Source organism: Phacochoerus africanus, chromosome 1 (genome assembly GCF_016906955.1).
Source record: "Phacochoerus africanus isolate WHEZ1 chromosome 1, ROS_Pafr_v1, whole genome shotgun sequence".
Lineage (NCBI taxonomy): Eukaryota > Metazoa > Chordata > Mammalia > Artiodactyla > Suidae > Phacochoerus > Phacochoerus africanus.
Window position 1 is genome coordinate 176,188,710 of NC_062544.1, and position 72,089 is coordinate 176,260,798.

Genomic DNA, 72,089 nt, shown 5'->3' on the forward strand with positions numbered 1-72,089 from the left:
TTCTACATGATGTATATAACTGATGTCTAGAAAGCTTCCTATAAACAACCCTTCTCGGGGGAAGTAAAGCACTTGAGTTTTAAATTATACTCAAACACACACTAATACTCATACTCACATGAACATGAGAGTGACTTAGTTAGGGTTCCATTAGGCCTTTTATCTGAGAGTTGTGCAAATGTTTGATCCATCTGGTGACAGCTCATTTAACATGTTATTTCTAGTGTTTGCAAATAATTGTCTAAATAGAAATATGCTTGAAGAGATTCTATTTAATGTGTATACACTGAAAAGTAATTTCCTTTGCCATTTTATGTATTAAAAGAATTGAGAACCTTCCTTTTGTTAACATATCCTCATGTTGTTTGAGGTGCAGGTCATGGCCATAGAGTTTGAATGTGTCCTTTTATAGTGCTAGTTACATGAGGGTCTGCTCTCTATTGGGGGCCTCTGTTTGAAGCGGTTATATTTATAATCCTCAGTGGGCTTGTGCCAGCAGGTTCCCTGGAAAAAGCAAGGGCCTTGAGGCCAATGAGACTTCTATTCCTTATCCCTTGGAATGAGATATTCAAGATTTGCTGGGATGGTGGTGGTCACATTTGTATAGGGGGTATGGAACCTTCTGGAATCAAGGATTTATGCTTTTTCCTTGTCATGTTAACTGCTGTTAAAACATCTCTGATGATTAGAATTGTCCCAAGTGGTAAGCAGTGTAAGAAAGACCATTCAGGATCCCTAGGGGGCACTTACTAGGAGAACTCCAGCCCCAGGCCAGGGCCTCGGTTATCTTTGGGGAAGAGATGGTTCTGGACATAGTTTGTGTCTGAAGTTGGAACTTGAATACTTATTCTTTGGTGGAGAGCTTAGTAACACTTTATTATTTATTTATTTAATTTTTTGCTTTTTAGGGCTGCACCTGTGGTATGTGGAGGTTCCCTGGCTAGGGGTCCAATAGGAGATGCAGCTGCTGGCCTGCACCATGGCCACAGCAACAGCAGATCCAAGCTGTGTCTGCAACCTACACCACAGCTCATGGCAACACCAAATTCTTAACCCACTGAACAAGGCCAGGGATCGAACCTGCAACCTCATGGTTCCTAGTCAGATTCCTTTCCACTGCACCACGACAAGAACTCCTTAGCAACACTTTCAAGGAACTCTTATAACTTACTGCACCTCTGCTGACTTTACATCTCATAAAGGTGTTGGTGTCACACACGGAAAGCCTAGCAGTGCTGGATCTGCGCCGCATCTGCAATTTATACCGCAGCTTGCGGCAATGCCAGATCCTTAACCCACTGAGTGAGGCCAGGGGTTAAACCCTCATCCTCATGGGGTGGGGATTCTTAATCTGCTGAGCCGCAATGGAAACTCCAGCTGAGCCTTCAGTGATAGATTCTAGAGATGGTTATGCTATTCTGAAGCCTTGAAGTAGCACTTGTGAGCTTCAGTTTCATTAGTGAAGTTGGGGGTGGGGTGGAGTGGGTGTTGTGGAGGTTGGAGGGTGGAGGGTTGGGGATAAGGTAACTCCAGGTGTAGTGACAGTCAGAGAAGGGGACTGATGCTGTGCTTAAAGGAGCCAGGAGTTGGGAACTCCCAATCTCTCCTTCCCTTGGAGAAGCGATTAACTAAATAATAGTAGAGTTGGGACCTGAATTCAGGAGGTCTTGTTTTGCCTCCAGTCCTTATCATTTCTTGATCTGACCATCCCTGAGGGAAACAGGAGTAGCTTATTTGGCTAGCCTTTCCCTTAACACAGGAGTGCCCAGGGCTCAGGTGTCAGTGACCATTGTTCCTGAACCCATTCACACTTAAGTTAGAGTCCTCTGTAGGAGCTTCTACATCCCTCAGTATATTTTTTGAGGGGGTAAATTTAAACTCCTGGCTCTTTCCTTGGCTACTCTTCCTTTGTTAAAATATCAGGAGTGGAGATTTCAGAGCTCTACAAGGCATTGGTCACAACTCCCTGAGTGAACTTGCACAAGTCACTTGGGAACAAAAACAATTATTTTGCTTGCTTTCCATGTTTGATGCTAGATTAAAGGGAGAGAATGCAGATGAAGTGCATTGCCACAGGACTTTAGTAGAAATAGAAGAATACAAAGCATGCAGCAAGAAGCATTTTTAAGGGTTCCTGAAGATGAGAATGAAATTTAAAATTCCCTTAAAGTAAATGGGTTTTTCCCTTATTTGCCTTAAAGTAATTAAGTTTTTCCCACCAATAGAAGATCATCAGGAACACACTTCTTGTAGTAAAAAGAAATTAAATTTATTTTTATTGCATTCCAAAGGAAGCATGAGGAGTTGGGAGAAGCTTCTCACAGGATATGGGTTTGTGCTAGATGATTCAAGTGAGTTTAAGAAGGTGGAGGCCAATTCTGAATGGAATATTTCAGGTAGCAGGAGCAGTTCTATGACTGTGAATCTTAATATTTACTGATCAGAAAGGAGTGCCATAGTGGGATGGGACTCTCCTTGGTGAGTCACTCCTGTTAGGCAGAAGAGAGGGATGCTTCACCATTTTAGTGGTTGCAGAGTGGACTTATTCTGTCTCGTTCTAACTATTGTCATGAAGTAGGCTTGTTTAGAAATTGTTTCTGTCCTGTGAACTTGGTTTGTGTTCAACTGGGAACATCATGGCCTAGCTGCCAGCAGAACTGCTTTCTCATGTGGTTTTAAGTATATTTATTTGTCCCCTATTCTGGAAGGCAAAGAAGGAAGTCATAGTCAAAGAGGTGCCAAGGATGAACACTAGGATAGAAGGTCTCTAATTGGTTGGGTAAAGAACAATAATGAGGTTACAGAACCAAACGAGGAGCAACAGTCACCACCGAAAACCAAGAGGGCATATCAAGAAGGAGAGTGAATGGGTGGGGGGTGGGCCTGAAACAATTCCAGAGCCAGAGTGCAGCTTTTCCTTTAATTGTGTGTCCCCACTTGGCTACATGTGAGGTTGGGCAGGTTCCCCTTTCCTGACTTTAAATGCAGTAACCAGACTCCCTCCCCAACAGTAAGGCAAAGTTAGCCCTTTTACTTCCCTATTATCTTCCTGTGATTCCCTTTCTGTATAGTCTAGATGTTTCTGCCTAAGACCTGTGCTTAAAATTATGTGTCTTAAAAGAAAAAAGGAAATTTGTCATAATTTTATATTGATAATTATATTTTGGGTAATAAATGACTAATTCAAAATGACTGTAAAAAATAATTCACTGATTTCAAAAACAACATGTTAAGGATATCATCAGTGAATAGTTTTAAATTTGCTTTTATTTTCCATTTTATCTTCTAGGTTGGAGCAGAAAACAAGTATCTATTATGATAAACAAAATAATTTTTTTTAACTCAACCTTTTGTTTTTTAGTGATGATTCTTTAATTTCATTGAGAATTTTTTTTAGAGAAAAGTTGATATACCACTTACTAAAATGAATTACCATTCCTATCTTACCTGATCCCTTTTAACCAGAAGAAGAATTTCTTTATCCACATCTGTTTGCTTGGGTTTTAAAAGTTTGTATACATGCGCGCGCGCACACACACACACACATACGTGCACACACATGCCCCATTCCCCTAATGGAAGAAAGCTTTAAAAATCTGATTTAATTGCAACCAGGAGGAGTAAGCTGTGGAATAGAGGGTAGGACCATTGAGGAGTCAGTAGGAAGGGAGTCAAAACCATGCTTATGTCCAGCTGACCCCTTTGAACAAAATTAAGGGAGTTTATTTCTCTCATCTGCTTTTCCCATTTCTTCTTTGTTATTTCTTTGCTATTTTTCATATCACTTTGAGGTTGTACACATTTGGTGCTTTAGTGTTTGTGTCTATAATGAAAATTAATAGTTTTATTTGGAAAAGAAAAATTAAAATTTTGGGAAAGGATGAGGAAGAGAAGAAAGTTGGAAGAGCAACTTTATACTTTTTAAAGAGAAGAGCACTAGCTGCTGTTCTCCCAAACCAAACCCCCAAAATAAATTTTACTACCAAAGCACAATTAATTGGGAAAAGGAAATTCAGGATTCCTCCTGTTACAGAAATACAATATAAATTTAAAATAAAGTAAGAAGGGCATATTGGAGGCAATATCGGTTAGATTCTTCCCTGTATTTATTTGCTACACTGGGACAGTATCCACATGTCACAGTAGTGGGAGAGGTGCTATGACACAGGGAGGGAAAGTAAAATTTTTTTCAAGTCTCCTCTTTTGCTTTGAAAGAATTACCTCCAAAATTTCAAAAAAAATTTGTTTGCAATATTGTCCACATTTCCTCAAATGTAGACCCTACAAAACCAAAGTGGGCTGTGTTGATTATGAATACAGAAACCTTCCAGGGGAATAGCTCTGCCCCTGGTTCTAAATGCTATAGCGTCTTCTTCACTTCAGACTCCACACATTTTTAATTCCATAGGGACTAATCTGAGGTTTGTTCAGCAAGCCTCTTTTTCAGAGATGGTGAAAATTAATACTATAAATATTTCTGATATTGTCTGGGGTGGTAGTAATTTGTATTCATAAAAGCAACTATATTCCAGATATCCTAGAAATATCATTTGGATATTTAGTTAAATTAAACACATGTTTATTATTTAGACTGCTAGCTATAGAGGAAAATGAAAAAAAATTATGCTTTCTGGGGTGTGGTTTATTGAAACTGCAAATCTGGCTTATTTTGAAGATACTCCCAACCATAGTTTGAATGAATAAACCAATGAACAAAGGGTTATCATAGCCCTATTTGAGTTATTTTGCTTATGTGACTAAATTAGATCAAATTTCTGCTCCAAATCTCTTCATAATGATGGTTTCTAGAGAACTGTATTGGTTCAAGGCAGTTATGTGATATTTTGTTATTAAATAAACTTTGACTAGTGAGCCATGACAGTGAGCCAAGAAAATGTATTAGCTTGTTTTCCTGAACTATATTTGAACAACCAGGTAAATTATTTATTCAGGTTTCAAAGCACTTCTGGTCCATTCAAAAGTGGTTTTGACAGTAATCAGGTATTACTGAACGCTTGACAGTTGTACACTGAAAACTATGTATTGATAATGGCACTTACTAAAGTATTAAAAGGAGACACTTTTCAATGCTAATAAAACATGAAGTATTAATTTAATATTTAAAATGTGCAAATACCTTTTTAAGATATATCTTCTGGTGGTTTTAAATGTGCCTATGTGTGACAAACCCTGCATTCTCACCTAAGGTTTTGTAAGGTTGATTTCAACTATGCCCTTACTCAGAAAGCCAGACCCCACTTTCCAAGGTCTTAATGAATGCAACATTGCCACCTAGGGTTAGTGAAGCATCTTGGCAATGGAGTCATGCAAGAAGGTGTAAAACACTGGAGGTGGAACTTTATGGTGGAATTTGGAAAGGCAAATAATGGATATCCCTTGTTTAGTGTTCTTTTCTGCTGTTTAAAATATGAATAGTGCTTATGTAGAAATTTCTTATACAAAATTTAATAACCTGAGTGAATGACTACCTTACTACTTAAGGGACGAAGAAACTCTATTGATTTCTAATGTTAGCTACGTACTTCATTGTATGCCGGTGATTAAGTGCTACACCTGCTATTTCACAGCTATGCTTACTTCTCATGACAAGCTTAGTCTTATCTTCATTTTTTTACATATGAGGAAACCAAAATATAGAATAGTTAAATCACTTCCTCAAAGCTATGCAGTTGCCGAATGGTAGGCCCAGGCTTTCTAATCCTGGAGATAGAGTGTTATACTTAACCACTGCTATTGTAAAGAAATGGATATATATATATATACACACATATATATGTGTGTGTGTGTGTGTGTGTGTGTATATATATATATATATTACATTGTATATTTTTTGCTTAAACAGCAGACATGTATTTCCTCACAGATCTGGAAGCTAGAATTCCAAGATGAGGGGACTAGTGTGGTGAGGCCCCTCTTCTCACTGTGTACTCATGAGGAGAAGGAGGGAGAGCAAGTTCTCTGGTGTCTCTTCTTTAAAAGGCACTAATCCCATCATGAAGGCCCCACTCTTATGACCTCATCTATCCCTAATTATCTCATAAAGGTCCCATCTGCAAATATCATGACATTGGGGTTAAGGGCTTCAACATATGAGTTTGGGGGGGACACAGTTCAGTCCACAGTAGGCCGTTAAGTGAAGGTTTCTCCAAGGATGAGCTCTTGGAGCAGTTTCCTAGGTCAAATGAGGGAGAAAGGATAAGAAATGGGTATCTTTGAAATAATTTCTAATGTACTTGCCTCTTGATAATTAAAAAAAAAAAAAGTTTTTCCATGTCATCCTTCCACCATGAGGGCCAGATCATGAGGCTTTTTCACACCAAGAAGGAAACAAATATCCATCTGTAAAAGAAGAAGCTCATGGGATTGGTAAGAAAGAGGCTATCCTATAAAGGGAGTTGTTTCCAGAAGAGGAAGAAAGTAGAAAGTTCTTCTGGTACTCGGGGATGGAAGTGGCTGAAAAAGAGGAGGGTCAGTTAAGAGTTTCTTGGTTCTTCCTGTTCACTGAACATGTGGCAGGTGTGGTTAAACATCTAGACAGGTTTGGCGTTGTCTAAGGGTATTCAGTCCGGGGAGACTGTAAGCTGTGGAGGGAAGCCCTGGGTTTGTGATGGCACTTTGTTCAGTGTGGCATTGTTGCGTGGGTCCAACTCAGAAGTGAATGTCAGAGAGAGGTATGTCCATGGATGGACCTAAAATAGAGCCCTATTCCATGTGGCCTGTATACTGGTGAGTACAAGTACTTGCAGACTGTGAAGTGGAGAGGAATATGGAAACTGAGAGGACTGACAGACTAGAAGAAGCCTGGAGTCATGGAAAGGAGGTCACAGAGTGCAGGGCCTTGTGAATGGAGTCATGGCTAGAGGTCTACAGCCTTGCCAGTGGGTACCAATATGATTGCCACAGCAATGCCCAAATGGGGTGAGGCCTACAAAGACCCAGGAGATGGTGTATGGACCAGAGACTCTTCCCCACCTTGTCATGAACTAGAGGGAAGAAGAATTGGTCAGGAAAACTCCTTCAGAGGAAAGAAACCACCCAGAGTCTAAATCTGAAATACATCTTAAGAGAGCATTAAAAATGGAAAGGATGCTATTACCTTTATTTGCCAGAATCATGTGTTCCTCTCCAACATCATCCCAACTCTACCCCAATGACCATCAGCGGAAATGGAGCCAGAGCAAGCTGGAGCAAGCTGAGAACAGTTGTGGAAAATTTATATTTAGTGCACATTTGAATCATTATAAATTCTGATTCTGCTGTATCATATTTATGTATGTCATATGAAGTAAGCTCTGCCAAGTTGAGAAGTAACCCATTTAAAAACAAACTGATCGACATGATCCCTTAGGCACAAGAAATTTCTTGAGCCTTGATCAGGTATCAGCAATATCTGGTCATATTTTCATCCTCACTGGAAATCCTCAATGGACTGGGGGAGTTACTGGTAATGCCTCCCACTCTTTGTTCTAAAAGACAGATATGCAGCTGGGATATGTGTACCTCCCTGGGCAGGTCGCTGAGTAGAAAATTCATCAACACCACCAAGGACCTTTTTGACCTTGAGAATATTGCTTAATTTTTCTGAGCTCCAGGTCATGTACAAACTGGAAATAATAGTAAAACAGTATTTATTGCATATAGTTTTTGCAAGGGTTGGTGAACAATAAGACAAATATATGTAGAATATAAAACTATTATTATTAACCTTATTACCACTGCTTTTACTGTTGTTATTACTTAGTATATTTTGAACAAAGTGTTGGAGGATCTTGATGTGGATGAATAATCTAAGCACATGTAAAGCTTAGATATATGGTGTGTATGGTTTTATCATAGACTACCTTATTCTCCTAAAATCCAAATTGTATAACTTAGCATTTTATTACATGTTACTTCGTTTTAAAATTATTTTATTTATGGGAGTTCCTGTGGTGGTGCAGCAGAAATGAATCCGACTAGGAATCATGAAGTTGAGGGTTTGATCCCTGGCCTTGCTCCGTGGGTTAAGGATCTGGCGTTGCCCTGAGCTGTGGTGTAAAACGCAGACGTGGCTTGGATCTGGCATTGCGGTGGCTCTGGTGTAGGCCAGCAGCAACAGCTCCATTTGGACCCCTAGCCTGGGAACCTCCATATGCTGTGGGTGCGGACCTAAAAAGACAAAAGAAAAAAAAATAATTTTATTTAGTTTTGTTTATTCTCACCATCTAAATAATCACTTCTAGGTAGGCACTGTATCTTATGGCACATAAATATCTGTTTCTGTAGCAGAGGTTCTAATGTGCTATGTCTAGTACATACAAAAGCTATAAAAAGTATGAACTGGAGGTTAGAAGTACTCATTTTCAACCAATTTACAAATGGAAAAGTTCTCAAAAACAATGGTGAACAAATAATAAAGCAAAAGCTGGACTCATAAATTAAAAAAAATCCAGTCCAATCAAGGTCTTAAAATTCCAAATTCTTCCTTTTATTTTGTTTCTTTAATCCTTAAGTTTGTTTTTTTTTTTGCCTTTCTCTCTATTATTACAGAAATAATGTAGCCTTATGCTCATTGTAGATTAAAAAATTTGCATAATGAACACCTACTATCTGTTTGTGTCCACCGAGGGACACCAAAAACAAAACAAAACAACACACCAAAAAACCTCCAAAACAAAATAGCAACAACAAAACAGAACAAGTAATACCCGTTATCCTATATACTTTAATAACTTGATAGATAGCCTTCTAGAGATTTTTATTTTAATTATTTGCTTTTTAAAAGATTTTTATTTTTTCTATTATAGTTGATTTACAATGTTCTGTCAATTTCTGCTGTATAGCAAACTGCCCTAGTCACACACACACACACACACACACACACACTCTTTCTCACATTATCCTGCCATCACAAGTGACTAAATATAGTTCCCTGTGCTATACAGCAGGATCTCATTGCTTATCCACTCCAAATGCAATAGTTCACATCTACTAACCCCAAACTCCCAATCCACCCCTCTCCTTCCCCCTCCCCCTTGGCAACCACAAGTCTATTCTCTAAGTCCATGAGTTTGTTTCTTTTCTGTAGATAGGTTCATTTGGGCCATATATTAGAATCCAGATATAAGTGATATATGGTATTTGTCTTTCTTTTTCTGACTTACTTCACTTAGTATGAGAGTGTCTAATTCCATCCATGTTGCTGCAAATGGCATTATTTCGTTCTTTTTTATGGCTGAGTAGTATTCCATTGTGTGTATAAAAAATACAGAATGCTTCACAAATTTGCGTGTAATCCTTGTGCAGGGGCCATGCTGATCTTCTCTGTATTGTTCCAATATTTTAGTATATAAGCTGCCAAAGGGAGCACTTTTAATAGATTTTTTAAAGGATCAAATCATACCTAATCTTTTGAAAATTATCGGAAATTATATAACCAGTTCCATCCTGTGGACATTTAGGTTGTTTCCAACTAACCCCTCTTATTGATTCTGGTTGTTTACAACCAGTCCCTTTTGTTGGATATGTGGTTATTTTCAACTCATCACTATAGGTTGTCTTTTGCTATTGTAACAGATTGCCACACATTGTGCTTAAAACAACACAAATTTATTTTCCTATAGTTCTGGAGATCAGAAATCTGAAACCAGTCTCACTGGGCTAAGGTCAAGATGTCAGCAAGGCTGATTCCTTTTGGAGGCTGAACGGAGAATCTATTTCCTTGCTTTTACCACATTCTAGAGCCTGCCAACATTCCAATCTCTCCTTTTGACACATTGCCTTCTCTTCAGCATCTATCTACCCCTATTTTCTCCCTATGAGGACACGTTAGGCCTACCTGGATAATGCAGGATAATCTCCCCATCTTAATATCCTTAACTTAATCACATCTGCAAAGTCCCTTTTTTAATATAATGTAATTTATTTCCAGGTTCTAGGGATTAAGACATGCACATCTTGGAGGGGCAATCATTCAGCCAACAACAGGCTGTGTAAACCATATAAGGTGGTTGAATAGTCTGGGAAAAATACTAGGGAAAAAACTGAAAATTAGAAAAACACATAGCTTTCTTTGAGACATTAGCTATTGGCAACATGCAAATCAAAAACATAATGAGATATCACTTTATTTCCACTGGAATGGCTATAATAAAAAAAGGACTGATAATAACAAGTAGTGTCAAGGATGTGGAGATAATAGAACTATTATACATTACTAGTGGGGATGTAAAATGATCAATCCCTTTAGAAAAGTTTGGCACTTTGTCAAAATGTTAGTATATAGTTAACATATCAGCACTTCCACTTCTACATATCTACCCAAGAGAATGAAAAACATATGTCCATACAAAGACTTATACAAGAATGTTCATAGCAATACTGCTCATAGTAGCCAAAGAATGGAAATAACCCAAATTTCAGCTGATGTATGGAAAAATAGGTCTATCCATCCAGTGAAATTTTATTCAGCAATAAAAAGTAAACAATAAGGAAAGAGTACTCATATATGCAAAAACATGGATGAACCTTGAAAACATGCTAACTGAAAGAAGTCAGTAAAATGATCACATAGTATATGATTCTGTTTATATAAGTGTCCAGAATAGGGACATCTTTAGCATCAGAAAAGTAGATTAGTGGTTGTCCAGGGATGGGGTGATGGTGGGGGGGAGTGACTGCTCATGGGTAGGGGTTTCTTTTTTGGGGGGATGAAAATGTCCTAAAATTAGATTGTGGTGATGGTTGCACAACTCTGTAAGGATGCTAAAACCCACTGAATTGTAAATGAGTGAATTTTATGATGTGTAAGTTAAATCTTAATGAGATTTTTTAAAATGAAATCTAATACATACTACGACAGGAATAAACCTCCCAAAAGTATGCTTTGTGAAAGAAGCCAGATACAAAAGATCACATATTGTATGATTCCATATAAATGGAATGTTCAGAATAGGCAAATCTTACAGAGACAGAAAGTAGATTAAGTGGTTGCCTAGGGCTTAGGGTAAGGGAAGATTGGGAAATGAGGTTTCCTTTGGGATAATGGAAATGCTCTAAGATTGTGATGATGGCTACTCAGGTCTGTAACTATGGCTAAAAACTATTGAATTTTGCATTCTACATAGGTGAATTTTATGGTATATAAATTATATCTCAATAAAGCTATAATTTTTTTAATAGCCTGAGGATTGACATGATCAGTTTCCTTCAGTGTGGAGATGGATTAGAAAGAGGCCAATGAGGAGGGCAGGAAGGCATACTAAATTTTTCAAATGGGAGTTAGAGCTAGTCAAGTTTTTCAATTTCAAATTTTGTTAAAAATGGACGTTTATTCCCATCCAAATTTCATTAAAAATGGATGATGATAATGGTTTCCCTGCTCAATTTCCTAGTCAATTGCTTATCATCTTCACCGTTTTTGTCATAATCACAGCTCATTATAGCTATGTAGGGTGCTGCATCCAAGAAGGGATGCTTTCATTTCTATATGTTAAGTGTTTGCTGCTTAGAGGGTTTGAGTTAGAGGCAAAGAATAATCAATCAGACTGTCAAATTGTCTCCCTAAAAATAGATGCAGCAGAAAAGATAGTAACCAATGGCTTTCTTAAACCAGCAAGGCAGCTATTTAAAATTTTTTATGCCTGCAGAATCTGAGTATCTCTACCCTTGGTTTTAATTGAGGGCTTTCTCAGGACATGCAGGAGATTCTTCTGTAACAAGTGGTCAGTACTGATGTGTTAAAAAAAAAAGGTAAAAACCTGCTTCTTATGCACCCCAAGGCCTCTCACCAATAACTTGCATTCATGTAACAGTACACTTTTGAAAACTGGTTTATTCTTTGTCTTCTTTCAGGCAAGTCATAATGTCATAATATCACAAAACTCAATACAGGTAATAATTTTTAACTGTTAGAGACATACATTTAAAAAAACTATGTATATTGTAGAGTAAAAACAGCAATTGACATACTTATAAATACATATTGTGTTCATTTTTTGACTGTTTAGAAGGACAGCTCAGCATGAGAAATAAGAAAAGATAGTAGATTAGTGTATCTATTCATCTAATGCTATAGCATGAGTATTACTAAGGATTCTAAATGATTATAAAGGGAAAGAGAGGAATATAAAGCCAAGTAATAACTAACAAGCTGAGCCTGACCATGAGGCTGAAATCCACTGTGAGTCCAAGCAGTCAGATCATGCTGGGGTTAGTTGATACAGAGTTTGAACTTTTCCTGGAAACCGTGTAAACAGCCGTTAAATACTGTTTTAGTCTTTGCTCTTAAGATGGTTCTCATAAGTTTAGGGACTCAGGTGTTTTGCTTGAAGGCAGAAGACAAGTCTGGGCAGAATGTGTTATTGTTCTTGGAAGGGAGCTGGACCTTCGCCAGGGCCCTGGGAGAACAGCAAGGCTCAAACATGGCTGGGAGAGGGGTTGAAAACATATGGTGCACAGACTCAGATCTAAGAGTTTGGGTGCGACACACAGGACCAAATACCCGCAACCATCTGTGCCAGCATTCTGATGCGTTTTGTCTTGATCAGGGATTCTTGAAGTCAGAATACTATAGAAATGGTAATTAGGTTCAAAGTATTACTGAATAAACCATCTCAATAATTAACAAAACAACTTGCTATTGCTTCCTCTGATGGCATGTTACTAAGCTATTATTTGGAGTTCCCATCCTGGCTCAGCGGTAATGAACCTGACTAGTATCCATGAGGATGCAGGTTCAATCCCTGGCCCCGCTCAGCGGGTTGAGGATCCGGCATTGCTCTGAGCTGTGGCAGACTTGGCTCTGATCCCACATTGCTTTGGCTGTGGTATAGGCTGGCAGCTGCAGCTCCAATTCGACTTGGAAACTTCCATGTGCTGTGGGTGCAGCCTTAAAAAGACAAAAAAAAAAAAAAAAGGAAAAAAAAAGAAAAAAGAGCTATCATTGAATTGAGCCTTGAAAGGCTCACTCCAAATCAGAGCATTATTGATTCCTAAAGATCATAGACTCTGAAAAAAGCCGATTAGTCCAGAGTCCCTGTTGAGGGACCAACAATCCAAAAGAGATAGAAAGAGGGTTGGACATGTGAAGAAGCTGGATCTAGGACCCAGCCTCCTGGACGTGGTCTGTGTCCTTTCTCTCTACCACAAGCCCTCAGAAAGGACACGGGCTTTGGTATCTTCATGTTAGCACATATTAGCCATGTGAACTTGTTTTAAAGAGAACAAAAGAAAACCAGTCACATAGGGTGTTATGAGGGCAAAGTGTGGTGTTGAGCGGCTATCACCGTGCATTTAATAAAAATTTTTCTATATAAGAGCACAGATGTTGTTTTTCCTATTCTCTGCCTCATCTTCGATGGATTATACTACATTTGGAAGATGTAATCTTTGTGGCCCCAGCAAAATATGCTATCATCCTGGGAAATACAAAAACATTGGATACCAAATGCTGCCACACAAATCAGAAGCCTCATCAACACTGTCTTGAATTCCTGACCTAGAGGAAGAAAAATGCATGTAAAAACAATTGTACAATATAAAATGCTATAAAAATGCTAGTTTTTTATTATTAATATAACTTAATCCATTTTAATGATTTTAATGGTGCCTAGTGCAGCTTTTGCCCAGAGCATTAAGACAAACAGCTTTGGTAATAAACATATCCTTGTGCAAGGGTGGGTAGCCCTTGGCAACAAGAGGGGTAATTGCTTAGAAACAGCTGCCTTCTGGTATAAAGGGAGAGCGAAAATGAACAATGATTTGCTTCCAAATAGTTCTGAGAAAGACCTGGACACAACCTTGACAGCTTGTGAGAGGGGTTCTCAGGCTGTTGGTGAAGAGTGGTCTGTCACCCAGCATGCCATTTTGTTTAATGAAGCCAGATTTTGGAGCCTATCTGGAAAGAGATTTTCCAGGGAATCCATCTTTTCCTTTAAGTCATTTGGTATCATTTTGAAAGTCTTGGAGTAGAAACTGTGGACATGCACATTTTAGAAAACTAATACTAGTCAGATTCCACAGACAGATATCCGTCAGGGACCAGGGGTGTGCCGTCCACAGGCTCACTTGTGAAGGCCTAGTCAGTTGTGGGGAACTGTGGCGTGGGGTAATGGGAGACTCTTTTGGGGTTCCTCAAGGTCAGGTAGGGTTTACACTTAACCCACAAATGTGTACTGGAAATCCTTCAATGGGGATAAGGTAAAGGAAACATAACTTTTGTGTGGAAGGGTTGGTGGGACCTGGGTGACTGATGATGATGAAACTAGAGGGGTAAATTGTGTGTGTGTGTGTGTGTTTGTTGAGTGGATTGCAGTTTAATGGCCTGTGTATAGTTGTAAAACAAGGATTTTTTGTTACAGTAGCATTTTTTTTTTGGGGGGGTCTTTTTAGGGCTGTACCCTAGGCATATGGAAGTTCCCAGCCTAGGTGTTGAATCAGAGCTGTAGCAGTGCCAGATCTGAATTGCATCTGCTACCTACACTGCAGCTCATGGCAATGCCAGATTCTTAACCCATTGAGCGAGCCCAGGGTGAAACCTGCATCCTTATGGACTATAGTTGGGTTTGTTACCACTGAGCCACAACAGTAACTCCTACAGTAGCATTTTTTTGTTTGTTTATAAAAGGAATGTAGAATATGTGAGAAAATAGAAACGTATAAAGAAGAAAATAAAATCACTCACAATCTCCCACCAAAAAGGAATTAATTAAAAGTACTGCACGAATGTCAGTCTAGGCTGGAAATGAACATGGAAACATACAAATCATTGATTTGTTAAAGTAGTGGGAAAAGGGATTTTTATTTCTTTTTTCTTTTTTTGCTTTTTATGGCTTCATCTGCTGCATATGGATGTTCCCAGGCCAGGGGTCTAATCAGAGCTACAGCTGCTGGCCTCTACCACAGCCACAGCCACAGCAATGCCAGATCTGAGCCTGTCTGTAATCTATACCACAGCTCAAGAGATTCCAGACCCTTTACCCACTGACTGAGGCCAGGGATCAAACCCACATCCTCATGGATACTAGTCGGGCTCATTACCACTGAGCCACAGTGGAAACTTTCTCTTTTTTCATTTTAGCTCAGTTTGCATTTGTTTCTTCTAGTGCTTTTAATAGAAATATGTGTATGAAAGAGAGCTATAGTGGTAAATTTTAGAAATTTGGAGTACAATTGTATATGCTAGTTTTTTATCTTTAAGCATATTGAGATTTTCTATTGTGAATATTTTTCTAAAACATTTAAATAGCTCCTTTGTTTTCTGTCATGTGAGTAGATTGTAATTGATTTTAGAAATTCCCTATTGTTTACAGTTAGTTTGCTGAATTTTTACTACTTATTTATTTATTGTCTTTTTAGGGCCGCATGTGCAGCACATGGAAGTTCCTGGGCTAGGGGTTGAATCAGAGCTACAGCTGCCGCCCTACACCACAACCATAGCAATGCAAGATCTGAGCCGCATCTGTGACCCACACTGCATCTCATGGGAACACCAGATCCTTAACCCACTGAGCTAAGGCCGGGAACTGTGCCCAAGTCCTCATTGATCCTAGTCGGTTTCGTTATCACTGAGCCATGATGGGAACTCCTGAATTTTTTACTATTTTTAAATAAAACTGTACTCGATATCTTATACATCATGTTTATGTGGACTTCTATTACTTCCTTGAGATAAATACTTTGAAGTAAAACCACATGATCAAAGGACATACACATTTTCATGCTTTTGATACATATTATTGTACTGCATTCTGAAAATACAAATTTATACTCCAGGGGGATGTTTGAGAAAGGACAAAGAAGGAACTGGGCATCTGTTGAACTGACTTGGAGAAAGAGGTGTGAAGAAATCTCTGAGAGGGACCAAGCAAGAAGGCATTGGAGGGGATTCTCAGGAAAGAACCCTGAAATTCTCAGGGATTTGTGCCTGAACCAGTGACAAAGTCAGCAAAGTGAACTGAGGGCAACACTTCACCTTGAAGAGGAGATTAAAGAAAAGGACGTAAATGAAAATATTCTCTGAACTTCTATGGGCTCTCCAAAAATTTTCTAGGGTGGCATATTATCATCCTAGACACTAATGAGGAACTTGAGGCATAGAAATTAACTCTCCCACCATCCCACAAGTTCAAGTGGCAGAACACAGATTCAAAATGATGCCTTCTAGTCCAAATCCCCATGGTTTTCCATTCAACTTTTTCTTTTCCTTTTCCTTTTTTTTTTTTTTTTGGCTTTTTGGCTTTTGGGGCTGTACCTGCGGCACATGGTGGTTCCCAGGCTAGGGGTCCAATCAGAACTGTAGCTGCTGGTCTATGCCAGAGCCATAGCAATGCCAGATCCAAGCTGCATCTGCGACCTACACCACAGTGCAAGGCAACGCTGGATTCTTAACCCACTGAGCTAGGCCTGGGATCGAACCCACGTCCTCACGGATGCTAGTTGGGTTCGCTAACTATGGAAACTCCCCATTCAACGTTTTCTCTACCACAAGGAAAGAGCTTGTCCTGATGTCACCTGTTTTTACACTTCATGATGAAGTGGAATGGCCTCCCTCACGTTTGGGGCAAGAGCAGCTCCCATAAGACTGGCTGAAGTGAGAAGGAATGAGACTGATGAACAAGAAAGGGACAATTTCTACAAAGTGAAAGACTGTTTTAAAATCAAAACTCACTATTATGTCATTATATATTATTGCTAAGCATAAAAGAGATTTTTTTTATGAGGCTTTTTTCAAAAGGATTATTCCGCTCCTAGTGCAGATCCATAAACTATAGGTGAATGTTAGGCTTTGTGATTGATTGAGGCATGACAATTAGGTAGTAAGCAGTGGCAAATTGAGTCCCCTGGGGTGGGATGCGCACATACTCACTGGAACACTCTATTGAGCTATCTCGTTAAAATTTTAACACTGCTCATTGCCCCCAAACTCATCGTATTAAAATGGCTAGCAGAAAAAATGCTTGGTTCTAGGATTGCTTGCTTTTTTACGGGCCAAATTGGTCATTGAAGGCAGAGAAGAGGAAGAACAGACCTGTCAGCTGCTGGGCGAATTTGATTTGAATGGTTATGTAGATGCTAAAAACCATTCTCTTGTTATTAGAGGACTGTTTCCTGTTCACTCCAGGACCATCCCAGCTAATGAGTCTATTTTGGAGCCAGTATCAGCAAAATGTGAAGGGTAAGCTATTCTTTTTGTCTTCTTTTTACATCACTTGTAGGAGATAGGGGTGAAGGAGTGGTGGATGTGGGAGTCAAAGTCTGGAAATTTGAGCCATGATGCCAACCCTGACTCTGACACTATTTATTTGACTCAGGATAGGTACTTCCTGTTCCTATGCCTCCATCTGTCCAGGGTAGACATTCTAGGATTGCTTAGAAACAAGAAAAAAATACATGTTTTGTATGATACAGAACATTGCTTCTCTGAAGGTGGTCTGTAGACCAGCAGCATCAGCATCACCTAAAACCTTGTTATGCATAATCTCAGGCTGCATCCTACATCTGCTGAATCAGAATCTGCATTTTGACAAGACCTCCTGATGATTAATGAACACATTAAGATTTGAGAAGCACTGATGCAGAATAGTGCAGTGTTGCAGGTTTACCGTGAATTGTTATTAGACTAAAGGCTCCTCAGGTGAAAATACACAGTGTCGGAATGCTGATTTATTTATGAGCTAGTGTTCACAGCAGGATTCTTCCTTTAGCTGGAAGGCTTCCGCCCTACTCCCCTCATCAAAATTGTCATGTCAAGAAATGTGATCCATGACTGATAATCTGAATTTTCTAAGAATTCATTGTAAGAAAGGCAAGCATGGGTTACATTTCAGAGGGTGAAACACACTTTTGATATGAAAAGAATGCCAGAAATTAAGGGAAAATAACCATCCACAATGTTCTTATTACCATAACAAAGCAGCTCTTTCCTTTTCATTTCCCTGTATTCTTTCTCAGCCTATTATATAAAGGCAACCATAATTTTTGCATGGCTGTGACCACAGTGTGGACACAGTTTTATACTGGGCATTTTACATCATATCTTAATCACTTCCATGACGCTGCATGATAATTATAATTATAAATGCATCTTTACTGATGACACTTCCTTTCCTTTGGTCACATTTCATGCTACACAATTGAAATATCTCTAGAGGAATATATATACTGTAATATTGTTGGCAAAAGGAAAGGATTGTAATCAATCCCTACTTAACTTTTTCCTGGACCTTCTAATTCTTTTCCATTCTTACAGTGTAATAAAGAGAAGAAGAAAGATTCGCTTTTGTTCATGGCTATATTATTTAGAGTCAGTTCCTTATTTATCAATGATATTTTCACTTAATCTGACGAACACCAGAATTTGTCGTAATATTGTACACTTATATTTCATCAGTGGTATCACTTAATTGATTATTCACCCTTCATTGGAGCTTCTGAAGGTTATCTTCCCAGCAAGGTAAAATGGAAAAGCCAATATACATATTTTTAGTAAAAATTCACCCCCTCAATTAAAAAATAGTTTGGCATTTCCACTGTGATTGACACAGTGGTAAGACATATATCCCATTTAAAAATTAATTCACTGTATCAGGGATATTTCAATTTCCCTCTCTAGTTCACCTGTTCTTATTTAATTTTCAGAGTGGTCTGATAGTTGCTTTATATGTTCAGTCCAGGGAACTTGAGTGTAATCAGTGGAAGAGAGAGGGTGGGGTGTGCTTACTGCATCTTAACTTCAACCTGAAGTCTAAGGATCCTTGACAGGATTGTTTCAGCATCTTCAGATAATAATAATTTCTCCAGTGTTGCTGCGGAGAAGTCTGATGACATTCTGATTTTTCATATTTTGTGAATCTTGTTTCATGTAGTCCAGGGCATCTAAAAAGCCAGTTCCTTGTCCTGAATGTGATCAGTAATGTAAAGCATCATTGTGGGGATTTTGCTTGTCTCCCAGCCTGTTGGCTAGAACCCAAATTTCTTTTCCTTTTGTCATACAAGGCTAAAACTTTCACAGCACTTGAATCCATCCTAAACATACCTATGTGTTGGATACTAAGAACATTCCATAATTACATTTTGGATATATTTTCTTCAACATTAAAACTATATAATTCATTTTCACCAATAGCGATCAGCAGTTTCATTCTATCTGTACCCAATCCCGATGTTCTCCAAACCTCTCTCTCTTTTTTTTTTTTTTTGGTCTTTTTAGGGCTACACCCATGGCATATGGAGGTCCCCAGGCTAGGGGTCCAGTCGGAGCTATAGCCGCCAGCCTGCACCAGAGACATAGCAATGTAGGATCCGAGTTGCATCTTCGATCCACACCACAGCCCATGGCAACACCGGATCCTTAACTCACTGAGCAAGGCCAGGGATTGAACCGCTGAGCCACGACGGGAAGTCCTCTAAGCCTTTTAATACTCCTCCATGTGATGCAACTTTCCCTCCCAGTAGGAGAGGCATCACAGGAGGCCCGGATGGGTGGTTTTAGGAGCAGGCTGGGCCCAATCGAATAATAATTTCATTTTGGCATCATTAACATTTACCTATAACTGACTGAGATATATAAGTTGGAGTTTGGAGAAGTTTCATTCTGAAACCCACAGTTTTAACAGGATACTAGTTTTGGTTGGCCATCAGCTAAAGTGTACAGAAGAGGAAGACTTTTCTATTACTTTGAAAATATTTTTCAGATCAGAGCGAGATAGTAAAATGAAAGGAGAATCGGAATATTTTAATTACTGTTTTGATTGATCTAACAAATTTAGGATTGAGACATTTTCTGGGGAACTAAAGGTATACGTTGTTTACAACAGTACTGTGAGTATCATAATGGAAATCAACAAATGAAAGAAAAATCATCCCAAATCTCACTCTTTCAATAATTATCTGTACTCATTTAAATTTTTTTCCTGATCCAAATGTTCACATAATTTATGTGAAGTTTTAATTATAGTGCAGAAACAACTTTGCATACAGAGTGTTTTACCTAATCATATGCATGCTGCAGTGTAATTTCTCTAATTATAGTTTCTTAATGATGGAAAATGTTCCCATCAAGTGAATTTATTATGTATTTATTATTATTATTATTTATAATTTATCATTGCTGAGCAGGTAAATTCATTCCAATTTTTAAGTATTATAAATCTGGGAGTTCCCTGGTGGCTCAGCGGGTTAAGGACCTGGAGTTGTCACTGCTGTGGCATGGGTTTGATCTCTGGCCCAGGAATTTTTCATGCTGTGAGCATGGCCAAGAATTGGAATGAGTAGTTTGAGGAAGATTAATTCCTTCAGATAAATTCTCTGGTATAGAATTCTTGATTCAAAGCAGGTGAGTTCAAGCATTTTTCTAGCTCTTGAGATGTATTACTATCTCCCCTTAAAAAGGATGATATTGCTATATTTATTTCAAAAATGTGTGTTCCAATTTATATGGCCGTCCATGTAAATTTAGAAGCCAACTTAGAAGTCTTAGGACAATAAAGCCCTTCATATTCAGGCTTCTGATTCTACAATCTTTTCCCCATGACATTCCTATTCCTATCTTATTCTCTAAGTATCTTGATCTTGGAATGATAGATTCTATGGTAGTATGCCTTCAAACATACTGATTTCTCTGCTTGCATCACTTGTCCTCTGTTTTCATGTTATCCGTCAAGCCTCAGCTTGGCTGTTAGGTCCCCCAGGGCAAGCCCCCACCCCCTTTTAGCTTATGGTCCCTGCATCTACCCATATCACTGTGTTTATCATTTTGTGCATTGCTTGATTATTTTTCTGTGTCACTATCTATATATTGCAGTGCCTATTTCGTTCACTGTTGCATTTATGGTGTCTAGCACCAGTGGAACTCTGGAATTCAATAATTACATATTGAATGAAAAGCAGTGCTCAACTAAACTGAAAAAACAGTTAAAGAGACATGGAGGAAAAATCTAATCTGCCAACAGGGCTATTTATTAGATATTTAATTCAAAAATATTTATTGAGTAGAAGATATGGAGTTAGATATTGTAACTACAGAGGACATTAAGAGAAACATTCTTGAGTTCCTTGCTTTCAAATAGGTTAAAGTTTGGTTAAAACTGGGAAGAAAGAAGAGTTGGAAACAGTGTAGTTTCTTTTCTTTTCTCTTTTTTAGTGCCATACCTGCGGCTTATGGAATTTCCCAGACTAAGGGTCAAATCAGAGCTGTGGCTGCCAGCCTACCCCACAGTCACAGCAACACAGGATCTGAGCCACATCTGCCACCTACACTACAGCCCATGGCACTGTCTGATCCCTGACCTACTGAGCAAGGCCAGGGATTGAACCCGTACCCTCATATATGCTAGTTGGATTCATTTCTGCTATGCCACAATGGGAACCCCAAGTATAGTTTTTTTTTTAATGGAGAAGAAATTGAAAAAGTGTTTATGGACATTTTGGACTACAAGAGAAATAATTTTCCTTTTTATGGCTAGTGAATGGAAAGGTGGAGCCATCTCATTCATGGTTAAATGTGAGAATGGTTGGAAAGAGATGTTTCTCAATTAAAAAATATCTGAACATTGGCAATCAAATCATGGTGGGAAAAATTATCTAATTGGAGTCATAGCATATATAGTATATATAAATTTTATGTCCTGGTTTTATGTAGTCATATCATAAGTATTTTCATATATTTGTAAAATTTTTATTATTATAATTAATGTCCAGAACAAAACAGGAGAAACCTATAGGAAGGTAAAGAGGAGGGAAAGGAGACTCAAAGTACCAGGGGATGTCTAACGAAGGTATTGAGGGGTTATTTGGTGCTCTGTGCAATGGAGAGAACTGAGACTATAAGGATATTTTTATGAGAAGAGATTATCCACAGTTTGGGGAGACTATATCATGAAAGATATATGGAGCAAGAAAATATCCAGAAAGATGCTTCCTAACCCAAACAAATCAATACTGAATATGATTCATACTTGAACCCTTTAAATTTGTAATATCTTGGAGTTCCTATTGTGGTGCAGTGGAAATGAATCTGACTAGGAGCCATGATGTAGGTTCGATCCCTGGCCACGCTCCAGTGGGTTAAGGATCTGGTATTGCTGTGAGCTGTGGTGTAGGTCATAGATGCGTCTCAGATCCTCCATTGCTGTGGCCGTGGTGTAGGCTAGCAGCGTTAGCTCTGACTGGACCCTAGCCTGGGAACCTCCATATGCCATAGGTGTGGCCCTAAAAAGCCAAAAAAAAAAAAAAAGAAAGCAATATGTTTTATGAAATAGTAACATGCTCAGACAAGGGAGGTACCTGCTGATATTTTGGCAAAATGCTCTCAGCACCACCCCAGCTAAAAGCCTCTTCCCACCCCTTCAGAGAGATCCACTGACTGACTAAAGCCTTACAAACGCTGTTTCCTTTTCAGCTTCAACTTCCGGGGATTCCGCTGGTTGAAAACCATGATCCATACCATCAAGGAGATTAATGAAAGGAAGGATATTTTGCCCAACATCACTATGGGCTATCAAATCTTTGATATCTCTTTCACTATCTCCAAATCTGTGGAAGCGGCTTTGGTTATTCCTTACAGGGCAGGAAGAAAACAAGCCCAATTTTAGAAACAGTACCAGAGCAATGCTGGCCGGAATTGTTGGAGCAGGCGGGTCATCTTTGTTGGTTGCTGCTTCAAGAGTTCTAGGGTTGTACTATTTACCTTAGGTATTTCAGAATATTGTGCTGGGTACTAACTTATAAAGAAACACAATCTGCGTTTGTAGAAATTGCAGCAAAGAGTAAGGTGCTCAGGAGAGGCTGGGATAAGTTGCAGAGACAGCCAGGATGGTGGTGAGGCTGATTCCCCTTATCCCTCTGTTCAGTCTGGCTTGAGCAAGTGTGACTGGTGATTTCAGACTCTTCTACATCCCTTAGGATCCTGCCTTAATTTTTAGCTTGAGGTTGTGACCCAGAGATTTGTATGTTGACATCCCACCAGGCACTACACTCTGAAGCACTTGGTAAAGCACAGAGTAGTAGATCATCAAGAAATACTTGTTGGTTGATTGATAGATAGGTATAAGGAACTCACTTTGTTTCTTGCCTGTATTACTAGCTATTAATCCTGACTCTTTTGGTTTGTACACTAACTGAAATGAGCTTGGGAATTTCATAGGAGTATTGGAATGCTAACCTACAGATTACTTTAAAATCAAGGACAATCACACATAAAACCTAAGAATAGATGATATTAGGAATAATGGATTATTAGAAAAGTGTAAATAAAGCTGTATTCCAGGGATGGTTCACAAAAGTATAAATAGTCAGGACTTATTAATGTGACTGATGATTTAGCTTATTTGTGTTACTGAAGTAATGGGAGAAGTTGAAATAATTGTAAAAAGTAGTATTTCCACAGTATCTTATAAACTGCAAGTACAAATGTAGGGGGAACAGGGTAACACTAAGAACAGAACCAAGAGGAGGGATTAGGTGACACAGCTGACATCTTCAGCGTGAGCTTCATTCAGCTCAGATAAACTGCTGCTGCTGTGAGCTCTGCCTTCCACCAAATACTGACTGTGGTCCAGGTACCTGCTAGAAACCTCTAGAGAGATCTTCTTATTTAAATCCTGTAGTAAATCTGCAAAAACAGTAAAATAAACCTCATATACAGTAGTCACTTTCACAATTGTTGTCTCATTTAATATGCTGGGCAACCTTAAAATGTAGATATCATAACCCTGATTTCATTCATGGGGACACCGAGGTTCAAAAACTTAACTGACTTGTCCATGGTCTTACATTGCTTATGTAGCTGGATTTAGAAATTAGGTGTCTCTGCTTCCTAAATAGATTTTTCCTACCTATGGCTTCCATGGTGCTTGTGAGATTCCACGGAAGAATGTAAACTTTAGCCAATGGAGTAAGAATAGGAAAAACAATCTGTCACTTATGAAGAATTGACAATCATAGAGCTATGTAATTATAATACAGGAGGTCTCACTGGAGGTGATGCAGTAATAACATGGGCTGGGATAGAGAATCTTCTTAATTGCAGAATCACTGAGGTTGAGAGTAAAGTATAATGGAAATGTATGTAAGATTGTCAGAAATTCATGATACCAGTCACTCTACTTTCATTCTTGAGTTCTCACGAATGGAAAATATACACAGGGACCACTGGTAAAAGGAGAAAAATACCTCTTCATTTATCTAGGCAAGTGCCTATAAAATGAGGGCTTCTGGTAACTTTGTTGGAGAATAAGACTTAAACCTGAGGTTGAAATTGAGCTTCCTACCATCTTTCTCAGTCTAAGTCTTGGGACTCAAATACGCAGAAGTCCAAGCAGAAAGAAACAAGGAAAGAGAAGAGGAGAAAAAGAGGGAAAGTGGTGAGAGAGAGAGAACAAACAAACTGGGCTTGCAAAATAGATTGTGACTCTACTTTCTTCATCATCTGTATGGATGAGTTCTGAGAAAGAGCCTGAATGGCCTGAATCATATACCTAGTCTCAAGAAAAGATAGATGAGAGGACTGATGACCTCCCTTTCAGTGCTGTGACCTGGAGGATGAAAAGTGGTGCATTGAATGCCATCATCTTAAAATTAGCTTTTCCAATTCCCTTGGAGTGGGGTGGGAAAATGGTGGATGGGGGCCCCAAAGTACTCCCTCTACTAGTCCCCACCTACCAAGTAGGGAAAGGAGTAGAAGTCCTTTTGTCTATGGAAGGGTGTGAGAATGAAGGGAGAACTGTTAAGTTCCTTCCTTATCCAGTAAAAATGCTCAGAGGTTGTATAATTTAAGATTTGGCTATTGCTTTCCAGTAACTGCATGAATATTTTCAATTATAGGCGGGCTATGCCTCTACCTGCTCAATTCTTAGTGACAAGTACCAATTTCCATCTTATCTTCACACAGTAGCCAGTAATAAGATCCAGTCAGAGGCCGTGGTACAACTTATCCAACATTTTGGTTGGGTCTGGATAGGTGCCATAGCAGCTGATGATGATTATGGAAAATATGGAGTAAAAAATTTTAAGGAAAAAATTGAGTGTCAATCTTTGTGTTGCGTTCTCCAAAACTGTTCCCAAAGTCTATTCTAATGGAAAATGCAAAAAGCTATCTATGCTATAAAGAACTCTACTGCCAGAGTCATTGTGCTTTGTGCATCTGATATTGACCTAACTCCTTTTGTGCTGGAAATCGTTTACCATAACATAACTGACAGAACATGGATAGCGAGTGAAGCCTGGATCACCTCAGCCCTCATTGCAAAGCCTGAGTATTTCCCGTATTTTGGTGGAAGCATTGGATTTGCGATACCAAGAGCTGACATACCAGGAATAAAAGAATTTCTTTATGATGTACATCCTGGCAAGGATCCAAATGATGTCCTGACTGTTGAATTTTGGCAAACTGCTTTTAATTGTACTTGGCCCAATAGTAGTGTTCCATACAACATTGACCATAGAGTGAATATGACTGGTAAAGAGGACAGATTATATGCCATGTCTGACAAATTCTGTACTGGAGAGGAGAAGTTGGAAGATCTTAAAAATAATACCTATCTGGATGTGTCTCAGCTAGGAATTACAAACAATGTCAAACAAGCCATGTATTCTATGGCAATTGCCCTGGATCGTCTGAGTAGATGTGAAGAAGGAAATGGACCATATATACCTGGAAACACCTGTGCATATATACCTGATTTTGAGCCCTGGCAGGTAAGTGGTTGTTTGTTTCAATTCACAATATAGCTTGACATGAAAAGCATTCATAGTATTAAAACCACTGATCTGCTTTTGTACTTAATAGACATGATTTTGTGACATGCCCACTTGAAAGAATGGCTTGCTTGTGTTCCCAACTGGGCATTTTAGAATTTCCATTCATTAACAGAGTTAATTGGTTTGTTGTGAATGATAGAAAACCCAAAAAACAGTGCCTTAAACAAGATAGGTTTTTTTCCATTCACATAAAGGAAGTTTAGAGATTAGCATTCTGGGACTTAAGAGTGGATTAGGGATCGAGGTTCCTTCCACCTTGTCATCTCACTATTCTGAATCTGTGCCTTCACCTCATAATCCCATATGGCTACTTGGGCTTCAGTCAGCATGTCCACACTCTAACCAGCAGGAAGGAGAAAGGGCAAGGATCTGCATATTTGTCCATTTAAGGACCTTTCCTACAAATGACTTTTACTTCTTACACCCCATTAGCCAGAATCTAGTAGCTTCAAGGGAAACTGGAACATATAGTCTTTATGCAGTGTCAAAGGAGCCATGCTAGGTGTGAAGGCCAGGAGGTGAATTGGACCATCTTCAAGCTTGTCTCTCACATCTCCTGTCTCAGGTCTGACATCCCAGCTATTCATGTTGGAACACAGAAACCCTAATGGTCTCATCAAGATGCACAGCTAATCAGAGTGTGCTTCTCTGCTTACACCCCTCAGTACCTCCTCTCTTACTATACAGGATAAAGCATGAGCATCTCTGATATTATTGCTCTGTCCATGACCCTCACCACTTCATTCTCCAAACATCAAATTGCTTGTTACTTCCAATGGAAACTGCAGTGGCTAGAACCACTTCATCTTCATTCTTATTTTCTTTTTTTGTCTTCTTAGGGCCACACCCATGGCATATGGAGGTTCCCAGGCTAGGGCTTGAATCAGAGCTGTAGCCAATGGCCCACACCACAGCCACAGCAATGTCAGATCCAAACCACATCTGCAACCTGCACTACAGGGCTCATGGCAACACAGGATCCTTAACCCACTGAGCGAGGCCAGGGATTGAACCTATATCCTCATGGATGCTACTCAGATTAGTTTCTGCTGAGCCACGATGGGAACTCCCATTCTTATTTTCAGATTGATTTCACATTGCATTTAGTTTTGTGTTTCTTTAGCCTCCACTAATCTGTGGCAGTTCCTCATCCCTTCCTTGTTTTTCATGAACTTAATACTTCTTATAGGTACCGTCCAGCTATTTATGAAATGTTTTTCAATTTGTGTTTGTCCAATTTCCTTCATTATGGTTACATTGAGGTTATGTATTTTTGGCAAGAGTACCATAAAAGTCATGTGTATCCTATCCACCTCATATTACGAGGTGTATGACATCACTATGTCTCATTAATGGTGACATTAATTTTGATTACTTTGTGACAGCGATGTCACCATGTTTTTACATTATAAAGTTACTATGTTTCTCTTTGTAATTAATAATTATCTTGTGGGGCAATATTTTGAGGCTATGAAAATATTCTGTTTTTTATAATGCTTTGGTCCACAAATTTTGGCATCTATTGATGATTATTCTTGCCTGAAATAACTATTACTGAGTTATTTTTAAAAATGGTGATCTTTCTCCTACACTTATCAACTGGAATTATGTTTTCCCTCACAAATTTATTTATATCAATATGGACTCATTGTTTATATTCTATGAGTATAATAATTCATACTTATTTACTATGTATTTTGTTGCTCAAAAATACCCAGGTTTGACCGCTGGCGAGCCACTTTGAGTTGTCTTCTATTTCCTTTTGATACATCACAGTAATTTCTGATTATTTTTTGTAACCCCAAGATATTCCAGGCTCATCTTGTATTTCTTTGCCCCATTTTTTTTTTTTAGGGCTGCATTTTTTAGGACATTCCCAGGCTAGGGGTTGAATCAGAGCTGTAGCTGCCGGCGTACACCACAGCCACGGCAACAAGGGATCCAAGCCACTTCTGTGAACTACACCACAGTTCACCGCCACGCTGAATCCTTAACCCACCGATTGAGGCCAGGGATCGAAACTGTATCTTTATGGATGCCAGTCAGATTCGTTTTCTGCTGAGCCATGATGGGAACTCCTCTTTGCCCCAGTCTTGTAATCAGCCATTTCTTCAAAGAGACGTATTTCCATTTATTGGAGAATGGACTTTAGAAAGCTAGATCTGAGTACTAAGCTGTTTATTGCTGGTGGGGAAATTGTGGTAAACTCAAAATAAGAAATGAAATTATGCTCTAGATGAGTTCTTTCATTTTAAAAGAAATCATCTGAGAACTTCTTTTAAAATTACCTTTCATATGGTAAACAGAAACCTTCTGATTCATTATTTGAAGATTTCAATATTATAATTTAAATTTGCTCAGAAAGCAATAAATATGTGTTAGGATTACATAGAAGAATATTTAGGGAGGGTCAAGGGGCCACATAGTGTCAGGGTGAATGTTGATGGTTTAGTCCAAAAGAAATTATGTTCCTTCACAAATTCCCTGAATGATGTAAAACTGTGACAGGCAAGGCCTCTGAGCAGAGAGAGTTCATAGGTACATGAGTGCTTCACGAATGTATCAAAGTAAAAAAATTGTGATTTATTTAAAACCAAAATGATAATGCACTTCATACTCATTTTCCTCAGCTTATCCTATTAGCAGACTTGGTTAGAATATATAGATTTGTAAAACCCTTTTACTTTTGCAGTTTATTTGGACATTTCTAAATTCCTTTTCATGCCTGGAGGTAGGGAACTGTGTCCTGCCATCCAATAATGATAAACAGATGGAATTATGGAAAAGTTGTAAGGTGGCAGCCTCTGAAAATTTCCTTGCTTGACTCTTTTGAAGACTGGAAAAGAAAAATGTGCCTCTCTCTAATGGACTTGGCACTTAAAGTCACCCTATTGTGAACGCTGATGATTTCATGTTGATTGAGATCAGATAGAGAAAAAGAAGGAGAGGAAGAGAGAAAAGGGCATGTGACCTGGAGTAGCCCTAATGGTGGACGGTGATTATCGTAATACTTACCTGGGTATACTAACTTACTAAAAGCTTTCAGCTTATTCCCTATGAAGAGATAGGGCAAAAATGATTTCCCTTCTTTTACAGACCAGGAAACTGATGCTTAATTGGGATATAGGACTTGCCCGAGGTTATGTCATTTGACAGAACCAAAATATGACACCAAACCATCAGATGCCATAATTCAGGCTCTTTCTGCTATACTGTACGGCCTCTCTGGTTTGTAGAGAGTTAGGGATTGGACTGGGCTCCCTGGTTGGGAAACATAAATCCAGCATGAGGTGCTGACAAAGACCAAGGGCACAGGATATATCTCAGTGTAGACTGGTTACCTTCATGCTAAAGGACAAGTGCTCCTACCCCAGCTAAGGTTGACCGAGTGAAGCAAGAGTATGAGAGGTATTATTTTGTTGGGGGATTCCTGTTGATGTCTATGACATCATTCTTTGGGTGTAGAATCAGCCTCATTCACTTTCATTGTCTTGGCCGTGACCTCACATATTATTCTCCTGGCTTAGATTTTTCTGTCTCATATATAACTCATGGAATGATTGGCCAATGGGGACCTGCCATGATGCACAGAGAACTCTACCCAATATTCTGTGATAATCTATGTGGGAAAAGAATCTGAAAGAGAATGGATGTGTATACATGTAAAACTGAATCACTTTGCTATACAGCAGAAATTACCACAACATTGTAAATCAACTCTACTTCAATAAAACTTAAATGATAATTAAACAAAAGAATCTCCCTGTCCCCAGTATTTGTCAGGCAAATCGCTTCTATTTTAAAACCTAGCTCAGCATGCCCACTTCCTGCAGAAACCTCTTCCATTTTTCCTGAGGCATTTAGCCACTCCCTCATCTATGCCCTCTCAACACTCCACAACAGCAACATAGAGTACATTGAATTTACTATTAGTATCTGTTTATTTGTAGCCCTTCTAATGGACTGTTCAACTTTTAAGGGCAGGGGATGGATCTTGCTGATCTTCCTTTCATACAGGGAAGGGAATGGTGATAGTAGTATAGACTCATTTCTACAAGCAAAGAAATCTAAGAGAGAATATCCTCTTTTTCCTGAGCAGGTAGATACTAGGACAGGCCACCATACCTACAGGTCAGTACTGTCCAGTAGAAATTTACAAGCCACATGGGTAATTTAAAATTTTCTAGTAACCATATTAAGAAATAAAAGGGAACAGATGAAATTAAATTTAACGTATTTTGTTTAACACCAAAATAATATGGGGTCATAATCATGATAACATTACATAAAAATAATTACATGAAATTATTAATGAAAGAGTTTGCATGTTTTTGAATTAACTTTTTGCAACCCACTGTCTACTAGACACAGCCCATGTCAATTTGGTCAGCCACTTTTCAAATTTCAATTGTCACATGTGACTAGAAGTTATTGTATTAGACAGCAAAAAAATAGAGGTAAAGAAAAAAATTCAGTTCCATGAATAAGATGAGTTTTGTTAGTATTTTCTTTATAAACCCTCTTTTCTAGGCAATCAAAGTTTTATACATTTTTTCCTCTGATGTTTTTGTCTCCTTGTTTTCTAGTTAATGTACTATTTGAAGACACTTAAGTCTACAACGCATAATGGCATGAGAATAGAAATCGGTGATAATGGAGATGTGGCTGGATACTATGATATTCTTAATTGGCAATTAGATGATAATGGAGAGATTGCCTTTGTGAAGGTTGGAGAATATATATTCACAAACTCTAAATTTGAACTTGTGATGATTAAGAATGTAACAATATTTTGGAACACTGAATCATCAGAGGTTAGTTACTTTGACATTTTATACATAGAGAGACTTGCACTTCTATACTGTTTCAGGTGCTATGGAGTATCAGAAACCTAGAGTTGGCTATTCCAAGTTAATTTTCCCAAATAAAATATGTATCTTTTATATAGAGAGATTCAGATATTTTTATTCTATTTTAATTTCTTTTTTTTAGGGCTGCACCCATGGAATCTGGAGGTTCCCAGGCTAGGGGTAGAATTGGAGCTGTAGCTGCCGGCCTACACCACAGCCACAGCAACGAGGGATCTCAGCCACAACTGCGACCTACACCATAGCTCACAGCAACACTGAATCCTAACCCACTGAGTGAGACCAGGGATCAAAACTACGTCCTCATGGATGATAGTCAGATTCATTTCTGCTGAGCCATGATGGGAACTCCCAGATCTTTTATTTTTGGCACATTTTCTTGGATTATATTTTTTGTTTAGTTTTTTTTTTTTTTTTAGGGTCACACCCACAGCATGTGGAAATTTTGAGGCTAGGGGTAGAATTAGAGCTGCAGCTCCTGGCCTATACCACAGCCACAGCAATGCAGGATCTGAGCTGCATCTGCAAACTACACCACAGCTTGCAGCAGTGCCGTATCCTTAGCCCACTAAATGAGGTCAGGGACTGAACGTGCATCCTCATGAATGCTAATGGGTTTGTAACCCACTGAGCCACAACAGGAACTCCTTGAATTGTAGTTTTCTATGATTTTATTTTCCTTCTTCAAGTACTCTAATCAAAATGTTTGACGTCTTTATCTCTCTTCTATTTTATTCACTTTCTTCTTACCTTTTTAATTTAATCTCATCCTTATTCTCTCTTGTTTTCTTGCCTTTATTCAATGACCCTTACTAACTCTTCATTCAAATATATTCTTTTCTGAACACTTTGACGTTTATCTTAATTTTTGAAAAGGCTCTATCTTTTCTTCAGTTTCTTTGCTGAGTAAAATGAACTTTTTTCATATCTTCCAGTCATCCATTTATGTTTTTAATTTTAAAATATCTGATTTGAGATATTTAAAGTGTTACAGTAGTCTGCTTACTCTGTGTGTGTGTGTGTTGGGGGGGAATTTAACTGAAATTATTATTTTTTTTAAGGGCCACAGGTGCAGCATAGGAAATTTCCAGGCTAGGGGTCGAGTCAGAACTATAGCTGCTGGCCACAGCCAGATCCGAGCCACATCTGCAACCTACACCATAGCTCATGGCAATGCTGGATCCTTAACCCACTGAGTGGGGCCAGGGATTGAACCCGCATCCTCATGGACACTAGTCGGGTTTGTTTCTGCTGAGCCACAATGGGAACTCCTAATCCACTGAGATGTTTTGATATTCATTTTCTGTTTTCTTCCTAAAGCAAAATTACATGGAGGCACACTCTATTTTTGGTTATCTTCGTGAACGAGGCTGAGGGTTTGGGGTGACTCACAAGTTTCTATTTCAAGACTGCCTTCTTCTGTTAGTAGAGTGAAAAGCAGTTTATTTAAGGGATGACTTTTTGTGGAAAGGAAAGTCTTAACATGTCTTTTGATTTTATGGTTCATCCTTGTTTCTGCAGGGTTCTTAATTTTCCTTTCTTGCATCTTTCCCTTTCTACCACACCTCAAAAAGGTATTTCTCTGTCTGTATACCTTCTGGTTTCACTGCTATGGTGAAACCATTGATTTGAGTCCCACCTTCAAGACCTTGCCCTATAGGCCATGCTGTCTCTGTAAGGTTTGGACCTGGTTTAATGTAGGATGGGACATTTTCTTTCTAAGAATGATTTTGTCTACTCTCTGTTAACCTTAGATTGTCTGTTTCCCCCTTACTCTTTCTTGCACAGTCTTCCCAGATTCCCCTCACTTTCCGCAGGCCTAGGGATGAGGAGGGAGCTCTAGAGATGGCCATGTTGGAATTTAATGACTATTTCTCTACTTACAAATACTTTGAAATTCATAGTATTTTCAGGCTCTTTATGATGGTGAAGTTGTGGATCACATGTGGTTTTATTTACTTTGTAAAATCTGTATGGTCTTTTTCAGAGAATGTGTGGAGAGAGTCACAGTTTATCAGCTGCCATTACCCTAGAACAACCCAGAAGTCCTTCCCTTCCCTTTCTGACCATAGTTCTGGAGGAACTTCATCTCTTTCTTCTCTTTTTCCCTCTTATTTATTCCCAGGGTCAAATAATGGGAAGGAGGATTTACAAATTCATAATATAATTTGATGTGGGGAACATTAGCTTCTATTATGGTAAATATATATAGGTGCACAGACATTTCAGTAAGGTTTAATGTATCGTTCCAAAATCCTTTATTGAGAGATTATAGGAGAAAGAGGTGAGTTTTATACTTTTCAAAATTCTTTTTAAAAATTGTTTTCAAAATTGTCCTGGAAGGTAGTAGAAGCAAGGTTTGAGGATTTGAGTATAAAATCCTTACCCCAGATAAAAAGCTGTTATTTTCATTATTATTGCTATTCACTATTATTTATAATGAATTATTATTAATTAATATTATTACAGTTTTAATTCTTCTGCCTCCTGCAGCAACAGGAAGGCTTTGATATGCAGAATTGCAGCTCTGAACATTTCAAAAGAGAAACTAGAGACTGGATCTGCTAGTTACACAATGTTACACCTAGAGAAGTGTTGGGGAAAGTTCAGGGGAAACCTCATCTCTTATCAGACAGTTGAACTTTTTACCCTTAATGAAATATTAGTTCTAGGAGAGTAGAACTATAGGGCTTTTGATATTCTATTTAGTGTCTACCTGTAGTGTTAGAGTAAAGTGATAGGGTGGTGGATGAGCATTGGCAATTTAATCTTCCATGTGAATCTCAGAATGGAGGGACTAGCAGGGGTAAGAGAGAGCTGTGAGTGAGTGTCAGGACAACCAGCAGTTCTTTGCTGCCACAAGACTTTTTTGGGGGGGAGGATGTCTTTTTAAATCTTTCTTCTTATTTATGTATCTTCCCTTTTCTTTTGTGGCCCTTTTGACCTGAGATCTGAGATCCGCAAATAGTCTTCCAAATCATGCTGGGAAAGGATATAAGAATATGTGAGAAGAAAATGAAGATTTCTGAGCTTCTGCACTCTGCCAGATACATAGGGGATCCTTTTTTATCTTTTTAATCTCTTTTTTGGGTCCTTGGCTTTCCACGAGTAGCAATAAACATATATAGACTTGTACATACTCACACATACATACATACAAGCTCCTCCCTTTCTTGGTCCATCCTTAAGAAGCTCTTGAATACATTATGGCAGGATATAAAAATCTTGCCACTGTAGAAGCCATGGCTATCTTCTGCATTTTATTTCTTTGACTTAGAGCTGCTCTGTCCAATTCAGAGTAGTCCCTAGTCTCATGAAGCTTTTAAAATGAAAATTAACTAAAATTAAATAAAATATTAAAAATTCAGTTCCTTAGTCACATTAGCTATGTTTCAGGTGCTCAACTGCCACGTGTGACTAGGGGCTACCCTTTCAGAAAATGCAGATAACAACACATTTATCATTGCAGAAAGATAGAGCTGCCCTAGGCCTAGAGTATAAACCACATTGAGTGTCCCAGAGCTCTCTCCTTGAATGGGGTCTGAGAATTTTTACTTTAATATTCCTAGTGCTAGCCATAGAGCAAGTACTTAATATAATGTTTTGCATGAAAAAAGAAAAGATGTTACTGACAGTATATACAAAGTTCATAGAATGCTTGTTCCACTAAAATTGATGAAAAGGTAGTAAAATGTAGATTTCTATTTTAATAATACTTCATTAGAATACAATAATTTTACTTTTCTCATATTTATTAAAATTATGGTTATATTTGTATAATTAAATTGTTCAAATACAATTCAGTACAATTCACTAAGTATCTGCTATGAGTCCACGTCTGTGTCAAGCACCAAAAAACCACTATCTTCACAGGACTTACAATCCAATAATTAATTAATTGAGCAGATGTTTATTGAGCACAATTTTTTGGTGCTAGACACTTTTCTAGTAACTAGGGGTAGGTCAGTGTACAAAACAGAACAAATCCCTGCCTAACGGGACTAACATTGCAATGCGAGGAATATGTATAAGTAATATGTAAGTAAATATGAGATACAGTATTTTAATGGGTGATAATGTTAGAGAGAGAAAAATAGCAGGAACTGAGATAGGGAGTGCTCAGGCGAGTGCTGTAATTTCACATAGTGTGGTCAGGGAAGGCCTTACTGGGGTTACATTTGAACAAAAACTTAAAACGAAGTGAATTCATGCAATAATAGGGGAAAAGTATTCCAAGCAGGGGAAACACCAACTTCTAAACCCTGAGGCAGGGATGCATTTGGCATTTGGAAGAGCAGCAAAGAAAGAGTGAGAAAGAGAAAGGCTGGAAAGAGTGAGAGAGATATAGTGGTGGGAGAGGAGCTAAGAGGGGTGAGAGAAGGTCAGGTAACATAGAGCCTTAGAGGCTGTTGGTAAAAGCCAATAGGACTTTGGCTTTTACTCTGAGTGAAACAGGGAGCCAGGGGAGATTTGTGACAGAAGAAAGTTATGATCCAATTTAGAGTTGAAAGGATTATTCTCCCTGCTATGTTGCAAGTAGACCAAAGGAGACAAGAATAGAATCCGCTGGATTCCCTGACGAACTGGCCTGCATCAACAATTAGACAGTATAAGGCATGATTTGACTCATGGTAATAAACTGAATCTGGAGGTTGCTGAGCAGATGGGCCTGAGTGGGTACATGTAGGCAAGTAGCAAAAGATAAGTTGGAGATGTTGGGTGAAACTGATGATGTCAGTGACAGAAATGAGGAATTGGGGAGGAGGAATAGGGTTAGTGGGGATAGTTTTGAACATGCTGAATTTGAGGTGATGACGGAATCTCAGAGTAGGGACATTGGAAGTTTAGGATATGGTATTAGAGGTCTGATGGGAAAGGTTGCTAGAGTCAAGATTTGGTAGTTGTTTTTTTTTGTTTGTTTGTTTTGTTTTTTTTTCTTTTTAAGGTTGCACCCTCAGCATATGGAGGTCCCCAGGCTAGGGGTAGAATCAGAGCTGTGGCCTCTTGCCTATACCACAGCCACAGCAATGCCAGATCTGAGCCATGTCTGCGACCTACACCACAGCTCATGGCAATGCCCGATCCTTAACCCCTGAGCAAGGCCAGGAATCGAATCTGTATCCTTATGGATGGCTAGTCAGATTCGTATCCTCTGAGTCACGATGGGAACTCCAAGATTCGGTAGTTCTTATGTTGAGGTGCTAGTTGAAGACATGAGAATGAATAAGCTGCTTTATACTGAGAGAGAAAAGCAGATGATCAAGGACCAAAACCAGGAATTCCTATTGTGGCTCAGCTTAAATGAATCTGACTAGCATCCATGAGGACCCAAGTTTGATCCCTGCCCTCGCTTAGTGGGTTAAGGATTGGGCATTGCCGTGACCTATAGTGTAGGTCACAAACTTGGCTCAGATCCTGCATTGTTGTGGCTGCAATGTAGGCCAGCAGCTACAGCTCCATTTCAACCCCTAGCCTTGGAACCTCTACATGCCGTGGGTCTGGTCTTCAAAAGACAAATAATAATAATAAGGACCAAAACAAAAAAAAAATGTCCACAGTGATGAGGTAGGTAGAGGAAGTAGAACCATCAAAAGCAATAAAAGGACTCAATAGAAGCCAGGGGAGCCTGCATCTCCAGGAAGGGTTGATCAAGAGTGCCAAATATCGAAGACAGAAGAAGGAGATTGACACTAGAGGAAGAGCTATCAGATGTGGCAAGGAACATTTTAGTGAAGTGAGTGGGTTGGAAGCTGGATAATGAGGGTTGAGAGGGAGGGTGAGAAATAAAACAAAGTCATCAGCTCATAGTGGTGATTTTCAAAGAAAGGTGTGTGGAGAGCTCTTTTCCTAAGACTGGGTGAGAAGAGAGGAAATACAGTCATACACACACACAGACACACAAACACACCTTACAAAAAGCCCATCAATTATGTTTAGTAATACATACTTAAGTAATTTTACATACCATAACTGAGCTCAGAGATTTCTGATATTTTCCATTGTTATCTAATTCAGATTTACCTTGGGAAACGGAATAGAGGAAACTTCTGATTTCCAAAGTAAATATAAATGTTAATATTCACTTTCCAAAGTGAATCTTTGCTTAATGGAAAATACATCTTATCTGCTTTTAAAGTAGGAAGATTGGAATTCCTATTGTGGCTCAGTGGTAACAAATCCATCTAGTATCCATGAGGATGCAGGTTTGATCCCTGGCCTTGCTCAGTAGGTTAAGGCTCTGGCATTGCCATGAGCTGTGGTGTAGGTTGCAGATGCAACTCAGATCTGGTGTTGCTGTGGCTGTGGTGTACAAAGGCAGCTGAAGCTCCAGTTTGACCCCTAGCCTAGGAACTTCCATATGCCACAAGTGAGGCCCTAAAAAAAAAAAAAGGAAGCTCCTCATTTATGTTAAGATATAAAAGGATTTACAAACACCATTTATAGTGGGTTTCAATGTGCACAACTTTGTAGAATGTAAGGAGAGAACTGTGTTTACCACTGAGTTTTCTAAACTCTTTGTATGAGAAAATATTCCAGTGCTGTGCCTTGTCCACTTTTCCCTTTTGCCATGCAGTTTTCCCCGTGGAATAGATCCTTCATTTTTATTGCACTGACTCTGTATGGTACATCTTCAGACTGTGTTGGGATGCCCTTGCAGAGAAGTCTTTCTCAGGCACTCAGGATGATTCCTGCCCTCACCCCCACCCCCCGAGCAGAAACAGACATGACAAATTGTCCTTTCTCAGAGCCCCATAGATATGGATCCTGGTCTGAGTCTTCAAGATTAGAAAAAGTTAGGTTTGGGATTAATTTTGCTAATTTTTAGAATCAACTACAGGACTCCTTGCAAAATTCCTCTAGGCTTTCCATGTCATTATTTTCTTTGTCTGTTATTTTTGCCCAGCTACCATGGTATCATGGGTTTCCTAAGATACAGCAAAGCTTCCAAGGAAATCTGGGTGGAAATTTTCTTAGCTTGGCAAGTGGTAGGAACACAGGGTGTTGTTACATGCATTGTATTTGTCTTTGCTAGCTTCCCTATTCTATCTGTACTGATCTGTGTCAACCTGGGACCCGGAAAGGGATTCGTCATGGAGAACCAATATACTGCTTTGATTGCATCCCATGTGCTGATGGATATGTGTCACGGGAACCAGGTAGAGATGGTCATTTTTCCATTGATATTAAAGTACAAGTAGATTAAATATGTTTTGGCAAAGGGGGCCATTGGGGCCTTCTTTGTAAATAGGTATAAAAAATTTATCTCAAAATTTATAATCTATCAAAACTATTGGATGTTCTTCTGTTTAGCATGAAAAAAACATAACAATGGGATTTAGTACTAAAAGGGCTACATTTGCAGAGTTTCCATTGTGGTGCAATGGGTTAAGAACCCAACTAGTATCCATCAGGATACAGGTTCGATCCCTGGCCTCTCTCAGTGGGTAAAGGATCTGGTGTTGCTGTGAGCTGTGGTGTGGGTTGCAGATGTAGCTTGGATCTGGCATTGCTGTGGCTGTGGCATAGGCCAGCAGCTGCAGCTCTGATTCAACCTCCAACATGGGAACTTCCATATGCTGCAGGTGCAGCCCTAAAAAAGTAATAAATGGGGGTTCCCGTCATGGTGCAGCAGAAACAAATCTGACTAGGAACCATGAGGTTGTGGGTTTGATCCCCGGCCTCACTCAATGGGTTAAGGATCTGGCGTTGCTATGGCTGTGGCTGTGGCTGTGGCCAGTGGTAACAGCTCCAATTAGACCCCTAGCCTGGGAACCTCCACATGCCATGGGTGCAGCTCTAAAAAAATAATAATAATAATAATATATGAATTAAAGGTGCTACATTTGAATCCATAAATTTAAAGAGAGGAAAAAAAAATTTTAATTAAATGTGAAATATGAACACATGAATTTATAAAAGTATTTAAAATTATTTCAATTTCTGAAATAGATTAAAGATTAGTATGAAAAATAGTGAATAATCAGTAAATAAGTGAATTATAGTTCTATATTTTACAGAATTATCTCTAAATTATTTCTAAATATATTTTAGAAATATAAGATCTAGAATTACAGCCCTAAAGATAACTGGCTTAAGATCATAATTATTCAAGATTTGTAGCACAGGTAAATTCTGTAACTACTGCTCTATGAATGTTTTACAACCTGCAGAATTTCTGTTCATGACCAGAATTTTAGTCATGAAGCATGTTGGAGCAGGTTTATTTTTATCTCTACCTTCTGTTAAAGATAACACAAATTGTGTGTCTTTTGCCAAAAGGCCCTCAATAGCAATTTATTTAAAAGAGAAATTAAAGAAAATTTTAAAAATGTAAAATTTTCTCCAGATGGAAGACAAGAACAATGTAACCTGTACAAATCCTTAGACCTCATGTGGCTTAGTCTCTGCACAGAGTTGCATTGAGAAATCCAGTCCAGCAGTCAGAGTGATTAAAAGGGAATTCAAGTCTTTACCTGCATCATCCAAAGAGCACTGAAGAGATCCATTTAATAATCTACCACAAACTCATCTCAAATAACTTTTTATGTTGCAGGATTCTCCTTTGCCCAACAGAGAGATTATCCCTGTTATCTCTATCGTAATACTCTTGTTTCGCCTAAATGTAGCTTTAATATTCTCGTGTATTTTTGCATTATTCCTGGGTTTATGAGTTTACACACCTCTCTTCTCAATTAGATAATTGGAAGAGAAGGAAAGAGGCATTTTGCTGAAAAAGGCCCATGCAAGAACAGCTAAAACCAAGAAGGAAACCTGAATTTCCAAAATCAAAATCTATTCTCAATCTTTAATATTAGCCATTCTCTAAGACAATTTTACCACTGCTTTTCTGATGATATTGTATATTCTCTGTAAAGAAAATCTCAATGAGTGTTACACTAGGCCTTTGGCTCCTTGGGGCTATTCACAGCTGAAGCAGACCACTGGATTTCTTTGCAGTCAATCCTCTGTTCTTTGTTCATTAGGTCAAAGGAAGTGTGAACAATGTGGTGAAGATTATTGGTCAAATGCACAAAAGAGCAAGTGTGTGCTGAAGGAGGTGGAATTCCTGGCTTATGATGAGGCCCTGGTATTCACGCTTGTCATTCTTTCCATATTTGGGGCACTTGTGGTCTTAGCAGTCACAGTTGTGTATGTGATATACAGGCACACTCCACTTGTGACTGCCAATGACCAGGAGCTAAGCTTTCTCATCCAGGTTTCTCTTGTCATCACACTGCTCTCTTCCATGCTTTTCGTTGGCAAACCATACAACTGGTACTTCATGGCACATCAGGTCACTCTGGCACCGGGCTTTTCTCTTTGCCTGTCTTGTATTCTTGGAAAGACTACTTCACTGTTTTTAGCCTACAGAATTTCCAAATCGAAAACCTGACTTACATCCATCTGCCCTCTTTATTGGAAAATCATTGTGTTAATTTCTGTTCTAGTCGAAATTGGCATATGCACAGCCTACTTATTATTGGAACCCCCAAGGATGTACAAGAACATGGAATCTCAAAATATAAAGATTATCCTGGAATGTAATGAAGGTTCTATAGAATTTTTGTGCTCTATATTTGGGATGTATGTCTTCTTGGCTTTGCTGTGCTTTCTTACAACCTTTGTGGTTCACCAACTGCTGGATAATTATTATGAAGGAAAATGCATCACCTTTGTAATGCTGGTCTTTTTTATTGTCTGGATCTCTTTTGTCCCTGCTTACTTGAGCACCAAAGGCAAATTTAAAGTGGCCGTGGAAATATTTGCTATCTTGGCATCCAGCTATGGTTTGTTGGGTTGTATATTTGCTCCCAAGTGCTTCATTATTTTGGTGAGGCCAAAAAGGAACACGGATGAAATTGTTGGTGGAAGAATCCCTACCATAGATAAAAGCATCCAACTATCTTCAGCCTCTGTGAGCAGTGAGCTCAGCAATACCACTATGTCAACTGTTCTGGATGACTAGAATCATGGGTCACACGTGTTCTTTAGAGCTGCAATGGTGACATGGTTCAACATTCCCTCCCTTTCAGGTGGCTCCCACAGCAGTTGCCAGATTCCCTGGGGTGATACCGAGGTTTTGGGTTCTGGTAGTATAGTCAAAGTATAGCATGTGAAATCTCATTCTCTCAGACACTATTTAGCATAAATCAGAATAGCTGTTACTATTGAAGTTTTACCACCTCATTAAAACATTTCACAATGCTTTGGTATAAGGATTGTATAGTAGAGGATATAATAGGTACAAGTAATATAACATGGTGGATAGAAATATTTGGGTCTTGAATATTTTCTCCCCCCTTATATCATGGACATCTAGAAATTTACATTAGACAGAGCTACCTTATGGGGACCAAAACAGATATCTTGTTCTCCATTCTGTTAATGCTTCTACGGAATAGATAGCTTTTCTCTGACTGAGGTAGGAATTACACACAGCTCATAAACTTTCCCTTGGAGCAGAGCATTTGGTAATAGAATGTATGTTTCAAAGGACTCTGCAGCAGGGGGATGTACTTGGGCTGTGGGGTGGAAATCCTGTGAAATTGGATTGTTATGATCATTATACAACTATAGATGTGATAAATTCATTTGAGTAATAAATAAATAAATAAATAAATAAATAAATAAATAACTGACTGACTGACTGACTGACTGACTGACTCTGGAGCATACTGAGAATTCTGGAGGAATTGGGATGTGAACAAAACTCACTTCCTTCCTGAATTCATAATGGGAATCTCAAGTTTCTCCCAGAGGGAAGGCAAAGCCTGCTTGCTCTAGATTTTCCTGGAGAATAAGAAGCAAACTATTTGACGAAGTTCCCGTCATGGCTCAGCGGTTAACGAATCCGACTAGGAACCATGAGGTTGTGGGTTCGATCCCTGGCCTTTCTCAGTGGGTTGGGGATCCAGCATTGCTGTGAGCTGTGGGCATAGGTTGCAGAGGTGGCTCCCTGTGTTGCTGTGGCTGTGGCATAGATTGCAGATGTGGCTGGGATCCCCACGTTGCTGTGGCTGTGGCGTAGGCTGGTGGCTACAGCTCTGATTCGACCCCTAGCCTGGGAACCTCCATATGCTGAGGGAGCGGCCCAAGAAATGGCAAAAAGACCAAAAAAAAAAAAAAGAAGTAAACTATTTGAGCTTCTAAAGTCTTCTTAAAAAATAAAAATGAAGGGAATTAAATCTCAGCAAAGCAGTTATTAAGTTGATTATATATTGAATACCCAGATGGCAAAAAAAAGCAAATATTTATGTAGAACAGGTATTACAACGAAAGATTGTTTTAGGCTAAATTAAGTGATAGATATTTGCCCTCTGATTATCCAGAATTAAGTGGAATATTATAAAATATTTTCAATCTTCTTTCAGATGCACATTTTAAGTGACTTATATATATTTATGTGCCCATGAATTAAATGTATAGAAAACAGAATTTGTAGAAATGCTGATAAACCAAATATGTATGTGCATCCTTGACTCTAGGTAACTGACAAGATCAGAGGAAGTTCTCTTTTCAAAAGTTAATAATGTTTGTGACTCTTAATCAACCAAACTGGGCAGAGATTCATGCAGGCTTGTGGGAGCAAAAAGTGAAAACATTATGACTAGTTTAGCAGAATAGGTCTGTCAGGAATTCATGTAATCATTTTTAAGGAATGTTCTTGGGGTTAATGGATGTAAACTGTTGCCTTTGGAATGGATTAGCAATGAGATCCTGCTGTGTAATACTGGAAACTATGTCTGGTCACTTATGATGGAGCATGATAATGTGAGAAAAAAGAATGTAATATGTATGTGTAACTGGGTCACCATGCTGTACAGTGGGAAATTGACAGACCACTGTAAACCAGCTATAATGGAAAAAAAATCATTATATATATTTAAAAAAGATCATTCCAGACCAGATGAAGGGGATTGAGCTTCCTGAATTTTAGATACGAAGTTTACTCCAAGGTCCAGAAAAGTGAGCTCATTTGTTGGAGGGCTTGTGGTATTCCAGGACTTTCTGGGAAAGCCTCTATTTCTTCACCCATCTCTCATAACTTCTACAGAGCTTTTTGCATTATAGACCGAGGATTCTTAGAGAAGAGCCTATATCACAGAATGAAGAGTGGAGGAATTGCTGTCTTTGTCCCTTCACTCAATCCAGGGGTAGACTTTGGAGAAGAGAAGATGGTTTGTCTATGTATCAGATAATAAGCACATGACAATCTGAGTTTTTGTTCAGTTATACATTTTGCTTGAATATTTTAAATGGTCCATCTTGGGATTTTTTTTTAAAAAGCTGAAAGGTGGCTCAAATCTGGTGAGTTGCTTTACTTTTATATTGAATTATTTCAATCTCAGAGGAATGCATTTCTTTTCTGAGATGTTGATTATTGAACGTATGGAACCAAAAAAGATAATTATAGGAGTCTTGGGTGGTATCAAAGTCTCCATTGTCTCCTTCCATACCACATAGCTCAGTAATACTGTCTTATTGAACTTGTATTCTTTGCAATTATTTTTCCTGATCAGCAGTAGGTTTGGGAAACTAGAGAAAATAAATATTATTAAAAACAAAATATCAGCTGAACTTACGTGTTGAATGTTCTCTCGTATAACTTTACAATTTTAAGATGCAACTTTTATCTAAAATGGTCTGAAATGATCACTTGTTGATTTGGTACACATGCATTGTTGTAGAAACTAGCTTATGGCAGATAAATTGAATAATATGTGATTGTAAAAGGATTATGATCTAATTTTTATTATTGATTTATTCTTTGTAATTAGTTATTTATCAAGTATTAAAAAAATTCTCATAACATTCCAAGATATCTCTTTGGATGAATGTGTCATTTCAAAATTATTTCTTGTAAGACAAATGACTGGATTCTCTATCGGCACATGTTGCTTTGTAAAAGAATCTCATATAAAAGTCACTATTGGTGCTCCCTGCTGTGACTGAGCATTTGCTGTTAACCACATACTGGGCCTTGGGGGAGCAGCTCAGAATTAATTTCAGAGTGTTGCATCAAAATAATGTGGTTGCTGACTTAGGGAGTAGCATAAAGTCTAATTGCTTGGGAGAAAAAAATTGCAAAACAACACTTACTCAAGACTGACTTGGACACATGCAGGTTTGAGCTTTTGAAAAAAGAACTATTTATCAGAACTGTTCAAAGCCACAGTATAAGATTAATTCATTTGGGTTAAGGCAAAGAAAATTCCTGATGAAAAGTGATTATATTATTAAAACAGGAAAGATATTCCAACTGCCAGATTAATCACCTTAAAACACAACTTTAATCTTATCATTTCCCTGCTTTCAACCCCGCTCTCAGTTGAATGAGTCCAGCTGCCTTAGTCTGGTATTCAAGACTCTGCAAACAGTTTTCTATCTTCTCTTTCAACATTTGCTACTTGCCACCTTTCTGCCTACATCCTTTTTAACATAGTCCAACTGGATTCCTGGAACCTACCTTCTGTTTTCCTGATTTCATGTTGGTCACACAATTCCCTTTTTCCCCACCCTACATCATAGCCACGGCAGCACTGGATCTGAGCCTCGTCTGTGACCCACACCACAGCTCATGGCAATGCCAGATCCTTAACCCACTGAGTGGGGCCAGGGATCGAACCTGCATCCTCATGGATACTAGTTCTGTTTGTTTTCGCTGAGCCACAATGGAAACTCCAGAAAGTAGCCATATGAAAGAAAGATAAACTAATGTATGCATTCTACTTAGCCCTGGCATGGTAGGTGTCAACTTTCCCTTCCTATTCTCTCAAGTCCTGTAGGGCTTTATCTGCATCTCTTTTATGTCACTGGCCATTTTCTGCATTATACTAGGGTTATCTGCTTCTATGTCTTGTCTCTATTGCAGTGTGGTTTGGGTTGCTGCAGAGGAGGCATGGGTTCAATCCCCATCCCAGCACTGTGGGTTATGAGGATCTGGTGTTGCTGTAGCTGCGGTGTAAGTTGAGGCTGCAGCTCAGATTCAGTCCCTGCCTGGGGAACGTTCATGAACTGTGGATGCAGCCATAAAAAAAAAAAAACAAAACAAATGGATAGATGAATAAGGTTATCAAGATATCTAACCACTCACCTAATAAGGTCCCAGGGCATTATGTTTTGATATAAGTTGAGGAGGTCTGGAGCACAGCAGGGGTGGAGTAAATAGAAAGAGCCTCTTGGGAAAACAGGGGCCAGTTTGAGAGCAATAGGCATTTCAGCTGGGGATGGAGAAGGAAGGGCAAGACTGAAAGGAAGGGGTTGATTTGAAATGGGAGTGGACTGTCCTGAAAATAATTTTTCTATGATATTCATTTGACTGTTTTCCCATGGTATTTTCTCCTTCTTATATTATCATTTTTGAAGAATAAATGCAATATTTTATCCTTCCTCACAATTTCTTCCCTTTTGAGCTGTCATTGTTAAAAGCAGCAGTTTGGAACATCTAAAGGCAGAGTAATTACTTATAACTCAAAGTAGAATTATTTACAATTTATGTAAAAAAACTCTATGAAATTCACTCGTTTATATTTTTAGAGGATTGTTATACATTTCCCCTGGGTTTTAGAAAAATAATTTGGATATAAAAGGCATAATGTGGAGTTCCCGTCGTGGCGCAGTGGTTAACGAATCCAACTAGGAACCATGAGGTTGAGGGTTCGATCCCTGCCCTTGCTCAGTGGGTTAACGATCTGGCGATGCCGTGAGCCGTGGTGTAGGTCGCAGACGCGGCTTGGGTCCAGCGTTGCTGTGGCTCTGGCGTAGGCTGGAGGCTACAGCTCCGATTCAACCCCTGGCCTGGGAACCTCCATATGCCGCGGGAGTGGCCCAAGAAATGGCCAAAAAAAAAAAGACAAACAAACAAAAAAATCAAAAAATCAAAAGGCATAATGTGAAAATACAAATAGACCAGATATATTAGGGTAGGTTAACTGCTGGAACAAAAAAACCCTAAATCTTAGAGGTTTAACAGATTAACATTTAACGCACACTGAGACTACTGTATGGGTTATTGGTCAGACTGCTCTCCTGGATGGCCTCCTTCCAGGCAGTGATTCTGGGATGCTGCTAGATAATCTGTATTTGCCCTACCAGACCCATTCTCTGCCTTCCCTACTCTGCTCTGCACCCCTATGGACTGCATCACACTCACTCCCTTGCCCTATGGCTTCCAGTGGGTTTTGCCAACAAGAGGCACCAATGAGAGACTGCAGAATGAGAGGAGAGGTTAGGGTCTTTGTCGTTTCAACTGTGGTTCATTCTTCTACTTGCAGCCCTTTCCCATGACTGCAGCTCTCTCCAAGTGCCATGCTCGCTCATCTATCCTGTTCTTTTACACCTAGTTATAAGGACAACTTCCCATTGTTCCTAGTCCCATCTTTTGTTAAATCCTTTAACTTTGCCCACTCATGTCGATAGTCTTTCTTTAAAACTCTTCCCTTTTGAGTGTATCAGCTGTTTCCTGCTGGGACCCTGATCATACAGTGACCCAAGTTTCTTTCATTTCTGATGCTGCCATCTTCAATGCAAGCTTTGCAGGCTCCAATTCATGGATAAATGTAAATAGGCTGTGGGAAGGTCTGAGGTGCTTAGTCTGGGGTGCAGGCCTTATGAACTCTTGAAATATTAAATAAGAGTACAATTCAAGGGCAAAGCCTCCACTGAGTAGAAGATACTGAGAGTAGGATCCAAACTGATCAGGACAAGGACAGCAAGGGTAAAGAAATAAAGGGTTCATTCTAAATGATCAAAGTAAATCTTAGTGATTGAACACTTCATATTGAAATATATGACAGAGTTGGACTTAGGTCTAAAGGTTTTAGATGCTTTAGGGTAATGACCATAATCAGTTATTTCTGCTAATAGGGTGATGTAATAGCAAAGCTTATCTCAAATTATTCATTAGTTATTACTGTCACATGACTGATGTTTATCAGTAAACATTCCAGGACAGTTTAGTGTGTTTCTTGTAAAATGGTGTGGGATGTGGCTGCCTGTGTTCCCATCAATGAACCATCATTCAGAACACTTTGGAGTGCCTCCTGGAAATGCTTTTGGGGTTTGAGACACACTGTTTTGAATTCCCTCAATTACGAAGAATCTGCTTTTTTTTTTTTTTTTGGTCTTTTTACCATTTCTAGGGCCGCTCCCTCGGCGTATGGAGGTTCCCAGGCTAGGGGTCGAATTGGAGCTGTAGCCGCCAATCTATGCCAGAGCCACAGCAATGCGGGATCTGAGCCACGTCTGCAACCTACACCACAGCTCACGGCAACGCCGGATCGTCAACCCACTGAGCAAGGGCAGGGATCGAATCCGCAACCTCATAGTTCCTAGTCAGATTCATTAACCACTGCGCCACAACGGGAACGCCGAAGAATCTACTTTTTTCAGAATGATTAGATTTTTGCTTACTGTTGAACACTGAAAGAAAAATACAAGTGAAAAAGAGAAGTTGTGTAAAACGCTGAATGGAAAAAGAAACGGGGAAGGGAGTTCCTGTTGTGGCTCAGCGGAAATGAACCCAACTAGTATCCATGAGGATGCTAGCTAGATCCCTGGCCTCGCTTAGTGGGTAAAAGGATCCAGCATTGCCATAAGCTGCTGCGTAGGTTGCAATGCAGCTCAGATCTGGTGTGGCTGTGGCTGTGGCTGTAACCGGCTGCTACAGCTCTGACTCAACTCCTAGTCTGGAAACTTCCATATGCCACAGTTTCGGCCCTAAAAAAGAGCAAAAAAAAGGGGAGGGGGGTGGAGAGCAAAACAAAAATGCAATGTTAATTACCACTTTAGGAAACTATTTGCATTATCTATTAAAGCTGAACATATACCTGCTCTATGACCCAGTAAATTCATGCTCCCATGAATATGTAACGAAACTATGTCTGTATGCTTACAAAAAAGATGAATTGGGTAATTTTGATTTGAGTAATCTTACTTGATTTGAGTAATTCTTGCTTGAATAGCAAGAAACTACCCAAATGTCCTTCAACAGTAGAATGGATACATAAATTGAGATATACTCACATAGTGAAACACTGTGCAGCAGTGAGAATGAACGCACTGCTCTGTGGGGACGTGCCTGCAGGAGGGTAAGATTGAGAGCTGAGAGACCAATTTAGAAGTGATTATTGTCATCTGAGTAAGAGACCATGATGGCTTGGACCAAGAGCTGAGCGCTGAGCAATTTGTTGCTGATCAGACACTGTCACATCAGATTTCCTGATATAAGTTAGACATTTAATAGTTGCACATTTGAAGTGCATGTTCAAAAGAAAAGGAGAAACATTAGAAAGCTACCATTTAAACACCTAGGACCTTCAAAAAATAATCCCATTATTTTGTACTGGCTTTTACTGCCTTTTGAAGTTCTGATTAATAAGGGAATCATTTAAGCTGATAAAGCCACCTGGGTAGGAAATAATTTTCTCAGAGAGGTTGCTAGAGCTCTTTAGTAATTCAAAAAATTGAATGAAAGATTTCCTGCTTCTTTTCCATGTTAAAGTTTAAATTTCTGTGAGTAAACACAGAATTTTTTACCCTTTCTATCTTTATTTTGTATAGTAATTCTTTCCCAAATGCTGCTAGAGAAGAGTGCATGTTCTAGGTGGTGTCAAGAGAATGAATATGGACATGAGATGCGCGTGCTGTTCTGTTCTTTAAAAAGTGACCAGCCAACACAGAAACCATCGCTTGGTACAAATGATGTGTGAAAGAGAAAAATACCATCTCTTTGAGTCACTTACGCATATGATGGTATGAAAAGAATTTAGAGTTACAGCTTAACCAGGAAATTACTTCTTTCTTTCTCCCAAAGACATCAAAATTAATGTTTACCCTTCTCTTTGAAGCCTCTTTCCATGACGGCCTACTTTTTGGGGCAGGAGTATACTGATTTATACATAAAGCATAAGGGTTTCTAAGGCCAAGCACAGCTAACTTACTATTTTTTTATTAGGGGTTTTTTTTGCTTTGGTTTGTCAATTTCACTTTAAAAGTAGTCTTCCCACAGTGTTAAGCAAACTGACAGAGTAGCCAACATGCTCGGCTAGACCTTTGACTGGGGGAAGACAAAGACACAGAGATTTACTTTGATATCCTAGTCTCTCAGAACTGTCTGGAAACAACAGAGCAAAATGAGTAAACACAAAAATTTAGAATAATATGACTTGGGATCAGTGGTATACTTTCCTGCTGTTTAAACCTAAGAGAATTAACTTTCTTCTCTAAGCACAAATCCTGGCACAGAGTAAACATTCAAAAACTTACCTGGTGTCTTAGTCTGTTCTGGCTGCTATAACAAAATACCATAGACCAATGGGCATATAAACATGAACCACTTATTTCTCACACTTCTGGAGTCTGGGAAGTCCAAGATCTTGGCAGTAGTAGATTTGGTATGTAGTAAGAGCCTGCTTCCACATGGTGAGGGATCTCTCTGGGGCTTGTTTATAAGGATGCTAATCCCATTCATGAGGGCTCTGCCAAAGGCCCAGCCTTAGGGCTTAGGATTTCATCATATGAATTTGCGGGGTGTGACACACACATTCACACCACACCCTCTAGTTATATTAATCACTAACCCTAACCCTATCCCTAATTTTAGCAGAGAGAAGTGAACTGTTAGCTATTGGTATAATTATAATTAGTTAGTTGGCTCCTATGTCTATTGAGTCCCAGCTCCCATGGACTGAACATTTTATAATTTTTTTCTTTTTTATGGTTGCACCTGCAGCATATGGATGTTCCTGGGCTAAGGGGTCAAATTAGAGCTGCAGCTGTGGCCTATACCACAGCTGCAGCAATACTGGATCCTCAACCTACTGATCGAGGCCAGGGATTGAACCTGCATCCTCATGGATACCATGTCAGGTTTTTAATCCTCTGAGCTACAACAGGAATTCTTGGACTGAGCATTTCAAACTCCAGTGGCAGTGAGCCCTTCTTAAGTTCCTGTGATAGTCAATGGCATTTCAGAGTCACATAGTTCTGAAATCAGAAACCTGGGAATCATTATTAATATTTCCTTTTCCTTTAGCGGTCACCTCCACCCTCCTTCCAAACCCCACATACAGGAACTATGTTCCTGTCAACTCCATCCTCAATATGGCTCCCAGATCCAATCCATCGGATACCCTTCACCCCAATACCTTTTGTCCCTCTTACCCTGCTTCTCTTTGCAGCAAGAGTACTTTTCCTAAGACATGTATCTAATTTTGTCACTGCCTTCACCATTCTGTTCTTGTTCCCCCTTTATCTTTCTCTCCCAACACTCTTCCTGACCCTCTGTGGCTTCCCTTTCCTCAAGCTGGGTTATTTAGTTCCCTGAACATCTCTTCTGAGAAAAGGTGGCTGCTTCTTCCTGAATATTCTGACCTTTTCTGTCCCTCTGTTGCCAGCTTTCTTCTTCCAATCTTGCAAACTCAAGTAACCTATCACTTCTCCATGGAAGCTTTCTGATCAACATCCCTCTACTAAGCTGGCATAAAGCACCTTCTCAGTGCTTTGTAGCACTCCATGCCTACTTGGATTGCAGTACTTATTATCCTGTGTGTGATGGCCTTTGGAAGGGAGTACTGTGAGCTCAAGGAGCTCTGTATCACTCATCTTCATTTTTCTTGTGCCTGGGAGGGGGCCTGACACATGATAGGTATACAATAAATGCATTCTTAATATCATCATCCAGTATCAGGTGGCTGCTGTCCTGGAAGGCTGATGTTTTGGGTCAGTGTAATCAAGATACAGAAAGAACTACACCTAATTAGCTTTTATTTTTAAACTTTCTAAGCAGTACTGACTTCAGGTTGTATTTTAGTCTATGATTTTGGCTATATTGGATCTTCATCAAACATGACCCTGCTCTGTAAATGCCATACTAACAGATTCTTAACACCATTACAGAATCTGATATCACTTGCCTCTGGAGAAATAGTCTTTAGTCTTATGAACAAGCCACCATAAACCATAGTCACCCATCAAGGTCAATATAATATGTTGCTGGCTTGGGGTCTGCTATCCAGTGGCCTAGGCCACCAAGGCTAAATCTGGTTTAATACAAACCTCTACAAACCACTAAGATAAAAAAATGCTTTGCCTACTCACTGAAGTTCAAGTTTCACAACCACATTTCCTGGTCCTAACAAAAGCCTACTTGAATATTTTGCCCTCCCCAATTCCATACTTTTGCTTAATTTTTAGTGTGGGAATTTTCTTTCTCTTTCTTTCTTTTTCTTTCTTTTCTTTTCTTCTCTTTTTTTTCTTTCTTTCTCTCTTTCTTTCTTTCTCTCCCTCTCTCTCCCTTTCCTTCCTTCCTTCCTTCCTTCCTTCCTTCCTTCCTTCTTTCTCTTCCTTTCTTCCTTCCTTCCTTTCTTTCTTTCTTTCTTGGATGCACCTGTGGCACATGGAAGTTTCCAGGCTAGGGGTTGAATCAGAGCTACAGCTGTTGGCCTATGCTATAGCCACAGCAATGCCAGATCCAAGCTACGTCTGTGACCTACACCACAGCTCATGGCAACATCAGATCCTTAACCCACTGAGTGAGGCCAGGGATCGAATCAGTGTCCTCATGAATACTAGTCAGGTTTATTACTACTGAGCCACGATGAGAACTCCCTAGTGTGGAAATTTTCAATTCCCACCCTATAAAACTTTGCATTGAAAATACACCAAATTTGACCCTCCTCTTCTTTCTGGGTTTATAACAAATTAAGATATGTCAAACAATAGCAAATTAGAGGCCAAAATGCCATCTTTATTAGGATAAACACCAAGTTGAGAATGTAACTTATGGTGAGAGTCAAATGAGTTTCCTAAATCTGATCACAAGAATTAAGTCGACTTACCCCTCCAGTCACAAGCAATCTGTGACTGGGACAGGCCTCCCCACAGTGTGAAACTGCCCAAGTAAGACTTGGATCATGAGAAAGCAAGGGAAAAAAATCCCTACATTCTATGAGCATCTCATTCCCAATAAAAATGACAGGGTGTCTGAGCTTGGCTGTGTCACTCTGCTTCCCCTCACAGGTGAGCAAGCAGTGGAGAGATGCCTGTTGACTAGTTGAACTTCCTTAATACAGAAGGAGTCAGAAGTAGAGAAGAATTCCTACCCAGAACAGGTTTGTGATAGGGGCTCAAATAACGTCTGTGATTTATCAATAAAAATGTATATGTTAGGAAGTGCTATTGTTCCATATCATTTGTTTCTTTTATTTCCTATGGTTGCCTGCTGTATTGGACTAATTATGGGTAAACCTATGGTAATTTTACAGCAGTCAAGGGAAGGCGGGATTAATCATTTACAGATGGCTTACCATGAACTCGAATGATGGTTACATAAAATGTCTGCCCTATTTCTTGTCTGTATTTTAATGCTACCCATCATGACACAAACTGAAAAAGTTTCTAAGCCTTGAAGCATGGAAAAATTAATATTGAACTTTTTCCTTGATTTTTTTTTTGGCAGTCTATATTTTCTACTTCAAAGAAAGGGAGATATCCCCAAGAACAAGATGACTCAATTTATTTTCAAATTGTAATCTCTTTTCAGACTTCTAATTTAAAGGCAGTAATGGATACATAGCTCTGGCCTCAACACATTAATGTTGCATTTTAAAAAGCAGGGCAATATGGTGCTATGGGATGTCTCTCAGATTTAGAAGCCTAATCACTTAATGATGCCATTGTCCCTATCATTATACAGTATCAGGTACCTGCTGACCTGGAGACTGATGGGGTCAGTGTAACCAAGATACAAGGGAAAGTGATGAGAGTAGCTGACTCTTCAGAAAGCTTTAGGATTTATGATTAAAACTGTGGCAACAGACAGGTCTATCACCTCTCCTAAAGGAAGTACAGGGGTGGTGAAAAAGAAGTATTGTGCCTCTATTTGTCCATTCATGGCAATGGCCATTTGCTTAGCAGAGTGGGATATAAAGTCTGGGGTTGGACTAGATGGCTTATAAGATCCTTTGGGGCAGTTACCAGCAAGAGTTAGGATTCCATTGGTCAGTCTGAAAAATCACCATGTACCTGCTCATTTCTTGCTGTGGCCCCAGCAGTGATGTCTAATTGCCAGTGAGGGGGAGGAAAATGGAAAGGAGCAGAGGCTGTAGGAAGTTGAAGACCTGGCCCTCATCTTGTGGGTCTGTCTTCTAGCCAGGGAAACAAAACAGATGCACATATTCAATGGAAGAATGCCAAAAGTTTGGTCAGTAAAAGAGACAGTTTAAAGTCATATAAAATATCTTGGTCACATAATTTACCATCCCTGAGACTTTTATCCTTTCTGTCTAAGTCTCCTCATCTGTTATAAGGCTGTCTTAATAGTATCTATCTAGTAGAGTTTAGGAGAAGATTATATGAGATGATGCTTATAGGTGCTTATGAGGTTCGCCTTAAAAAACAATTAATGCTAGACATGTGCCATTAAATCATTATAAGGAAAGTGCCTGGATTGTGTTTTCTCTGGTTCCTACAGAGAAGTTTTGTTAACATTTATGTCACAGTGTTTTATACAGGGTTGATACAAGAAACATTTGCTTTCCTCAAAATCAGATTTTTTCATTACACATTATATAACTCTTCTGTAAACACCTGAATGATAAATCCTTCCAACTCTAAAAGAAATGAGAATAAGATATGAAAAAGTAGTTCAAAAAGGAAGAAATACAGATAGCTAGTGAGTATCACAAAACAAAGATATTCAACATCGTTAATAAAGAAATGAAAACTAAAATGTCAATGAGACATTATTTTCATGGGTCCCCATTGTAAAGATTAAAATGTTTTCAGTATAAAATGCAGAAGTGGAATTTCTCATACTTCAGTAGGTGGAAATTGGCTCAGACTTTCTGGAAAGAAACTTGACAGTATTAAATAGTCTAAAAGTTTTCCTGGGAGTTCCTTTTGTGGCTCAGTGGTAATGAACCCAACTAGTAATCATGAGGACATGGATTCGATCCCTGGCCCCGCTCAGTAGGTTAAGGATCCAGCATCTCCCTGAGCTGTGGTGTGAGTCATAGACGAGGCTTGGATCTGGCATTGCTGTGGCTGTGGTGTAGGCTGGCAGCTGAGGCTCTGATTTGACCTCTAGCCTGGGAATTTCCATATGCCGCAGGTGTGGCCATAAGAAGACACACACACACAGACACACACAGTTTTCTTGGTATCCAACCCAATAATTCCACTGATTGAAATTTATCCCCAAGATATAGTCATGGATATATGAAAGTATTTATTTTTAGCATTACTTTTATTTGCTGTTAACTCCCCTTCCTCATAATTCTTAAATTACAAAAATAGGAAATTAGTTAAATAAATTATATTATGGAAATACAGTATAATACTACACAACTATTTAATTTTAAGTGCCATTTAACAGTGAAATGCTTTATTGATGTAGCCTTATATGAAAAGAGCAGAGTGTTCACCCAATCAAAAAAATGGCAAAAGATATAAAGAGGCCTTTCTCCAAAGAAGACATACAGATGGCCAAAAGGCACATGAAAAGATGCTCAACATTGCTAATTATTAGAGAAATGCAAATCAAAACTTAAATGAGGTATCACCTCATATTGATCAAAATAGCCAACATCAAAAATTCTACAAATAATAAATTCTGGAGAGGGTGTGGGTAAAAGGGAACCCTCTTAACACAGTTGTTGGGAATGTAAATTGGTGCAGCCACTATGGAGAACAGTATGGAGGGTCCTTTAAAAACTAAAAATAGAGTTACCATGTGACCTTGCAATCCCACTCCTGGGCATGTATCTAAAGAAAACTCTAATTAGAAAAGATACATGCACCCCAATATTCATAGCAGCACTATTTACAATAGCCAGAGATGGAAGCAACCTAAGTGTTCAGTGACAGATGAATGGATAAAAAAGATGTGGCACATATATCCCGTGGAATACTACTCAGCCATAAAAATAATTAAATAATGCCATGTGCTTTGAAATTCCACTGCTTTGAAAATGCCATATTTATCTTTTACTAAGTCAATGAATGTCTTTCTAGATTCTGTTTTTTGTGCCTTTACCTTATTTTTGTGAATTTTTGCTAGCGCCATATGATTTTTATTTCTAGAGACTTTCAAATGTTTTGCTCTTGAGGGGAATTCTACTCCTACGGCTATCCTATGGAGGGGCTTGCTCAACACCCATTCTAAGCCCTTTCGAAATTGGGAAAGATAAAGGCTACGTTTCATAGATTCTTTTGCAGTTGTAGTTCTGTTTGAGCTTTAAAATTTAGAAGGCAAAGTGGCTTGCAGTGTTTTAGAGTCTGCTCTTTGCCACTCTGCTGGGGAGCGCAAAGAAGGGTACATTTGGTTTTCCTGCAGCAATTGTAGAGAGATGCCACTGTCTGGCTCCCACTTTGGTACAAATTGTGACAAGTATGGGGCATGATGCAAGCAGTAACTTCCTGACTCTGTGAGAAGCAGCTGCTTTATTGTCAGCCTGATTCTGCAATTGAGACTTCAGGAGATGGTCCCGGACACTCAGCTAAGGTTCTGTTTTATTCATCTTCCCAGTGGATCTGTTACAGTACTAATATCTAGAGTGATTTTCTTGTCCTAACGTGATGAGTTCAGTTTTCTGAAGATGAGCCCTGGCACAATTCATCTGCCATTGTATTTATTTATTTATTTTTCTGTCTTTTTAGGACCGTACCCATGGTATATGGAAGTTCCCAGGCCAGGCGTCAAATTGGACCTGCCTGCCGGCCTACACCACAGCCACAGCAATACCAGATCTGATGAGCCATGTCTGTAATCTACACTATAGCTCACAGCAATGCCAGATTCCCGGCCAAGTGAGCGGGGCCAAGGATCAAACCCACATCCTCGTGGATACTAGTTGGGCTCATTAACCACTGAGCCACAACAGGAACTCCAACCATTGCATTTATTCTCTATTGGTTGAGAGATAGGGATGGAAGGAAGACTTAATTCTTCTACTATACTCTTCTGTCCTTTATCTTTTGTGCCAATAGGTATATATATCACCTATTCTAATAATAATAATTCTAAAATCCAAGTCAACAAACATATGTGAGTGATGCAGATTTCACTGTAGATCTTGGAAGATGGTTTGGACTAGTCTTTGCATATCTCCTGATTAAACCTAAGAAAAACCCTCCAAAGAGACTCCAGTTCTCCTCCCAAAGTTCTCAACCATCATTTTCTATATTTCTTCCTCAGTTCTCTTCCTGCAGGCCTCCTACTGTTGAATCCCTCTCTTTCCTCTCCTTTCCTCATTTAACATAAAATTAAATTTACTGCAATATTAAAGTACTTCAGAATTAACTAATAGAAAAATGTTTCCTTGGGAAAAAAATTAAAGAAATCACACATATGTGCTCTGTTTTGAGAAGTTAGTGTGTTCCAATGAAAGGTTTAGAACTCTGACCAGTAGTTAGAAAGTGGTGTTCTTCCCAAGTTTGCATAGAAAATCCAAGACTTACTCACCTTGCCTTGTGATTAAAGGAAGCCAAGTAATTAGCTTCCTCAGGTTCTATCCATGTCAGTTATTAAAGTATTGTCTTTAAGATCTAAACCCACCCTTGACGCTTTGCTTTGTGATGTTGAGGCTGGGATTGCAAGCTGCATTTCTGCTTTGCTAGTTGGATCTGGTAGACTCTGTCCATAGGGGGCGCTAGAGGGAGCCCACAGGTTGGTAGAGGGAGAAGGACTTGCTGTCATCCCAACAGTGCTTCTTTATCCTGGCAGCAGCAGTTCATTCCTCTAGTAGCAGATGTAAAACCAGGTTCATTGTGTGTCCCTTCAGAGACACTAGTATCAGCTGGCTGATGCCCTGCAGGGTATGGTCCATCGGGTTCACTGCTGTATCTCCAGCATCTAGAACAATGTTTAATAGAAAGTGCCTGGAGTTCCCGTCGTGGCGCAGTGGTTAACGAATCCGACTAGGAACCATGAGGTTGCGGGTTCGGTCCCTGCCCTTGCTCAGCGGGTTGACCATCCGGCGTTGCCGTGAGCTGTGGTGTAGGTTGCAGACGCGGCTCGGATCCCGCGTTGCTGTGGCTCTGGCGTAGGCCGGGGGCTTACAGCTCTGATTCGACCCCTAGCCTGGGAACCTCCATATGCCGCAGAAGCGGCCCAAAGAAATAGCAAAAAAGACAAAAAAAAAAAAATAGAAAGTGCCTAGTGAACATATTATGAATGAATAAGTTAAAAAAATTAACAGGCCAACAGAATATGGTAGATTTCAAATGCCAAAAGAAAGTCTCTTTTCCACCCTTCCAAATCCAGATACTATGGAGTTTTGCATTAATTTTGCTAAAGTAGGCATTAACTCTTCGATTTTTAGAAGAGAAAAAATTGAGGCTCAAAGGCTTAAGTAAATCAAGTAACTTACCTAACTTTGCTAATCTTATAGACAACAGAATTGGGCTTCAAACTTTAGGTCTGAGTCCTAAACATGGGCTCTTTTCCTTTGGCCCTACAACAATTGTGACATTTTAAGGATAATGAGGAGAGTCATTGACAAAGCATACATGTTCTGATGTTTATGGATGCATTAAGGGTCTGTAACTATGAGGAGGAAACATTTATTAGAAATAGTACTATTATAGAATTCCCCTTGTGGCTCAGTGGGTTAAGATCCAGACTAGTAACCCTGAGGATGCGGGTTAAATCCCTGGTCTTGCTCAGTGGGTTAAGGATCTGGCATTGCTGGGAGCTGCGGCATAGGTTGGAGATGCAGCTCTGATCTATCGTTGCTGTGGCTGTGGGGTGGGCAGGCAGCTGTGGCTCTGTCTTGACTCCTAGCCTGGGGACTTCCATAAGCCACAGGTGCAGCCCTAAAAAGACCAAAAAAAAAAAAAAATACTGTTATAATTTTCATACATCTAGGAAAATGCATGGGAATATCGTGATAAAAGATGCTTTAGAAACTCTGTGAAAATGATCAGCAGCATACATTCTAGGGAGTTAGGAGTCATGGGTTCCTTTTCTGGCTATGAGGCTAATTAGCTTTATGACCTTGGGTGACCCCAGGGTCTCCCTGGGTTTCACTTCTCTCATCTGCAAGGTGAGGGCGCCAGTTGCTGGGACTTCTGATGCTCTTACCTTCTAGCCCTGTAACTTGATGATTCTGTGTGTTATATAAAAGTGAACTAGCTTTTTTCATTCAGACAGTGGGAATCATCCAAATATAAGACAGGTAATAAATAAATAAAAGCAGAGACCCACTATTCTTCCATTGAAATATTTGTATTGCCACCCATGAAAAATCTATAATCTAAGATTTCTGCTCTGAGAGGAATTTACAAAAACATTAGATAATGTAATGTATTTTCCTTTTAAAGTTTGAGTTAGGGAGTTCCCATTGTGGCTCGGCCGAAATGAATCTGACTAGTATCCATGAGGATGCAGGTTCGATCCTTGGCCTCGCTCAGTGGGCTGGGGATCTAGGGTTGCCATGAGCTGTCATATAGGTCATAGGGGCAGCTCTGAACTGGCATTGATGTGGCTGTGGTGTAGGCTGGCAGCTGTAGCTCTGATTTGATCACTAGCCTGGGAACTTCCATATACTGCTAGTGTGGCCCTAAAAGCAAAAACAAACAAAACAAAACAAACAAACAAACAAAAACTTGAGTTAGCTATCTGGAGGCTAAAATGATTTCTTTAAGGTCTGTATTGTTTAGAAACTTTATTCTTCACATTAAAAAATTAAATGGAAGATTTTGTTTTTTCACTTATTGTCATCATGGAAGGGTCTATTGGGAGGCTTATCCAACTAGGTGAATATAATGTCTTCCTATTATTTGTCCTTGAATTATTTCTGAAAGGAGACACTAAGAAATCTTTGTTAAATTCTCTCTTCTTTATGGCTTTGAAGTTCAGTTATTTTGGGGGGATTCCTCAGAAAGATTTTTTTTTGGTCTTTTTGCCATTTCTTGGGCTGCTCCTGTGGCATATGGAGGTTCCCAGGCTAGGGGTCTAATTGGAGCTGTAGCCACCAGCCTACACCAGAGCCACAGCAACACGGGATCCGAGCCACGTCTGCAACCCACAACACAGCTCACAGCAGTGCTGGATCCTTAACCCACTGAGCAAGGCCAGGGATCGAACCCCCAACCTCATGGTTCCTAGTTGGATTCGTTAACCACTGAGCCACCACAGGAACTCCAGAAAGATTTTTTTTTTGACTGTGCCCATGGCACGTGAAAGTTCCCAGTCCAGGGATCAAACCTGTACCATGGCAGAGACCTGAGCCACTGCTGTGACAACACTGGATCCTTAAGCTTCTGCACCACAAGGGAATTCCATAAAGATTTTTTTTAATGACTCAATTAGAAAAAATGTTGCATATAGATTTTAAAATGAAGGCCATAAAGAAAGACAAAGAAGGACACTATTTAATGGTTAAAGGATCCATTCAAGAAGAGGATATTATAATCATCAATACATATTCCCCTAATATAGGAGCACACAGATACCTACAACAAATACTAATAGACATAAAAGGAGAAATTGATGGGAATACAATCATAGTAGGAGACTTTAACACCCCACTCACATCAATGGACAGATCTTCTAGACAGAAAATCAGTAAGGCAACAGAGATCCTAGAGGACATAATTGAAAAGTTAGACTTAATCAACATTTTCAGGACATTACATCCAAATAAATCAGAATATACATTCTCCTCAAGTGCACATGGAACATTCTCAAGAACTGAGCACATCCTGGGGCACAAAGCTAACCTCAACAAATTCAAGAGTATAGAAATGATTTCAGGTATCTTCTCTGACCACAATGGCATGAAACTAGAAATCAACCACAGGAAAAGAAATGAGAAAAAACTGACTCCATGTAGACTAAATAACATGCTCCTAAAGAACCAATGGGTCAATGAGGAAATCGAGAAGGAAATTAAAGAATACCTTGAGACAAATGATAACAAAGACACAACCACTCAGAATCTATGGGACACCCCCAAAGCAGTGCTCAGGCAGAAGTTCATAGCAATACAGGCCTTCCTCAAAAAAGAAGAAAAATCTCAAATCAACTTAACCTACCACCTAAATGAATTAGAAAAAGAACAACAAAACCAAAAAGAAAGCAAAAGACAACTTACAGAATGGGAGAAAATAGTTTCAAATTATACAACTGACAAGGGCCTAATCTCTAAAATATACAAACAACTTACACAACTCAACAGCAAAAAAGCCAACAACCCAATGGAAAGATGGGCAAAAGACCTGAACAGACATTTTTACAAAGAAGATATACAGATGCCAACAAGCACTTGAAACAGTACTCAACATCACTGATTATTAGAGAAATGCAAATCAAAACTACTATGAGGTACCACCTCACACCTATCAGAATGGCTATCATTAATAAGTCCACAAATAACAAATGCTGGAGGGGGTGTGTAAAAAGGGAACCCTCCTGCACTGTTGGTGGGAACATAAGCTAGTACAACCACTATGGAGAACAGTATGGAGATATCTTAGAAAAATATACATAGAACTACTGTATGATCCAGCAATCCCACTCTTGGGCATATATCTGGACAAAACTTTCCTTGAAAATGACACATGCAACCAGGTGTTCATTGCAGCACTATTCACAATAGCCAAGACATGGAATCAACCCAAATGTCCACTGATAGATGATTGGATTAGGGAGATGTGGTGTATATATATGCAATGGAATACTACTCAGCCATAAAAAAGAACAAAGTAATGCCATTTGCAGCAACATGGATGGAACTAGATACTCTCATCCTGAGTGAAGTAAGTCAGAAAGAGAAAGACAAATACTGTATGATATCACTTCTATCTGGAATCTAATATACAGCACAAAGGAACCTTTCCACAGAAAAGAAAATCATGGACTTGGAGAATAGACTTGTGCTTGCCAAGGGGGAGGGGGAGGGACTGGGAGGGACTGGGAATTTGGGGTTAATAGATACAAACTATTGCCTTTGGAATGGATTAGCAATGAGATCCTGCTGTGTAGCACTGGGAACTATGTCTAGTCACTTATGATGGAGCATGATAACGTGAAAAAATAGAATGTGTACATGTATCATAACTGGGTCACCATGTTGTACAGTAGAAAAAAAAATAGAAATAAATGAAAATAAATGACCAGGAACAAAAGAAAAAACAAACAAACAAACAAAACCTAAAGTCAGCAGAAGGAAGGAAATCATAAAGATCAAAGAGGAAATCAATAAAATAGAGATTCAAAAAACCATAGAAAAAATCAATAAAACAAAGATCTGGTTCTTTGAAAAGGTAAACAAAGTTGACATACCTCTGGCTAGACTCACCAAGAAGAGGACAGAAAAAACCCAAATAAACAAAATAAGAAATGAAAAGGGAGAAGTCACAATGGGTACTGCAGAAATACAAAAAACCATGAGAGAATACTATCAACAATTGTATGCTTACAAATTTGCCAACCTAGAAGAAATGGACAACTTTCTAGAGACTTACAGCTTGCCAAAACTGAGTCAAGAAGAAATAGATCAACTGAATAGACTGATCACTAGAAATGAAATTGAATATGTCATAAAAACACTCCCTACAAATAAAAGTCCAGGATCAGATGGTCTCACAGGTGAATTCTACCAAACATACAAAGAGGAACTTATACCCATTCTCCTTAAATGTTTCCAAAAGGTTGAAGAAGAAGGAACACTCCCAAAGTCTATTTCCAAACCAGACAAAGGTATCACCAAAAAAGAAAACTATAGACCAATATCTTTAGCCAACCGAATCCAACAATATATAAAAAAGATCATACACCACAACCAGGTGAGATTCATCCCAGGTTCACAAGGATTGTTCAGCATACTCAAATCAATCAACATCATACACCACATTAACAAAAGAAAAGTCAAACACCATATGATCATCTCAATAGATGCAGAGAAAGCATTTGATAAAGTCCAACATCCATTCATGATGAAAACTCTTGCTAAAGTGGGTATAGAGGGAACATACCTTAACATAATAAAAGCCATTTATGACAAACCCACAGCAAATACTCAACAGAGAAAAGCTGAAAGCCTTCCCACTAAAATCTGGAACAAAACAAGGATGCCCACTCTCACCACTGTTATTCAACATAGTACTGGAAGTCCTAGCCACAGCAATTAGACAAATGAAAGAAAGAAAAGGTGTCCAAATTGGAAGAGAAGAGGTAAAAATGTCACTGTATGCAGATGATATGATGCTGTATACAGAAAACCCTAACCACTCAACCCCAAAACTACTTGAACTGATCAACAAATTCAGCAAAGTAGCAGGATATAAGATTAACATTCAGAAATCAGTCACATTTCTATATACTAACAATGAAATATTAGAAAGGGAATATAGAAATACAATACCATTTAAAATTGCACCCCCAAAAATCAAATACCTGGGAATACACCTGACCAAGGAGGTAAAAGACTTATACGCTGAGAACTATAAAACATTAATCAAGGAAATTAATGAAGATGCAAAGAAATGGAAAAATATTCCATGCTTCTGGGGTTGGAAAAATTAATATTGTAAAAATGACCATACTACCCAAAGCAATATACAAATTCAATGCAATCCCTATCAAATTACCCAGGACATTTTTCACAGAACTAGAACAAACAATCCAAAAATTTATATGGAACCACAAAAGACCCAGAATTGCCAAAGCAATCTGAGGAACAAAAACCAAGCAGGAGGCATAACTCTCCCAGACTTCAGGCAATATTACAAGCCACAGTCATCAAGACAGTGTGGCACTGGTACCAAAACAGACATACACACCAATGGAACAGAATAGAGAGCCCGGAAATAAAAACCAGACAACTACAGTCAATTAATCTTTGACAAAGGAGGCAAGAACATAAAATGGGAAAAAGAAAGTCTATTCAGCAAGTATTGCTGTGAAACTTGGATGGCTGCATGCAAATCGATGAAACTAGAACACACTCTCGCACTATGCACAAAAATAAACCCAAAATGGCTTAAAGACTTAGATATAAGACAAGACACCATCAAACTCCTGGAAGAGAACATAGGCAAAACACTCTCTGACATCAACCTTATGAATATTTTCTCAGGTCATTCTCCCAAAGCAACAGAAATAAAAGCAAAAATAAACCAATGGGACCTAATCAAACTGATGAGTTTTGCACAGTAAAGGAAACCATGAGAAAAACAAAAAGACAACTTACAGAATGGGAGAAAATATTTTCAAGTGATGCAATTAACAAGGGCATAATCTCTAGAATATAGGAGCAACTTATACAACTCAACAGCAAAAATTCAACAGCCCAATTGAAAAATGTGCAAAAGACCTGAATAGACATTTTTCCAAAGAAGATATACATATGGGCAACAAGCACTTGAAACAATGCTCAACATCACTGATTATTAGAGAAATGCAAATCAAAACCACTATGAGGTACCACATTACACCAGCCAGTATGGCCATCATCAAAAAGTCTACAAACAATAAGTGCTGGAGAGGGTGTGGAGAAAAAGGAACCCTGTTACACTGTTGGTGGGATTGTAAATTGGTGCAACCACTGTGGAAAACAGTATGGAAAACAGTGTGGAAAACAGTTTTCCTTGGAAAACTGAAAATAGAACTACCATTTGATCCAGCAATCCCACTCCTGGGCATCTATCCAGAGAAAACCATGACCCAAAAAGGCACATGTACTGCAATGTTCATTGCAGCACTATTTGCAATAGCCAAGACATGGAAACAACCTAAATGTCCATTGACAGAGGAGTGGATCAAGAAGAGGTGTTACATATACACAATGGAATATTACTCATCCATTAAAAGGGAAAGAAATAACGGCATTTGCAGCAATATGAATCGACCTAGAAATTATCATGCTAAGTGAAGTCAGTCAATGAAACACTAACATCAAATGCTATCACTTACATGTGGAATCTTAAAAAAGGACAGACTGAACTTCTTTGCAGAACAGATGCTGACTCACAGACTTTGAAAAACTTATGGTTTCCAAAGGAGAGAGGTTGGGGGGTGGGGGCATGCCTGGGTTGGGATGGAATATAAAATTAGGTTGTGATGATCATTGTACAACTATAACTGTTATAAATTCATGAGTAATATAAAAAAAATAAGTCCACAAATAACAAGTGCTGGAAAGGGTGTGGAAAAAAGGGAACTCCCCTGCACTGTTGGTGGGAATGTAAATTGGTACAACCACTAAGGAAAACAGTATGGATGTACCTTAGAAAATTATATATAGAACTACCATATGACCCAGCAATCCCACTCTTGGGCATATATCCGGACAAAACTTTCCTTGAAAATGACATGCACCTGCATGTTCATTGCAGCACTATTCACAGTAGCCAAGACATGGAAACAACTTAAATGTCCATTGACAGATGATTGGATTAAGAAGATGTGGTGTGTATACATAATGGAATACTACTCAGCCATAAAAAAGAACAAAGTAATGCCATTTGCAGCAACATGGATGGAACTAGAGACTCTCATCCTGAGTGAAGTTAAGTCAGAAAGAGAAAGACAAATACCATATGATATCACTTACATCTAGAATCTAATATACGGCACAAATGAACCTTTCCACAGAAAAGAAAATCATGGACTTGGAGAATAGACTTGTGCTTGCCAAGGGGGAGGGGGAGGGACTGGGAGGGACTGGGAATTTGGGGTTAATAGATACAAACTATTGCCTTTGGAATGGATTAGCAATGAGATCCTGCTGTGTAGCACTGGGAACTATGTCTAGTCACTTATGATGGAGCATGATAATGGGAGAAAAAAGCATGTATGCATGTATGGTAACTGGGTCACCATGCTGTGCAGTAGAAAAAAAAAATTGTATTGGGGAAATAAAAATTAAAAAATTAAAAAAAAATTGTCACATCATAAATTCACTGAACTCTCTGTCCTTTAGTTGAGAATCTGAGGGACCCTCAACATTCTGGATATAGGGATCTCTAAAACCTGTGACCACTGTAGCTTACAGGTAATGAAGATGACACCTCCTTCCCCCAGAGGTACCTCTTTCTTTCCCACCACCAAAGGAGATGGAAATTCAGTAGAAAGTGCCCTAGACTGGTACAGTCTTGAGTTCTAGCTCTCTGCCGGCCAGAGCTTTCCTGTTATTTGAGGCAGGTGACCATATTTCTCTGGGCCTCACCTGTAAAGGGAAGATTGGAGGAAAATATCCTTGAGACTCTTTCTGGTTCTACTAGTGTATAATTTTAGAGATGAATTTTGGGGACATTCATAGTCCAGAGGAGACAGGATGGGGGGGGGTTGATTGAAAGAATTGCCTCAACAGAGGGCTATTATGAGTAAGGAACACTTCAAACTGAAAAGACAGAGAGCCCCCCAAAATGGAGTCCTCCCAATGGCTGTATTTGGATCCCCAACCACAGACAAGCTTGTAGCCATAGGCTACCCTTGGCTGGAGTCCTGTTCAAAAGAGTAAGATGGCCTGGGTGATGCTAATGGAGGCCTAACTAGGTTTTTCCGGAGGAGTCGGGAGAGGGTTTTAATCTGGTGCAGGCTATTTGACTAATTGGCTTTGTGGAGCTTGTCCTGGAAGTAGCTGAACAAGAACCAGTTTTCCCAAGAGGAGAAGTACTATTTGTTCAAGCAGTTATATTTAATAACCCACAGCCTCCTGAAACAGAGACTGGCAAGAACATGTTATTTATTCTCCCATCACAGTCTAAAGTGTCACATTATTCTAGGTCAAAGCTGTGTCTTTCTTATCTACTTTATTTTAATGCAGATAATTTCTATAAGAATGCTATCTATCAAGGAAAGAATAATAAAAATGTACTATAGAAAATATTCTTTAGGTTAAATATTCTCAAATTGCAATTTCTTCGGGTATTGATGCAGTAAAACTAGTGTCCAGATAATGGTCTCATTCATTTTAGACTTTTAATCTAGTTATTGTTTTGGAGTTAGTCACGTTAAAGAGTCCCAGACCTGGAGAGTTCTTTTAGAAACAGTCTAATCTGTGGTGTGCTGGTAAACTGGATTTCCGAAATCAGGTCCAGATTTGTAGTATTTGCTGATTTCTGTGGTATAAATACTCTCCTGGTGGCCAATTTTGGGGTATCATTGTGATGTCACTGAATTTGGAGTTGGAAGATGCACCGTTTGGCTCTGGTGATTTGGTTTGAGCTCATCCTCAATGAGTAGATATTCTAAGGAATGCAGAGATGATGCAGATATTGGTGGAGGTCATCTAAGGGACTGATGTGATTTAAGGAGTGGGCAGCTTCTAAGGAGAAGTACAGTGAGCCAATGTGAATTTAGGAGATTATGAAAAAGTGAAACTGAAACATATAGGTGAATATAAATGCCTGATCTTGGGGTTAAAAAAAATAACTTTTTCCTAAATTTAAAAGTGATTTTGGGGAGTTCCCGTCGTGGCTCAGTGGTTAACGAATCTGACGAAGAACCAGGAGGTTGCGGGTTCAATCCCTGGCCTTGCTCAGTGGGTTAAGGATCTGGCGTTGCCACGAGCTGTGGTGTAGTTTGCAGATGTGGCTCGGATCCCACGTTGCTGTGGCTCTGGTGTAGGCTGGAGGCTACAGCTCCGATTAGCCCCCTAGCCTGGGAACCTCCATATGCTGCAGGTGCGGCCCTTAAAAGGACACAAAGACAAAAAAAAAAAAAAAGTGATTTTAGGAGTTCCCTGGTGGCCTAGTGATTAATAATTTGCTCTTGTCACTGGTATGGCTCATTGTCACTGCTGTGGCATGGGTTCAATCCTTGGCCCGGGAATTTCTGCATGCTGTAGGTATGGCCAAAAAAATTTTTTTTAAAGTAATTATTAAAAAAGAAAAAATAGTAGAGAAATTACAAGAAAATACCAGTAGTTTCAATTTCATAAAATTTGACTCCCCCCTTTTTTTGCCATATTTACAGTATGCAAAACTTCCCCAGGCCAGGGGTTGAAACCACTCCACAACAGCCATCCCAGCCACAGCAGTGACAACACTGTATTCTTAACCCTCTGAGCCACTGGGGAACTCCTAAAAGTTCTTAGTGTCAAAAAAAGCACACAGGAGTTTCTGCTGTGGCTCAGCAGGTTAAGAATCCAATATAGTGTCTGTGAGGATGTGGGTTTAATCCTTGGCCTTGCTCAGTGGGTTAAGGATCTCTTGCCACAAGATGTGGTGTAGGTTGCAGATGTGGCTTCGGTCCACATTGCTGTAGCTGTGCTGTAGGCCAGCAGCTGCAGCTCTGATTCGACCCATAGCCTGGGAACTTAAATGTGATGCAGGTGCGGCCATAAAAAGAAAAAAAAATAAAAGCACATAATACTAATGGAAAAAGTAATAGTCTAAGAAGCTCTCTACCTAAATATAAGCTATAAATGATGAATAACCTTTATATGTAAAGAATTCATTCCAATCAATTAAAAACACTGACACCATAAAGATAAATGAGCAGAGCATAGGAGATACTAATAACTAATAAAATCAGATGCAAATAAATGCAAGTTAAAACAATGAACATGTTAAAAATGAGTATACCCAATTCTGGATAGGGTGTTCCAAGAAGTGTATTCTCATATTACTACAAGGTGTGAAAATCAATATAACAGTTTTTAGAATTATAGCACTCTATGTCTTTTGAGGTGTCTGTTAGCAGATTGAAACCAGGAACCTTTCTGGTAGCAAATAGAAATTCAGACCTTTCGATTTCATAATTCTACTTTTAAAAATTCAGAAGCTGAAAAAAAAGGATGAATACAAAGGAAAAATCAAAATAGTTGGTGGGATAATAGTTAATAAATTATGAAGTATTCATTTGCAGGAATAGTATATAACCATTCAAATACTTTTAGGGTTTTTAATGATTTTGTTGTGTAATATAGCAAAGAACCTACAGTTGGATATATGGTATAATCTCAACAATATAAACAGTTATATACAGAAAAGAATGGGTGAAATGCGTCAACAGTGGCACATTTCAGGAGGATGGCATTATGATGGTTGTTATTGTATTTTTATTTTTTAATCTTTCAAAATAATCACATATTGCTTTTTTAATTAGGAAAAGAGTACTCTTAGGATCAAGGCAAGTAATTGTACTTTCTTTTGGGTAAACTTTGAAAAGTTTTCTATAAAGTGCCATATTTTGGTAACATCCTAACCATCAGACTTTTATTTTTTTATTTTTTATTTATTTATTTTTTTGTCTTTTTTTTTTGCCATTTCTTGGGCTGCTGCCGCAGCATATGGAGGTTCCCAGGCTACGGGTCGAATTGGAGCTTTAGCCACCGGCCTACGCCAGAGCCACAGCAACGCGGGATTCGAGCCGCGTCTGCAACCTACACCACAGCTCACGGCAACGCGGATCGTTAACCCACTGAGCAAGGGCAGGGACCGAACCCGCAACCTCATGGTTCCTAGTCGGATTCGTTAACCACTGAGCCACGACGGGAACTCCCAGACTTTTTATTTAGTCTTCTATCAGTAAGAGAAGATTTATAAGCTATAGGCATAAATTAATATAAAATATGAACGACAGTAATTAAAATTACATGGATGAGAGGACTTCCACAAATGTCAAAAACGGTTACCTTTTAGAAGACAGATGTCTTTGACATTTTGAAAAAAAGTCTCAAATCTTTAGTAAACTATCAAGTGACATCAGCTATTTGTCACATTGAGTGGCATTTGGATTGTGCTTTACCCTTTACAATGCATGAACCTTCATTGTCTCACTTTGTTAATCTTCACAACACTCGGAGGCATGGATAATTACTGTTGTCTCCAATTTACCACTAAAAAGCCAGCTCAGGGCTCATGATTCAAATCTGGATCTTCTCATGAGAAATTCCAAGTATACTCCACTGTACTACACAGTTTCGCTACAGTTTTGAAGGATATTGGATTTCTAATCCAATAGGGTCCTGACAAAAAACCAGAATGTAAAATAAATTTTTGTTACACGGTTTTTTAGATTTGAAGCTCTGTTTTAATTTTGGAGAGCGTGGTCCCATCTGGAATTGCTATCCCAGTTAAAGCGGAGACAGTCAGTCATGATTTTCTGACCCATATATATTGTTTGCTGTTTTTTTTTCTTTCTTCTTCCTAAGAGTCTCTCTACCATACAGCAAACAGGTGGCTGAAACACTGTGACATCCAGGGCAGCTGCACCGCACAACTCAAGGGAGTGCAATTTCACATCATAATGTACATGAATGGCATCTTCTGGAATTGTGCAGTGCCCAGCCTGTGTAGCTGTACATGGCCTTGGTGACAGTAGGATGAATCTTGCCTTTCACTGTGGTACTCAGGTCACATAGTGTTTTTATTCTTAAGGATGGTGACCAGCATAGGGGTCTAAATCCTTGTATCCTGAATTTTCCCCACCTAACATGACCATAGGACCCTCCTTGAGTCCTAAGTGATATATGCAGCACAGAGGATACTTTAAGAAAACAAATATTTTGTTATTAACTAAGCTAGAGTTATCTTATCCTAACTAAGTGGTTCTCAACCGTGCGCACATTGGCAGTGTCTGGAGACAGTTTTGGTTATGACATCTGGACACCTGGTGCTTTTGGTATCTGATGGGTGAATAGTCCAGGGATACTGCTAAACATCCAAAGAGCATGAGAAGGTCCCCTCACAATAAAGAATTGACTGGTTCAAAATGTCAAATTCCTTCTTGATGAGTTGGGCCAGTTCATTTGTGAACCCTGGGGATTTTCTTGGCTTTTTCAGTCAGGCTTTGAATAGAATAAGGCTAGGAAGTTCCTATCCCCTAAATCCACACCCTCTTGGGAATTTTCTCTTTCTTCTTAGAAAGAAGCAGAAGTCTTTCCTGACTTTCCTGACTACTGACTTTCCTTCACCTCTTTCCTAAGGTGAAGTTTCCTGAGCCATTTACCTAATACTCTTTCTTTCCTAGAAGTTTTGGTTAAGCCAGTGGTGTGAAGTATTTCCTAGAGCAAGAAGTGCATGGTTGGAATCCCCCAGAGTACAAGAGGGTGTGGGCCTTGAGCACCCTGAGAGTTCTCACTGTGTATCCCTAAACACCTACATGTGTAGGGGGAGATAGAATGTGTCCCTCTAAGGGAATGAGGGTCCTAACCTAAGCAGGCCACTGATGGAGCTTTGAGTTCTCTCATTTTATTTTAAAAATGCCTATGAGTTTGTTTCTACTCTGTAATATCCGCATTAATTTTATACAACTGTTTTAAATTATTAGATAGTTCATTTTGTTTCTCCAAGTCTTCCAAAAAAAATTTAGACTCCATGAACCTGCACATGTTTACCCTGTTGCTCTGCTTATGTGACTATCTCTCCATTGCAGCTCCTCAGGGAACTTGGAAGATATCTACCTTCTTTCCACATTAATGAGAGAACACCTGATAACTCTGGGCTGGACTGTAGAGAGATATGATTCAGCTAAAAAGCTTTTGCCCAAGAAAGACAAATACTGCATGATATCACTTACATGTGAAATCTAAAATAGTTGAACTCATAGAAGCAGTGATTAGGATTGGTGGTTGCCAGGGTATGGGATGGGGAGAGAATAGGGACAATGTTAAAATAGGTAAAAATGTTCAAGTATCCAGGATAAATAAATTCTGGGTATCTGAGGCACAGCATGGAGATTATAGACAACGATGTCACCCTGTATACTTGAAATGTGCTAGGAGAGTAGATCTTAAAATGTCACTACATACACAGAAATGCTAACCATGTGAGGTGATGGATGTGCTAATTAGCTTGATTGTGGTAATCAATTCTCAAAATATATATAAAGCATCACATCATACACCTTAAATACATACAGTTTTTCTTTGTCAATTAAACCTCAGTAGAGCTGGAAATAAAAATTTAAAAAAGAAACACAGAAGAACATTGGAGTGTATATAATGGTGCCCTTCACCCCACAGTGAGGTACCACCCTTCTGTGTACTTATGTCGGTTAAGAAATAATGTCCAAAAAAAAAAAAAAAAGATAGCTTCTGAATCACATGCCTTCTGCCCAGCACTGCAGACTTTCTAGGATGTATTTCATAATGACTCTTGTGACAATTCTCTGCATTATTTGGGGTAATGCTACTCAGATCTTCTTTCTTCTTTCTGACATCTCAGTTGGAGACTGACACTTTGATGACATACTTTGGGTGGGCCCACTGCTGTCATGTAAGAAAATGCCTCTATGTGAATCCAGATGCCTAGATCCTTTTCCTCCAAACATCTGCTTGGCTTGTGTAATGGGAGCTGGATGGTGTTCGCAATCAGCTTAAAAATATGCATGGGTCTGTAAGCTTTTCTCTTCTCAGAAAAGTTAAAGAGGAAATGAATTCAGATTTATGTTAAGTTTTAAGTTAATCTTAAAACTTAGTGTGGGTAAGTCATTTGTTCACAGGGCATCAGTGCAAAATGTCTTTCCAACAGAACACCAAGTAATTACTTCTCTGTAAAGTATATGTTCCCATGGTCCTTATATATGGACAGGCTCTTCTGTTTAAACAGCTATTTCTCTTCTAAATACTCAGGATACAGGGTAGTCTTTGATTAATAACACACCATTTGAGGTTGGTGATTGTACAGAATGATATTTCATTGTACCAATTTTCTAGCCTGGACTAGAGATCATGGAGTCAATGGGAAGTCACATCAGCATTCAATTAAGTTCTTTTTCACTAAAATTCAGTTTGGAATGAACCAAAAGAACTTATCTGAAATTATAAATGACTATGAATACATTAAAAGGATAAAACAAGGCAGTTCTTTGGAAAAGAGCAAAGAATAATTAGTCAAGAATTGTATTAAAATATCAATGAATAGATCTCAAAAATATTATGCTTCTCATTTTCTATGTTCTTTTTTTCCCAGATTTTGTGATTCTTTAATGTCTTTTCAGCTTTAGATGTCATGATTAAAAGAATTGCTTCCTATGTAGTTTCTTCTGATTCTGTGGTGAATCTTTCTTCAGAGACAGTTTAGTCATTCTCCAAACTTATCTTTCTGTTAAGTTTGGCCTCTGAAATCTAACACTGGTCTGAGAAATCTGAATCTTATAAGAATTGTGTTAACTTGACATGTACAACACTTATTCTTTCTTTTTAAAAGTCATTCCTCTGAAAAAGATCCACATTAATTTCCAAGAGTGGACAGTTAGTAGTTGCCTTACTGATGGAGCACAGCTTAAGACCAGATCACTCATCACCTTCCTTCTGCATTTTCAAGCCCCTCCTTCTCTTTCTCCAGAGCTGTCCAAGCAATGGATGTCTGCCCCATGTCTTAGACTTCAAACTTTATAGTTGGAAATGTTGGCTACTACTTTCCCTTCTGTCCATCTAATCCAATTAGCCACCAAGCCCAGTTCTACCCATGAAATATTTTTCTTTTCTTTTTTGTCTTTTTAGGGCCACACATGCAGCATATGGAAGTTCACAGGCTAGGGGTCCAATTAGAGCTGCCAGCCTA

At 39.0% G+C, this 72,089-nt stretch overlaps 1 protein-coding gene and 1 non-coding gene across 2 annotated transcripts; one reads left to right on the top strand and one right to left on the bottom strand.

Moving 5' to 3' along the window:
* Positions 1–9,261: 9,261 nt before the first annotated feature.
* LOC125113929 (U6 spliceosomal RNA) lies at positions 9,262–9,370 on the bottom strand. The gene has a single exon (XR_007131635.1). It is a non-coding gene; the product is annotated as a U6 spliceosomal RNA (small nuclear RNA).
* A 4,379-nt stretch (positions 9,371–13,749) lies between these two features.
* LOC125110793 (vomeronasal type-2 receptor 1-like) lies at positions 13,750–41,075 on the top strand. The gene is given in 11 exon segments (XM_047752386.1): positions 13,750–13,844; positions 16,537–16,639; positions 16,950–17,176; positions 22,400–22,553; positions 22,555–22,692; positions 24,823–25,022; positions 25,024–25,073; positions 25,076–25,695; positions 30,345–30,572; positions 37,660–37,783; positions 39,611–41,075. Coding segments are annotated over 11 exon segments (2,922 nt in total). The 3' UTR covers positions 40,594–41,075.
* The last annotated feature ends 31,014 nt before the right edge of the window (positions 41,076–72,089 follow it).